The following is a 72,089-nucleotide window of genomic DNA, read 5'->3' on the forward strand; positions in this document are numbered from 1 at the left end:
TTTATACTAGCACGATCGTCTAGGAGCATTAATTAATCAAAAATTGAGCGATATGAGCTTGTTGAAGCGTCATATTTCTTTTATATAGTCAGGGAAAACATTGTTACATCCTGAAGATGTTATTTCTCTATACTAGCAGGAAAGTTTTCTAGGAGCCATTCAATCATTAAAATTCTATATGCATGTCTTTTGTATAGTCAGGGAAAACATTGTTACATCCTGAAGACGTTATGCTCCACTAGCAGGCGAGCTGTCTAGGAGCTGTCCAATCGTTCGATTCTATATAAAAGTGATTACTGAAATTGCTCAGTATTCATGAATTATGATGTTGCCTCAGTTGAGAGACTGCATATTCACGTATGCTCTGAGAGACAATAAATTCAGTTAGAGACTCTTGCGGCATGAGTTTTCATGCTTCAATGAGAGACATGAGCCTCAATACTCATCTGATTGCTGGATCAGGAATTGTACAATTATGGTTTTACGATTTTAGACTTTATCGAAAATCCACCATCTACATCTATATAAGGAGAACTTCTAACAACTGGGATCTTTGAATCCCTGACACTATTCTTATCTGTCTTAATTGTAAACTAGAGTCGTCCTCTCCTTCAAACCCTTCTATGGTTTAGAGACTAAAAAGACTTCACCTAGGGATTCGTGAAGCCAGGTCCAACTATCTTTATCTTGATAGTTCGTGTATCCTAATCTTGCTTTGGTTATTGAGCTTGCTCCATCAAACAAGATAGATAAAAATCACAAAGTTTCTTCGTCTCAGACTTTGTGATTCCACAAGTTTATACTTGTGAGATGAATAATAATCTAGGATGCTCTTCGGGAGTCATAAGACCAGATTTTGAGGTTTGCTAGACTTTGTCTATTGCAATTGATTTCCTACTTCACCTTGATCTTTGATAAGAAAGGAAATCTCATATAGGCTTATCTGTGGGAGGCAGATTGGTTTAAAGTTTTCAATTGAGTTGAAGAAACTCTTAGGATGTAAATGACGTCAGCTAAGGGAATCAATTACGCGGAGTCCTAATGGGATTCAAGAGGCGTAAGGAGCGCGACTGTAATTGAATTTCTAAGACGGTTTAATTCGGTCTCAACTACATTCCATTCGAAAGTTTTAATAGTATGCTAGAGTTTGTAGCGTCTTAATACAATTTGGTTTTCAAATCTGGACAAGGTCCCGGGGTTTTACTGCATTTGCGGTTTCCTCGTTAACAAAATTTTTGGTGTCTGTGTTACTTCTTTTTCCGCATTATATGGTTTACCTTTATAATTGAAATATCAAAGGTTGTATATAAATCAATCAAAATAGACATATCCATCCTTGTTTGTTGGAAACGACTTAGTTGACCTTGGATATTGATCGTTGGGATTGTCCAAGTACTCTCACTGATAATCATGTTCACGGACTTGTCTTTGTTTACATTCTGATTGTGAGAGAAAGAAATATAAGCTCTTCTTGTAATTCCTGATTGAGATTCATTAAGTTGTAACTCTCGGAATTGTAATTGAGTTCAGTCCATACAGGTTGCCAAAGAAAAAGTTGGTGGTGTATTTTGGTACCCCCACATTTTTAATTGGTACCAGAGCAGTCAAACACACGAAAGGCCTGATAAGTCTATATTTTAAGCAATCTGACTATATGGATAAAGACAAAATTTCTGATTAACATATCACCAGTTTGAAAAACACTGTTGTTATGGATTCTGTAAAATAGTCTGAGTTCTCAAACTCTCATATAGATGAACACTCTATTCCCATAAAACAATTGAAAATTGATGAGTGTAATCCCTATTATCTTACTGATGAGTTTGACTCAGAAGTAGAAGGAGAAACTTCCAAGGATTTCATTCTTCTGAGGTCAATCGGCTGAAACACAAAATCAATACTCTCATTAGTATTATTTCTGAACATGATTCTAGAACAAGGATTTTTCTTGAAGAACATGCCGAAGTGAAATTGAAAATTATTTTGCTCGAGGCTAAACTTAAAGATAATGCATTAGAAATCGAACAATTGTTGAGTACTACTCCACGTTGCGATAGTGACTCCGAAGAATCTACCATGATTATAGCTTATGAAAAGGCCGATGAGTTAGAAAAGGTAAGAGCACTTGTTGTTCATGATAAGCTAACAAAATCGCACTTAGAAACTGATAAACAAAGCACTAGTACTTAGTCAATTGAATTTCTCTGACCAAGAAAATATTATGTCTCTAAGGAGGAAGAGTTCTTCACAAAACGAGTATGATAAGACTACCTATTCTGATTTCACTGAAACTCAGAAAGTGTGCTTTTATTGCAACACTAAAGGACATGTTTAAAGAAAGTGTAAACTTAGATTAGAAAACTATCAATTTGATCGTCTCCAAAACACCTTAGATTTAATTCTAAAAGGTATGACTGGTATTCGAAAGTCTAAACCTCTTTGGGTGAAAACATGTTCAAGAAAATTTGCTACTAGGAATGTCGGTTCTGCTTGGTCCACAAATATTCGAACAAGTCAAAAAGGAAGTATTCAAAATCGGTTAAAGATGAACTCAGAAAAACTGTCACAAATATGGGTTCGTAAGGATACTCATAAAAAATTGATGTTTTCATCAATTAAACGATTCAACAAGCTAACATGAATTTCATCATTACAAGATATAAGGATCTCATCAATAAACTGTCATCTACTTCCATACAATCAAGTAAGGATTCTAATCTTGTCTCTTTCCATGATGACAGTAGATTCTACGATCACTTTTTATATTCAAAAAGAGGTAAAATCAAGGGTAAACGTCAACATAACTGCCCAGGTGAGAGTTCGACTCATCTTTGTGCTAGCTAGTTACTAGTCTTGGAACCTTATTCATAAAAATCATGTTGGATAAGGAATTGATGTATAACAGGTGTATTATTTGTCTCAAATAGTGCTTTGTGTGATGAGCTATAATCTTTTTCATATTTCAACCTTTACATTTTCTATGGTTATTTACAAGATTGCTAAAATTTCATGTTGAGCCAAGCTCCTGAAAAGTCAAGCATTCAGTTATTTTCTTCACATGAATATTAATGCTCTTGTGCTTAGGGCTGTTCATGGTCGGTTTTGGTTCGGTTTCTAGCCAAACCGAAACTGAAAGCAATACTATCGGTTTCTAAAAATCTAAACCAAACCAATCCATTAACCATTGGTTCGGTTTCTAAATGGTTCCAGCCGGTTTCGGTTTGTCCCAGTAGTTTTTGGTTAACCAATAGTTATGTCAAACGATTCAAACAAAAAAAAAAGATACACAAATTTACAGATAAAAAAATCGTAGCTGCCGATAGTATTGGTTTACACAAATTTACAGACAAAAAAAATAAATAAAAAAATATCAAGAATAGTTAAAGTTTACTCTAAATCTAGAGATCAAAAGAAGATATATAATATATCTTAATTTAGTTACTGATAAACAGAAAAGAATGAAGAAAGGAAGAAGAAAGTCGAGTAGCAGCAGTGACTGCTGTAGTTAGGGGTGGAGAAGTGAGGCGACTGAGAGAAGGAGAAAGAGAAAGAGGGAGAATATCATACTGAAATATTATATTTAGGGTTTCTATATATCCTCTAAATCAATGGGTAGAATCTAATACTTGTTAATCAAGGTAGAAACTAAGTTTAAAAATTAATCGGTTTTCCAATGGTTTTTGGTTCGGTTTTAGAGGTCAAACCAAACCATAACCAACACTATCGTTTTTCCACTTTCTACACCGTAACCAATCCATTAGTAAATGGTTCGATTTGGTTTCTTCCTAATTGGTCTGGTTCGGTCCGGTTCCAGCGGAAAACCGAAACCATGTTCAGCCCTACTTTTGCTCTAAACTTCGTTTATTGAGCTAAGAATGAATTTATGATTCTATAAGGAATATGTATATATATATATATATTGTGGAAAAAGGTAGAGTAATTGCAGTACTGAAAAATATTTATGTGCTCTCTAAAGATGTTTATTACCCTGAAAAATTCTGTGTTTTAAAACCTTACAGGGATGATGGTTTGTGTACCGGTATACAAGTTATATTAGGTTCCGTACAGAAACCCTAATTTCTAGGAAAAATTACGAAGCGACCTTATACCCAGAGAATACCTTTTTGTAAACTTGTTTATATACCCTAACCTGTGATTGAGAAATTCGCATCCAAGGAGTTCCACAACCAAGCATGCCTTCTATGTCACGAACCTTTGAAAGCATGGAAGAAACTGAAAATGCGGGGGTATAACAACCACACCCAACAATTCGTTTGGCAATCTGAGAGGATTTACTCCAATATACTTTCTAGAGAATCAACTAGACAGTCAGACCCAATCTAGAGAAAAGTATATACAAGAGTTTAATATCTCTATCTCTCAATTCAATCTGCAATTAGCAAATAGAAATTTGCGAGCCCGATTGAATATAAGAGTAGTAACTTGAACGGTACCAAATACCAATGTTCAAGGATCAATCAATTTCAATCAACAACCAAAGGTTTTATTTACTAATTGATCGATACAACGCACAACCTGTGATATTTCAATTATATAACAAATATAACGCGGAAAAGAAATAACACAGACACCAGAATTTTGTTAACGAGGAAAACCGCAAATTCAGAAAAAACCCGGGACCTAGTCCAGCTTTGAACACCACACTGTATTAAGCCGCTACAGACACTAGCCTACTACCAATGAACTTCGGACTGGACTGTAGTTGAACCCTAATCAATCTCACACTGATTCAAGGTACAAATGCGTTCCTTACGTCTCTGATCCCAACATGATACTACGCACTTGATTCCCTTAAATGATCTCACCCACAACCAAGAGTTTCTATGACCCAAAGTCGAAGACTTGATAAACAAATATGTCTCACACAGAAAAGTCTATTGGAATAGATAAATCTGTCTCCCACAGAAATACCTATGAGTTTTTGTTTCATCTTTTGATAAATCAAGGTGAACATGAACCAATTGATAAACCGGTCTTATATTCCCGAAGAGCAGCCTAGTATTATCAATCACCTCACAATAATCTTAATCGACTAGCGAAACAAGATATTTTGGAATCACAAACGATGAGACGAAGGCGTTTGTGATTACTTTTTATCTTGCCTATCGGAGATATTAATCTCGAGCCAATTATTCCAATTGTACTCAACACGATAGAAACAACAAGATTAGATCACGCAACTACAAATAAAATAGTTGGGTCTGGATTCACAATCCCAATGAAGTCTTCAAGTCGTTAGCCTACAGGGTCTCGAGAGAAACCTAAGGTTAAAGGAGAATCGACTCTAGTTATGCAACTAGTAACACACAGAAGTGTGGGGATTAGGTTTCCCAGTTGCTAGAGTTCTCCTTTATATAGTTTTCAAATCAGGGTTTGCAATCTAAGTTACCTTGGTAACAAAGCATTCAACCAAGCTAATATCTTTCAACCGTTAGATCGAACTTAGCTTGGTACACACAAATGAAATGTACCCTCATTTAGGTTTATGTAACCGTACCTAAACGTGTACACCATGTTGGTTCAATAATAGTTAACTGAAGTTAGCCATATGATTACTCTCTCATATCAACCATTTTCATCTTAACCATAACTAGTTCAAATGACTCAAATGAAACTAGTTAAAGAGTTGTTCAATTGCTATATTCTCATAGAAGTATACAAGAACACAAGTGAAGCAAAATCTATTTGATTCACTCGAATAAATTCATGAACATTATAGCCATGGTTTGCAAAGATTGCATTCCTTATTATATAAATGTTTATCTTCATGTAACAACCGATTTTAGAACTTTAACCTTCAAGTATGCAAACGGGTACGCATACTTGAAATACCCGGACCAAAATTGGGTTTCGCCAGTATGCAAACAGGTACGCGAACTTTCAATTCCAGCAGAAATATTCGGACATGAACCTTACATCAGTACGCGAACGGGTGCGCATACTTAGGTTCCCGGATTTCTCAAGCCAACAGGTACGTGTACGGGTACGCATATTATGGTTCCCAGACATGGATTTTACATATGTGCAAGAATACATAACATGGCATATCCAATAATGGTTAAGTGTTCGACACTCTTATTTCAACCATTGGACCTCTCTTAGAGGATGACAATAGCCGTTTTCACACAGTATTAGCATCAAAGCAATTTTCAAGTTATTGAAATAATCATAACAAAACATTCCAAGTTTACATCAAATGATTGTATCACACAAACCATGTAAGATGTTGCTCGGAAATTTTCACATGATCATCTTTTGACTTGTATCAAGAATATAAGATGAACTTGGTCGACGCGAAAGCTTTCCAACACATATTCCGAGAAATATGTAAGCGAGTTAAACTCAACTCGACATCTCAAATGTGTATAATAGAAAACTATATTGTAACACGAATTATGTCTCAATATAGGAGATAGAGTAGAAATAGACTTTCCAAGTGATAGATGAGTTTCAGTCTCCACATACCTTTTGTTGATGAAGTTCCACAAGCTCTCCTTAGTAGTTCCTCGTCTTCAAATGATGAACGCCGTGAAGTCTAAGGCTCAACTACACAATCTATGTCCAAGTCCGAGACATCTATAAGTAGACTAGAAACCAAGACTTATAGTCTTGATCACTAACATTGACAAACATGCTTGAGATAGCAACGCATGCGAGTTCGACCGAGCAGTGCTCTAACAATCTCCCCCTTTGTCAATTTTAGTGACAAAACTATCAATACATATGGATTACAAAATAAATAAAACTTTTTAGCTTCTCATCCAAATGCTTGATCTCCTTGGCATCTTCAACACGACTCGAAATCTTCGTCACTTCCAAGTACTACATGATTTTAAACGTGTTCAACTCAGCATCATAGTTGCTGAAGATCCATAGCGATAACAACGAGAAAACAAATGCTCTCAATCATTGTTATACAGTGTCATAGTATCATTACACAACATCAAAGTTCAATTGTATCACAACTTTGACAACAATACTATGGTGATATGTATCACTCCCCCTTAGTCAATACTTCATCTCGACATGAAAACCACTCCCCCTTACATAATGATATGTAAAGCATATGTATTTGTAGTATGAAACTACACATTAATTCTCCCCCTTTTTGTCAATATAAATTGGCAAAGGTACGAAAACTAGTGGGATCCTCATGAAATTTTCATAGAGATACTTCATGACCAAAAGAGAATAACATACCAACTTATTTAGATGCAATCATATAGTCGAAGCTAAATGCATTCATCAAGGAGTTTATAAAGATACAAGATAACCCCTATAATATTCCACAGCTGCACTCCCCACAAAGATTTGGCAATTAAGCACGAGTTCAAAAATAACTCTCCCCCATAAAATGTCATTCCCTAAAGAACAACAAAAGCGACCTTACTTTTACGAGAAAATAATGATTTCTTTGGACATAATCAAATTACATGAGAACATGAATTTGTATCCAAAAATCACAATTGGATTAGCCACAAAAATGATCAATTCAATTGGTCATGCTCAACATAAGAGAACTTACGGAGCAACACAGTATATGCACAAAATTATGGATCAGGGAAAGACCAATACTGCGGAATAAACAAAGATTCATTCTATTTTTCATCGTTATTTGCACAATGACATATAATAGACTTAATCTTTGTAAACAAAAGTTTATCCTTTCTTCCATCAAAATAATGACATAAAAGGCTTAACTTTTGTATTCAAAAGTTCATTATATCTTTTATCAATACTTTCATACCGACATAATAGAGATAACTTGTGAACAAGTATGGGACAGTCAAGGTTCACGGACGTAAACAACATATCCTATAACAATTTGCAATATATGAAACCATAAAGATTAATACTGCAAAAATCATCTTCCAAATAACTTAGAATTTAAATAAATAAATCCAAAAACACTGAAGATGAAAACGTTGGACATAGCTATGTGTACTCACAATAATGGCTATTCCAAACCCTAGTTATCCTTCTTAAAAACACAAGGATAAAATTCTCGTAATAAGTTTCTAGACAAAATAACGGAACTCTAAAAACAAAGACAAACTCAAGCCAAAAATCAGAGTACGGAAGCTTTGGGCGAACCAGGACTTTCAGGCTTGTGACTGACGGTATCAACTGCATCTTCGGAGAAGATATCCTCATTGAGAAGATCTTTAACCTGTGACTTCATGAGAACAAGGTCAGAGTCAACCAACTCAGTTCGTAGCATGTTAAGATCCTTTACAGAGTTCTCAAGCTGTAGTTGAGTCTTCCCAAGATTAGTGAGAAAATCATGAACCACTTCAGCAGAGACCATCTCAGCATTTTCTCGATCTTGATGAAAAACTCATAATAGCATGAGGCAACAAACTCATATGATTCTATCTCAAATGTCTAGATAGGTAACTCCAAATAAACCGAATCATCAATTGAATCGACTGGTAAATCCTAAGAGCTTGGAGGAGACCCAATCCTTAAAGAGCATGTTGTCTTTTATCATCAATAAGGAACGGAATCATGTAACTGGTCTTTTCTCCAAAAAATTCATATGATTCTATCTCAAATGTCTAGATAGGTATTCCCCCTTCTTTTTTGTTCCATGTTATGTATAGTGGTGTCTCAAACTTGTAAAATTCACGTAGTTTGTTTTAATACATCCATCTCATGGAAAATAATAATAATAATACGTCCCTGCGGCATCCTTTCATAATATTAATAATAATTAAATCAAAAAAAAATAATAATCAAGAATCTCATACACAACACAAGTAGACAGATATATGGAGGCTAATTATAGGAACCCATGGAACACGATCAAAGCTTCGCAAATCATAACCAGACCAAAAGGTATAATCAGAACCAAAACCAGAAAATAAAAGCAATCCAATTAGTTGTTTTTTTTGATCAGAGCAATCCAATTAGTTAGTTAAAGGTAACATTAAAAAAAATGAACACTCGTGCAAATTTCCTATGTATTCAGTTTTCTTTAGGAGTCAATTACCTACCAAAAGTATATAAAATAATAAACCAAAGTAAAAACGTCCAATGGATGCATGGAAATCTTCCTTGGAAACCAAAACCTTTACAGGGAGTAGGAAAGAAAAAAAGAACAACATATCACATATCACTTAACGTCGAAGAAAAGAATGTCATTACTTTTCTTTTTGTATCAATCAATCTAAATTTGCATGGATTATGCTAAACTTTGTACAGCATATTATCACGTTTGCATTTAACAAAACGTATTAAGAGTGATTTCGTCACTAATCACTATCTATATCACATGATTGCACATAATAGACCGTTATCGAGCTAAAACCTGCGGGTGCGTGTATATTCGGGTTATACGAATTTGTTTGTTATTTCTTTCCTACTTTTCGACGATATTAGTGTGGATTTAACCAGACTAGCACTATCTTATGAAAGTAGCTGCCGTTTAGAGATTGATGCAAGTATCTGACTTATGACTTATCATTAAATATCTATTTATTAATTGGTTAGGTGTGTATCTTTATCTTTAGTTACTATGATAAGACCGTAGTCAAAGTAGTTGGATTAAAATCTCAGATGTACTTATCTTTTAGGTTGTAACTGAAAGACTCGAAATGCAGATTTGTTTCACCGAATCTTCTAAAGTGGTGGGACGGCGGGGAAGAACCACCCTTACCAACCCCATGACTTGTTTGTGATTTGTAACAGGCCCAAGTAAGAAATTTAAGCGCAAATTATCTGATAAACGCAACCAAAACCCTTGAACATAATTTTTTTGTTCTATGACTTTTAATTTGACTTTTAGTCTAGTACTTGCTCAGTTAGGATAATCGTTGAAAGTGGTCAATTGTTTTTGACAACGCTATAAGACCCGACAAAGGTTGCTAAACGATGGCCAAAATCAATCAACTATTGCACAACGCTATAAGACCCGAGACGTGCAGTACGAGCAGCAGTCAATATTTATACCAAGATTAGGCTACGTACTGTCAGTTGGTTAGTTAAAATTAGAAGTTTGGCAACCAACTTTCCACATTTGACTATTTGTGTGCCAAGATAAGCACGTTTTCTTTTGATCAATGTGATGAGCACCTGTAAGTTGCAACTCTTAAAACTGAATCTAGACCAATCAGGTATTATCCGCACAACAGTTCCTTCATGTTACATTTAACCAATTCCCACATGAGATCGCTATATCACCTGACACCTTTTTATTATGCGACATAGAGAGGTTAATTAGCTTTTAGATTTCGATACTATGCGATGAGATCATTATTCTTTTTCTTCTTTTTCTTTTGCAAGAAGATGAGTTGTCAAGGAGACTCCAACCAGAACAAGATATATGCGAAATCTGATTAAATTCCCATACTACACCATCACTTTTAACTGTTTTATTCGATTATGTAAATGTAATTTCAATGACGCCCAAAGTACAATGGATTTACAAGGATGGGATAATTCATGCGCCATGTCTTTGTCCATGCATCTGGGATGGAGGACAACCAGGTGAACTTACTCTAAACACGTTGCATTAAAGATGATTTAGACGAGTCTTCGGATAATACGCACAAATGGGGCACCAATTATAGCCACGAATGAGTGATAGAATTAGAGATAAATAATAATAATGCAGTACTCCTTTAGATTTGACGCCATAGGTGGTTACTACGAGCAGTGTATGTTAATGTTCGGACGGCTGTTGTTTTTGGTTTTCACTTCGAGTAGATTTTTTGCGGAGTTCAATTCATCCTAAATCTTAGGACCTCATCATCTATCTACTAGAAAATATGGATGGCGATTGAACAACTTGAGGTGAGACATGACTTGAGCATGCAAATACAAGCATACTAGTTATGTGTTACAACCATTCACTAGTCCACATAGGTACCACCGTACCAGACATGATTTATTTTTTTGTGGAAATATTACTTTCAGTGGAGACTAGTCTCATTTAAAGTGTGAACTAGATCGGTCAATTGTCCAACACTTAATGACAAAACCATAAATTGTTGATTTTTCAATACATGTTACAAGGTGAAACACCATTTTTTTCTTCGTTTTGGAAGGGTGACCACAACAAGTTCGTCCTAGCTAGTGAGTACGAGAGTCAAAATCCTAACAACAACCGACACAGACATAGGTCAAGCCACATTTTCTCCAATAAACCAATTTACTAACAAAGCCTATTTATATGGGATTACATCAAATCCTCCTTAAAAATTGTGCTTATATCAAGGCTAGTGCAGAGTGTTATTTTTTTCAAGGCTAGTGCAGAGTGTTACCAAAATCCAATGAGGATTCTCAAATTTATACAAAAGAAAACAATCTTCACCACTTGAAACTACTGGATTGATAATTTTTTTAGGTCAGTTTTTGGGCAACCCATGGTTCGGTTTTTAACGCAGACTCATCCTGTTCAAACCGACCAAAAAACCTCAAAACCCAGAGACCGAACAATCCAAAAACCCCAAAAACAAACAAAAAAAAAACTCTAGATGGTTGGTTTTGGTTTGACGTTATAAAAAAACCAAAAACCCAAAAACCAAAAAAACCCAAACAAATAAAAAAAATCCGAGAATAAGTACCAAAAAAAACCAATAAAACCCACAATATATATAGCCAACTTTCCATCATACTATATTATATATAAACTTCAATAAATGCACTCATAAATAAATAAAATTTAATTAAAATCAAAGCTAATAATGATCATACAAATATAACTACCGGGGGTTAGTCCTCGAGGGAGTTGGGGGAGTTGAGTGTAGTTCAGTTTTTACCCGTTAGTCGTGGGGGAGTTCGAAGGAGTCTCTCAAAATCCCCATTAGTCGTAGGAGAGTTTAGAAGAGTCTCTCAAACTCCCTAGAAAACCTTGTTAGTCGTGGGAGAGTTTGAAAGAAACTCTTGAACTCTCTGTTGGTGGTAAAAACTAGAATGCTAGGGAGTTGGTTTGTTTTGGGGAGTTATGGGGAGTTTACAGTGTATTTTTGCCTCACTACAAATTTCTCAAAAGAGTAGAGATTTTGGGAGAGTCTCTCAAACTCCCTACAATCAAAACACCAAACTATCTCAAACTCCCTATACTCTCTTAGACTCCCTCAAAATCTCCAAGATTCAAAATACATTAAACTCCCCCAACTCACCTGTGGACCAACCATATATCTTTCATTGGGATATGATTTGTTTTAGTGTTTTTCAATTGGATGAATTTTTATTTAGTTATAATAAAAATTGAACTTAATAATTAAATCAGGCCGTGAGTTATAACCCCAAAGGTGTCACTATCCATCCACAAAAAAACCATCAAAACAAAAGTAACACAAAAACCCCAAATAACAAAAGTAACACAAAAATCCCAAAGGTGTCACTATCCACAACCAATCACCACCAACTAGTAACACCATTACTAATCACCGGTAACATGACAAACAACATCAATGTCAATATCCTACCATCATTAACCAACAACACCATCATCGTCGCCACCACTACCATCACCAACCACCACCACCATATCCACCATCAATATATACCAGCACCACCAACTCCACCAACCAGCACCACCCATCACCATCAGCTTCATAACCATCATTGCCACTACTAGCAACCAACACCACATCCACCAACAAATACTAGCACTACCACCACCATTAACCAGAAAAAGTACCACCAAAAATTTGGTTTCATCATAAACTTACTGTTTCATCATTAAAATCTTTGGTTTCATGATAAAAAAAATAGGCAAAAATAAGTTGAAACCAAGTTTGGGGTTTTTGTATCAATTTTTAAAATTGGGATTTTTGTATCAATTTTGTTGGATATGGAGTTTTTAATGGATCCCAACATTTGAACGGAGTTTTTATACTCCAAATTTGGTCACCTTGGTGTTTTACTACTAGTTCTGTAATTAAATTTTGAATTATAGTTAAAAACCAAAGTTGAAATAAAAACCAGAAAAAACCGAAAAAAAATTGAAAAACCGATGGAACGGCTTTGGTTTCTAATATTATAAACCGAGCATGATCTTGAATTGGTTTTCAGAGACCTTGGTTTGGTTCTTGGGTTTGGGACAGAGCCAAATCGAACCACGGGCACCCCTATGACCAAGTCTTGGTCTCCAAAGTACAGTCGGTTACAATTGAAAGGCCAATTTAGTCATTTAGACATAAAACATACGGATATTTAAGCAAACACATGAAATTAGTTCAGATAAGATGGTATACTATACCCATAAATCTCATTTTCATTGGTGTCTCTCTTTGTCTGTCTAGATTTTCTAGTTTCTCATAAGATACCCAACCAACCAATAACGCTTCTCCAGTTCTGTCTGAAACAAAGAAAGCCGTTGTAGGTTGTGACGATCAGAAGGCCAGTTACGGTTGTTGCTTAACGCCACGTTCTCACTTGTGATTTAAAACACACGCATCATTATTTATTTTCTTCTTCTTCATCATCATCATCTCTCTCGCTCTGTCATCACACACTCTCTCTCTGTCTTGTCTTAGTTTCTGGAAGAACGGCGAACAGAAAAATGGAACCAGATAGTCAGATATCAGAAACTGACTCAAAAATCCCAGAAATAGTGAATCAGACAATGGAATTACTAATCCAATCAAATGATCCTTGTTCTAAAATTCAAGCAGCTAAAGATATTCGAAGACTGACAAAAACATCTCAGAAATATCGTCGTCATTTCTCTGGGGCTATTCAGTATCTTGTTTCTATGCTTAGATCTAATTCTGTCGAATTCAATGAAGCTTCACTTCTTGCTCTTCTCAATCTTGCCGTCAAAGATGAAAAGTATGTTCCTTTTCCCTCCCTATTCATTTTTTTTGTTTGTTTAATTAGATTGTTATGGGTAATTGGGTTTTCTTGGAAAACATTAAAATTTGAAGGCTTTATTCGATTCTGAATGTGAAATTGTTCTTTATTTCAGATATGTCTCTCCTCTTTTTTACTTTAATTGCTCTTTTTTCACTTTTGATTTGTTTTGTCGAATCAAATTAGATAGCTCTGAATTTGATACCTTTTGGAAATTTGGGGTTTGCTTAATTAAATGATTAAATTAAACTTAACTGAAATCGTTTCATTTGGATTTTAGTAAGAGAAATAATATACAAATACTAGAATTCGAAGATGAATCTATTTTTTTTTGGGTGAAGATTCTGTTTTACCTAATTTTGGGTAATTCTGTGATATCCTTCGTCCCAGTGAGTGAGGTTATTAGTATAATCCTCATCAATAAGTTAGCCAAATTTTCAAGAGCTGTTTCTGTCTGAGCATTGGCTTAAGAATCATTCATATTTGATACAGTAGATTCTAGTTTTCCTGGATGCTAATCTGTGACTCAAGCCTCCAACTACTGAATTAGCATGAATACATGTCCGGATGTTATGTTAATTGCCTATGTCTGGTTTGGTTGAATTCAAGATTTCTAGATTTGTAACGTTCGTCCTAGTCTGCTGTCAAGAAATGTGTTGAGTTCGTAAAAAATATTTTAAATTTGCAACTTGAAGTATTTAACTTGGAAGCAGTTGTTTTGATTTGAATTTTCTTACTTTACTCATTTGTGCCGATCCACATCTTTATTGTATTCATGTTTCTCTGGCTGTACTTACACATGATATTTGGCCAAGTGATGTAGTTGACTTAGTGACACTGTAACCATGTTGCTGTATTTTTTTTTTTTTTGATCGGTTCCATGTTGCTGTATTTTGAATCTTCCATGTTCATTTCAGTTAAGCCAGCTCATGAAATGGTAATAGTGCTTCGCCAGATTGATGCAGTCAGTCTAAATGACTTCTCGCCTTTTGTCATGCAGGAATAAGGTCAAGATTGTAGATGCCGGTGCCCTTGAACCGCTAATATGTTTTCTTCGGTCTGATAGTACAACTTTACGAGAATATGCAACTGCTGCTTTACTCACTCTCTCTGCTTCTGCAATTAACAAGCCAACCATCAGTTCCTATGGTGCTATCCCTCTTCTTGTTGAAATACTAAATGATGGGTCCCCACAAGCAAAAGTTGATTCAGTGATGACTCTATACAATCTGTCTACACGCCGAGAAAATCTCTCCATAATTCTCTCAGAAAAAGCCATCTCCCCATTGGTGAATTTGCTCAAGAGCTGCAAAAAATCATCGAAAACAACTGAAAAATGCAGTGCTCTTATCGAATCTTTATTAGCTTTTGACAAGGGGAGGTCTGCATTAACAAGTGAAGAAGGGGGAGTACTTGCAGTAGTAGAGGTTCTCGAGAACGGATCGCCCCAAAGCCGTGAATGTGCTGTTGGTGCACTATTAAAGATGTGTGAGAGTGACCGAGATAGATATAGAGAACCCATACTCAAGGAAGGGGTTATACCTGGTCTTCTCGAGTTGACAGTTCAAGGAACACCGAGATCTCAAGCAAAAGCACGCACCCTTTTGCAATTATTAAGAGACTCCCCGTATCCAAGATCCGAATTTGAGGCTGGCATGCTAGAAAACATAGTGTGCGACATTGTGTCTCAAATTGACGGCGAAGATCGAGGCGGGAAGGCAAAAAAGATGTTGGCAGAGATGGTTCAAGTCAGTATGGAACAAAGCTTGAGACATTTACAACAGAGGGCGTTAGTATGTACACCAACTGAAATGCCACTCACTAAATGTAGATCCAAAGTATCGTCCAAATGATTGTTTTAGGTTCTTGTATTGAGGTTGGAGTGGGGGAAATTGGTTTCGGTTCTCCATTAGGTGAAGAAATAAGAAGATTGAGTGAATGCCAGTCCAGGCCTTGATTGGTATCAGGTGACTGGTGAGTCCTATGATCTTTAGATGCTTTTCTATGTTGTCAAAAGTGTACTGTTGGTTACTTGGTTTGTAATTTATGAAATAATTCCAAAAAGAAAACAAAAAAAAACCTGTTTTTAACCTTGGCGAATACGTTGTTTGTCGCTCTTCGACCTCTCTAGCTTAATGTCTCCAAACCCCTCTGAAATTCTTACCAGTATGGCTCCATATAGTGTTTTTACCATATGACATGGGTCTCAAGAAAATGAACTTTTGTGAACAGAAGAAAACTAGAAGAAAAAAAAACAAATACGTTTGATCTAGGTGCATTAGCCCAAGCAATTTAGTATAATAGAAATAAAATCCGTGGCTTGCCGCCAAAATACTGAAAACAAATGCAAACCAAATTAGTCCAAGAAGCCAGTTTAAATCATGATCAGTTGATCATTTTATAACAACTTATCGAGGATTACGAACTGAGACACTCTTAAGGAAAGAGCATGTTCTTGAAATGCTCTTAACGAAAGAACCGCTCTTTGTTAACTCGCGGAGAGGCTTATCAGCAGCTCCAACGATGGCTCAGACTATAGGCCCCACTACATAAACCCAGAGTCCTTTGAAGTTCCGCATGGCGATGGCAGGTCCGATACTCCTTGCTGGGTTCATTGATGCCCCAGTAACAGGTCTGCAGCAGCAAAATGTCATTTCATTGCAGTATTAACTAATGAATTGGGAATCTTAAATTGTCATGGCTTTAATCATTAATGTGGTTTAATTACCCAGCAACAAGGACATTCAGTAGTATAGTTGATCCAATAGCAATTCCGGCCAATTCACCAATCTGTGAAATTCAAAGCCAAAAAACTCAACTTTTTGGAAGGACATTTTTATATCCTGTAGTAGCAACTTGTGAATGAACATCAGTCATAGATGGCAGGTGGGTTACTTACAGCTCTGTTGTCAGTGGCAACCCCGGATATGACAAACATGAGGAGAAAAGTGATGATGAACTCCAGGATTAGGGACTGAAAATCGGAACCAACTGGAGTTGTTCCGAAGAAATGTTTAGGTTCCACGGGAAGTGTAACCAACAGTGTGCAACTTGCAGCTAATGAGCCCAGTACTTGAGCTATAATGTATGGAATTACCTGCACTCCATATACATATAGACAAGACAATTGACTAAAGTTTATCAATCTACAATAAATGTGATATATAAACGAGATGCAGTATGTTCCATTTCAGGTCAAGCAAAAGTTGTCAAAAATTGCGTCAAAAAGGAAAGAAGATGAGCCTGTTTTTATATTTCTGTCTACAATTAGCTAGGGATGTTCACAAATATGTATTTTGATCGTTCAAAATCATAAATATGTAACCAGTTTTGATAAATCGAGAAACTTTTACGTTTTACCTCCAACCAAGGAAACCTTCGAAAAATGGCGAAGGTAATGGTGACAGCAGGATTGAAATGAGCACCAGAGATATGACCAACGGAGTAAACCATTACCATTACTATCAAACCCCATGTGATACAAATCCCTGGGAACGATACCGATCCGTAAATCTTATTCACTGCTACCGATCCACACCCAGCAAATATCACAAAATATGTTCCCACCAATTCTGCTATTATCTATACAATCAACAAGAAATCATTAGCAAATCGTAATTAAACTATACTTCCTGATGAATCTCACGGCGGGACAAGTTTTATTTGTTTTATGTGCGAACTGTTTATATTTAGAGAGAATGGTAAAGTTGCTGCAACTTAATAAATCTGACAAAAGAATTACCTTCTGAGTGAATTTTACAACCTCAGGACTAGCACAAACGCGGCACCGAGGACTTTCCGGTGCTCCCCTTCCTTCCTCAAGTTCTTGTTCCATTTTGTTCAAACTTTGTCAATCAAAGAACTTTTCTCAATAAAAATGTAGATTTGAGATTATAATACGTGCATGGGAAAAAACATTCTGTAGAAACAAAGAAGAACAGATAGATGCTGAAGGTATGTGAATTTTTTGCTGTTTTTAAGGTGGTTGTTTACGTGTAATGCGGTTTTGATTATTATCCGTTAAAAACCGGATAAAACTAAGGTGATCTATTGATGTGTGTGTATTTTTGACTTTTTATTTACTTGTTCTCACTCTTCTGACTCATTTTTATCATTTTCTACTGCTTCCATTAATTTTACTGGATCATGTATCATTATAGTAAATAAACCGTTTGACTAGGTAAAAGTTAAACCAATGAACAAGCGACTATCTTTCGCCAGGTCTATACAGATTGGATTACGATCATAATGCCGCATTGGCCTCCATGAATTCTCTTTTCTTTTTTTTTGTCTTTGTTCCCTGCCGAGTCTGATGCGCTGACTGACACTTTAATTCTTTGATTTAACATAATTCTTTGGTTTAATTTTAAAAGACATGTAATCAGGAATGAGATTTATAGCACCTTGCATGTGTCGCACAAAAGCCAACCGTTTACTACTTAACCAATTAAAAAATGTTAGATCAATGCTCCATAAACAAATTTGCATAATAGAGAATTTGTTACTTGCTTGGCTATAAAATATCCACTCTAGTTCAAAAAAGAAAACCTCCTCTCGTTTCTCTTTCTTGCAATAAGAGGCGCTAGAACACCTAAACTGTCGTCGGCTCAAGATGGCTTTTCACTACTATATCGAGTCCAATTTTGTGCATACTTCTTTAATGAGTATGCACAAAAAAAAAACCCACTAGTTGTTTTTTGGATAACTAAGAAATTTTATTGTAAATTAGGTTAGAGAAAGTTCTGATCTCTAGCCAAAAAATTACAAATAATAGGGGAACAGTTTCTAAATAGCTACATGGTGATTTTATCTTCTCTAACTAATTTAGAGGTAGCATCTGCGACCTGATTAACAATCCTACTAACTGAAGAAAAATAACAACTTTCAAAGAATGGACTAAGATGTCTTATTTCTTTGATGATATTCCTTTGGTCCCACTAGATATAGGAATATCTACAAACAATAAATTGAAGCACTAGTTTTGCGTCTGCTTCAATGTGAAATATCTTTAGGTGCAAAGCTTCCCCTCATACCAAGGCTTCGTTCACCACCATGCATTCAGCTTCCTCCGGGCTTAGACACCTTTCTGCGAAAGACCCCTGATGCCCCCACATTGACATGTTTGTCTCGCAAGACAAAACCAGTACCAACATTGTTAGTATCATAGCAAAAAGAGGTATACATGTTAATTCTAACGATACCTAATTTAGGAAGTTTCCATTCAGATTTAGGTAAACAGAAAGAAGTATGGGTGGATTAGGACTATCATGCAGATTAGTGGAATGCAAACGCCGTGTCAAGTAATAGCTGATTCCACAAACAAAGTCAAAAAGGTTTAGAGACTTTCCTTGAAATACAAACTCGCATTTGTCTTTCGATAGTATCCATGAACATGTCATGAGTATGTGAGACCACTCTTCATCATCTGCATTATGGTTATCCGAAAATCAAGACACTAACCATTGAGCGACCGAATTACAACCTCTCCTGACAGCATCAATGTCAATGTTTATGCCTCTTTAGATATCCCTAGCATGTCTTCCCTCCATTATGACATGTTCAGTAGTCTCATCATCATAACTGCCACAAACTCCACAAAGAGTATCAATGTTGGGATTGAACCTAGCTAATCTGCTCCTAGTGGAAATAATTTTCCTTATGCATTTCCATACAAATAACTTAATCCGACGAGGTATCCTATTATTCCATAACCGCTCCCAGATTTATGGTTGAACAACATAACCATTAACATGAGCATCACCAGAACTTGTTGTAACATGTTGTAAGCACTTTTAACTGAGAATTTGACGTCTTTAGAAGGCACCCAGATAATATTGTCTTCTCTGGAAGTATCAATCAACATGTTTAGAATACGAATAACATTGGTATTACCAAAGAGAGTATTGACCAGATAAGCATTCCAGGATTCTGAATTAGGCAGAAAAAGCTCATTCATAAACTTGAAATCCCTGGAATTATCAGTAACAGGCGTGGGAGGATGATGAATTCAAACAACCCATTTATCATCCCAAATTCTTGTTCTTCAACCGTTATTAGTCTCCATAAAATAATTTTGCTTGACTATCTTTAAATCCTCCTATATACCATTTCAGACCCAAGAAATGTTACGCAAAGACAAGTTGAAATAAAGAACATCTTCATTCCTGAAATACTTGGATTGAAGGACTTGGGCACAGAGCTGAGAGGATTTTGTGCATATTCGCCATGCTAACTTAGAAAACACTACTAAGTTTAGTTTTTCCATATCCCTGGAGGCTAAACCGCCTTGATTTTTGGTTTACAGAGCTTATGCTAAGAGAGTAAATTGGCACCCTATTACAAGAAAAACCACATAAATATTTTCTTTGAATGAAAGTGAGTTGAGACTTTTAGGAAGAATAAAGGTGCCCATTTGATATAGAGGAATTGTGTTGAACACATGCTTAACCATTGTTAACCTCCCGGCTTTAGTTAGGGATATAAACGACCAACTAGATAACCTGTGCTCAAAATTTACTTTGATGACACTAAATGACTCTTACTTGGAATGAACCAAAATGAGAGGAGACCCTAAAGATCTTTCTTCAGAGTTCATAGTTCTTAGACCAAGTATATGAGTAAGAGTTGATGCTACTTCTATCTTTGTATACTTGCTAAAATAAACTGAGGATTTGTCGAAGTTAATTACTTGACTAGAATGTGTGTTGAATTCCTGAAGAAAACTTAGAATATAACCCAAGTGAGTGTAGCTTGATTGAAGATCAAGAAATCATCTGCAAAAAGGAGATGATTTATGGCTGGAGAATTTCCACCTTCCACTTTAATACCTATAATTGAACTGTTATGTTGAGCTTCAGAGAGTTTTCGAGATAAGAATTTCATCACCAAAATGATTAAGTAAGGTGCTAAGGTGTCACCTTGACTTATCTCTCTAGTATGGTGAAAGTCCGAGAAAGGTGAGCCATGCAAGAGTGGTAGTGCCAATACACTGATAAGACAAATCGCACCATTCATCACTAAACTGTAGTGATTTCACTACCATTGATATGCAGAAACAGCTCTTGAAAAGAATTAAGATGAGAATTAGAAGAATGAGAATGAGATGAAAAGAAATTAGGGTTGAGGATAGAGAAGAAACGAAAGAGAATAACAATTCATTAACTGGTTGAAGAACAAACAATATCCACAAGTCAAGTATATGGATGACACTCGCCAGGCTAGCGTATGACTCACACGCGACCGTTTATGGCAACACTCAATTTACTAAGGGTGTCAGCTAAAGAAGGTCATCCCAAAACAGTCATGATCAAGGGACATGACAAATACCCTCTACTCCAAAAGATCCTTGTCCTCAAGGATCATCTTTGGGAACTGTGTTTTCATCAATTGTGTGTCTTCCCAAGTTGCTTCAGTATCAGTCAAGCCTTTCCATTTCACCAGCACTTGAGATATTACTTGCTGATTCTTAACAACATTTCTGGTAGCTATGACCTTGTCAGGTGTCATTTGAAGCTGTAATTTGCCATCAGTTGTAGGTAGAACAGTCTGAGCTACTATTCCTGCACCCAGTTTTGGCTTCAGTTGTGATACATGGAAGGTTGGGTAGATTTTAGAGCCCACTGGTAGCTTAAGATGATAAGCCACAACACCCACCTTAGCAGTAACTTGGTAGGGGCCAAAAAATTTAGCAGCTAGTTTCAGATTTCTTCTCAGCTGCACTGTTGACTGCCTATAAGGTTGCAGCCTCAAGTATACCCAATCACCTACATTGAAGGACCTCTCAGTTCTCTTCTTATCTGCTTGTTGCTTGATTCTGTGTTGAGCAGATTCCAAAGCCTCCTTGAGAACTTGAGCCATTTCTTGTCTCTGATGTAGATAATCCCCAACTGCAGCATGAATACCTGCTTGAGAAGATAAGATACCAAACTGAGGAGGAGCATAGCCACATAGAGCTTCAAATGGAGTTAACTTCAAGCTTGTGTGATATGTAGTGTTAAACCACCATTCAGCTAAGGGTAGCCATGTGACCCATTTAGTAGGTCTAGAGCTAGTCATACACCTCAGATAAGACTCCAAACAAGCATTGATTATTTCTGTCTACCAATCTGTCTGGGGATGATAAGCAATACTAATATGTAATGAAGTCCCTACCTTAGCAAACAACACTTGCCAAAAATTGTTGATGAAGATAATGTCTCTGTCAGACACTATGGACTTGGGCATGCCATTTAATATGAAGATAGTATCAATGAATCTTGTAGCCACTAAGGAAGTTGTGTATGGGTGGATGAGTGCAATTAAATGACTATATTTGGTAAATCTGTCTACCACTACCAATATGACTTCCCTTCCCTCTGATTTTGGCAGTCCTGTAATAAAATCCATACAAATGTGCTTCCAGGCTTGATTTGGAATGGGTAGGGGTTGAAGCATACCAGCTGGTGAAGTGTTGAAACTTTTATGTTGTTGGAAGACATCACACTCTATGACATATGTAAGGATATGTTGTTTCATTTCTGCCCAATAAAAATAGAGTTTAGCCTTCTGATAAGTTGTTTGTCCCCCTGGTGTCCTCCAACTGGAGAAGAGTGTAGGTACTTTAGAACTGTGCTTCTCAAGTCACCAGTTTGGACAATATATATCCTCTTCTTGTACCTCAAAATTCCTTGTTTATAAGTAAAATCTCCTGTTTCTTGGCCCTTGGTGGTTAGCTCAGGTATCCACTTTTGAGCTATGACATCATTAATGTAACTGTCTTGGATTCCTTGCAGCCATAATGGTTGTACTTGATTCAATGCTTGACAAGAACTATCCCCTCCAAACTTAACTCTAGATAATGCAACAACCACTAAGTTATCAGCAGCCTTCTTGTATTTAAGTTCATAAGTGTAATCCAGAAGCTTAGAAAGCCACTTCTGTTGCAACACTGAATGGATCCTCTGGTCCATAAAGTACTTAATACTTTGGTGGTCTGTGTATATGGTGAACTTGTTGCCAAGTAAATAAGTTCTCCATTTTGAGACAGCTAGCACAACGGCCATCATTTCACTTTCATAAGTAGACATAGCCAAGAATCTACTTCCCCATACCTTTGCTAAATAAGGCTATTGGTCCCTTATCCTGCATCAAAGCATCTCCAACACAAACATCACAAGAATCTGTTGCCACCTCAAATGGTTTAGAGAAGTCCGGCAAGGCCAATACAGGGGTGGTGGTGATTGCGTCCTTTAATTGTTGAAAAGTTGACTCTGCTGACTCATTCCACTGAAATTTGTTCTTCTTGAGTAACTCAGTTAAAGGCTTACAAATGAGGCCATAATCCTTAACAAACTTCCTGTAGTACCCTATAATACCTACAAAAAAACCCTAAGATCTCTAAGAGTAGTAGGAACTGGCCATTTAACCATGCAAGCAATCTTCTCAGGATCAGCTGCTACACCATCACCAGATATGATATGTCCCAGATAATCAATTTGTGACTGTCCAAAAGAGCATTTACTGAGCTTTAAAAATAGGGAATGTTGCTTGAGTAACTCCAAAGTGATGGTTAAGTGTTTAATGTGAGTTTCCATGTCAGGACTATAGATGAGTATATCATCAAAGAACACTAAGATGAATTTCCTTAAATAAGGCTGGAATATATCATTCATTAGAGTTTGAAAACTTGCTGGAGCACTTGTAAACCCAAATGGCATTACCAAAAATTCATAGTGCCCCTGGTGTGTCTTGAATGTTGTTTTGTGTATGTCAGCTGGATAAATTCTTATCTGTTGATACCCAGCTCTTAAATTTGTCTTAGAAAACACCTTTGCACCCTTCAATTCATCAAGAAGCTCATCAATGACAGGTATCGAATATTTGTTCTTGATTGTAAGTTCATTAAGCCTCTTATAATCCACACAAAACCTCCAGCTTCCATCCTTCTTCTTGACCAACAATATTGGAGGTGAGAAGAGACTATGACTTGGCCTGATAACACCAAAAGCTAACATCTCTTGAACTAATTTCTCCACTACATCTTTGTGAATGTAAGGAATTCTGTAAGGACCTTTGGTTTGGTGGGGCTGAAAGCGGTTGTAATGGTATATGGTGGTCATGACTTCTGGTGGGGGGTAGGTGAGTTGGCTCCTGGAAAATGGATTTAAAAGAATCTAAAAGTGGCTGGAGGGAAGGGGGGATAAGGTTTGTTTTACTTACCAGTGATAGAGAATAAATGTCCCATTAATCCGTGCTTGTGTTTCCTCCTGTATTTTGCATACTCTTTCCCTGTCATGAGTGAAATGCTGGCTGACTCAGTAATTCCTTGCAACACTACATTCTTCCCCTTTGAGCTGAAGGAGATAGTTAACTCTTTGAAGTCAAACTTCACTGGACTGATTCCCTTCATCCAATCAACACCTACTACCATGTCACATCCTCCTAAAGGTAGGATTCTCATGTCAAACTGGAAATTATTGCGTTGCATTTCCCACTGAAAACTTGGGCATTTGGAAGAGCTTACTAACTTGTTTTCATCTACCACAGCTACTTGGAAATTAGCAGTTGGTTCGACATGACAACCACTTAATCTTGTAATCTCAGGGTCTAGAAAGTTGTGTGTGCTTCCACTGTCTACCAGAATACTAATAGGGTGTTTATTTAGAGTCATGCCATGAATCTTAATGGTGCTTGGAGATGTATTACCTGACAGGTCATGAACTGATATCTCCACATCCTCATCTGCCACTTCTTGTATTAAGGGAGAACTAGAGGGTGAATCTTCTTCAGACATAGTTGGCTCCTCTTCATCAGCCACTAACATAAACAATTGTTGTCTCTGACATTTATGACCAACCTTTAATTCTTCATCACAATTGTAGCATAATCCCTTATCCTTTCTGACCTTCATCTCAGCATAAGTGAGTCATCTTATTGGAGAAAACTTTGGACTAGTAGGGATTGTGCCTCTAGGTGAAGGAGATGTAGATTTTGGGCTCTGCACTGAACTTATGTGGCTCTAGGGAATGTACAATGGTGGTGGTCTATTAATCTTGGCCTTCTTGTTGGAACTGTCAAGAAGCAGCTCCTGCATTCTTGCCAAGTAGATTGCCTTCTCTAAAGTAGCTGGGGAAAACATTTGTACCGCAATTCTTAATTCTTCCTTCAGCCCACTGATAAAGCTTGATGTGAAGTATTCTTCAGTGAGGTGCTTATCCTTAGCTAACATTAGTGCCTTGAGTTCCTCAAATATTTCTTGGTACTCTGAAACAGTACCTACTTGACTCAATTTGTTAAATTCCTCCACTATGTCATCATGACCCAACTCTTGAAAACGAGAACAAATATCCTTCATAAACGTTTCTCATCTAACAACCTCCTTCCCAACTTGATAATCATGAAACCATACATCTGCTTTACCTTCTACATACATGGAAGCTACATGTACCTTTTGTTCCTCATTCATTTGATGTAACTGAAAATACTTGGTACACTTCCTTACCCATGACCTAGGATTTACCCCATCAAATTTAGGAAAATCAACCTTAAGTTTATGTGTATGAGCAAAATTAGAATTCTCACCAGGTAGAAAATGACCAACAGTTCGCTCCTGTGTGTTATGAACCAATGGATTGTTGAGTATTGGTCCACCATATCTAGTTGATTGTTCCTTGAACTCTTCCAATAACTTCCTGGATTCAGTTTTGAACATATCCATCATAGTTGTGAGTAGTAGCGGAGATGGCGAATCCGGCTTGGCTTTAATTTCTAACACCTCCTTTTCTATATTCTCATTAGACTGAATAACTGATGTTAGTTGTTCAGTAAGAGATTCAAACTCAACTTGACTCACCATGGTTAAGGGTCACTCAGAATCGAGTGATCTGATACCACTTTCAATGATTTCACTACAATTGATATGCAGAAACAACTCTTGAAAAGAATTAAGATGAGGATGAGATGAGAAGAAGCTAGGGTTGAGGAGAGAGCAGAGACGAAAGAGAATAACAATTTATTAACTGGTTGAAGAACAAACAATAGCCACAAGTCAAGTATATGGATGACACTCGCCAGGCTAGCGTGTGACTCACACGCGACATTTTATGGCAACACTCAATTTACCAAGGGCGCCAGCTAAAGAAGGTCAGCCCAAAACAGTCATGACCAAGGGACATGACATAAACCCAAAATATTGAAGTACTTTTATAAGAAAGCTTCATTCGAATCTGTCGAAGCTTCCGACATGTCCAACTTGAGTGCCATCCATCTATTTTCTCATTTGTTTTTCTTTTCTTTAACTTAATTTTGATTTCGAAGGTAATAAGAATATCTACTATATCTACACATTGCTAAAATATAGTCTTTTCAAAATAAGAAAGAGTTTCACTTTAACGTTGTACAAAAATTAGGTTAAAAAAATTCCAATATAATCTATAAAAACTGAATTTTTGCTAGATAAAAAATATTAACAACCCTTAATTGGTTTCTTTTTCTTGATGAAAAAACTGAGTATAATCATTATAACTTTAGGTTTTAAATTGATAAATAATAATTGTCATTATTTTCAACATTTGACTTGCTATTTGTATTTTCATTTGGAGAACAAAAAGCAGATCGTGATGAAAAATATTTTAAAATAACCTTTGTTCAATCCAATTTTTAAAATAAACATAGCGGTAAATTTATACTTGATAACATTATTACTAGTTCAACATTTATTAAAAAAAGTGCAATTGGGGGATACAAATTAATATCCCCGTCCAATAGTTTCTGCTATGGGGTGTTTTTTTGGGGAGGAAATACCGAAATACCCTTTAAAACAAATAAAATATAAATTAAATCTGAATATTTTCCACTCCCTTTCAAATTATCTTCTCCTTCTCTGTCGGCTCCTCACTTCGAAAACGGATTTTTTTTACATCGGCGGGAATATTAGTGATGATGACCATGCCGGAAGTGATGGAGACCATGCTGGAAGTGATGAATACCATGCCAGAAGTGATGAATACCATGCCGGAAGTGAATTTATTTTCTACATCGCCGGCATTGTATTAGTGATTAAGGCCATGCCGAAAAATGGTGTCGGCGTGCTCGATAAATAACTTACAATGCCGACAATGTGAATTGGGAGTACCCATTTTTTGTACATTTTGTAACATTTGTCGGCATTTTGTATGATGTGAGTGAAAAAGCGGGTATCTAACAACCACACCCAATATTTCGTTTGGAAATCTGTATGGACTAACTCCAATATAATTCCAAGAGAATCAACTAGACAGTCAGACCCAATCAAGGAAAAACATCCAAGAGTTATATCTCAATATTTCTCAATACAATCTGCAATCGAACAGATAGAAATTTGTGAGCCCGATTGATATGAGAAATAACTTGAACGGTACCAAAAACCAATATCCAAGTGTCAATCAATTTAATCAACAACCAAAGATTGGATTCGCAATTGATTGAACTTACACACAACCTGTGATATTTCAATTATATAAACAAATATAATGCGGAAAAGAAATAACACAGACACTAGAAGTTTTGTTAACGAGAAAACCGCAAATGCAGAAAAACCCCGGGACCTAGTCCATATTTGAACACCATACTGTATTAAGCCGCTGCAGATACTAGCCTACTACAAGTTAACTTCAGACTGGAATGTAGTTGAGCCCTAACCAAGTCTCACACCGATTAAGGTACAATCGTGTTCCTTACGCCTCTGAATCCCAGCAGGACTCTACGCACTTGATTCCCTTAGCTGATCTCACTCACAACTAAGAGTTGTTACGACCCAAAGTCGAAGACTTGATAAACAAATTTGTCTCCCACAGAAAAGTTTATTCTAATAGATAAATCTGTCTCCCAAACAAATACCTACGAAGTTTTTGTTCCGTTTTTTGATAAATCAAGGTGCACAGGAACCAATTGATAATCCGGTCTTATATTCCCGAAGAACAACCTAGAAATATCAATCACCTAACAATAACTTAACTATATGGTAATAGAACAAGTTATTGTGGAATCACAAAGAATGAGACGAAGAGCTTTGTGATTACTTTTTATATCTTACCTATTGGAGATAAATCTCGATCCAATCTTAGAGAAGATAGTACTCAATACGATATAACAAGTAAGATCAGAACACGCAACTACAGAGAAAATAGTTGGGTCTGCCTTCAGAATCCCGATGAAGTCTTCAAGTCGTTAACCTATAACGGTTTTAGGAAAAACCTAGGTTAAAGGAGAATCGACTCTAGTACTCAACTAGTATCACACATGAGGTGTGGGGATTAGGTTTCCCAGTTTCTAGAGTTCTCCATTAAATAGTCTTCAAATCAGGGTTTCATAGCTTTGAAACAAACCAAACAATGTTCACCATTAGATGAAAACATGATTAAGATTCAAGCTAAGTTTACTTAAAACCAAAGCAAAATCTCTCCACCGTTAGATGGTCTTAGCTTGTTAAACACAAATGAAATAGACTTTCATTTAGATATGCGTAACCGTACCTAAACGTGTATATTAAGTTGGCTCAACAATAGTTAACCGAAGTTAGCCATATGACCACTTTTCTATTAACCACATTCATCTAACACTTCTAGATCAAATGATAATCAAATGAATCTAATTGTGTTACTCATAGAGTTGTTCAATTGTTTATATTCTCATAAAAGGATACAAGACACAATTGAAACAAAATCGGATTGATTCAAGAGAATCAATTCATGAACATTATGCCACGATTTGCAAAGATTGCGTTCCTTAATTTATATATATATATATTTGTTCATGAGTATGAAATCATACTTAACCGGTTTTAGAACATAAACCAATTTAGTTTGCAAACGAGTACGTAGACTTAAGTTCCGGACATTGGTCTTATCCGACAGTTCGCAAACGGGTATGCATATTGTCGTCCCGGACCTAACTCAGGTAGAACCGTTCGCATACTGGTTTGCATACTTGGTTCCCGTACTTTAATAGTTAAAACCGTTCGTATACTGGTATGCAAACTTCGTTTCCGGACCTGAATCATACCACAACATTTTGCATACTAGTATGCATACTGTGTTATATCCAGAAAATGGTTAATTGTTCTAAACTCCCATTTCAATCATTGAAACATCCTTAGAAGACGACAATAGCTGTCTCACACAAACTATTAGCTTATAAGTAATTTTCAAGTGATCGAATGATCAATACGAAACATTCTGAGTCTACATCAAATGACTGTCTCACACAAATCATGTAAGATGTTTCAAGGCAATATTCACATGATCATCTTTTGACTTATTATTTAGTTTCCAACAAATAAATTGTTTCCAACTAAACTCGTCAAGAATAATTATGAATGTAGCTAAAGCAAAAAACTTCCAACACATATTTCGAGAAAGATATAAGCGAGTTAAACTCAACACGAAATATCAAATGTGTATAATGTAAAAGTATATATAGTTATACGATTTATTGTCAATTAGGAGATAGAATAGAATAAACTTCTGAGTGATAGATAAGTTTTAGCCTCCACATACCTTTTGTTTATGAATGTCCTCCAAGCTCTCCTCAGTAGATCGTCGTCCAATCGATGAACGTCGTAAAGTCTATAGCTCAACTACAGATTCTATCCTAGTCCTAGACATAGATAAAAGTAGACTAGAAATCAAGACTTGTAGTTTTGATCACCTAAACTTGACAAACAAGCTTGAGATAACAACCCTTACGAGTTCGACCGGGAAGTGCTCTAACAATCTCCCCCTTTGTCAATTTTAGTGACAAAACTATCAATACATATGGATTATAAAATAAATAAACTTTGTAGCTTCTCATCCAACATGCTTGATTTCCTTGGTTCTTAAACATTCCTTGAATTCTTCGCCACTCCAAGTACTCCAGTGATTCTGAACGTGTTCAACTCAGCATCATTGTTATTGAAGATCCGTAGCTATAACAATAATCAACAAGATTGTTTTCGTATTTTTATACAATGTCATAGTATTATTACACAACATCAAAGTTAAATTATATCACAACTTTGATAATAATAATACGGTGATATGTATCACTCCCCCTTAGTCAATACTTCATCTCGCAATGAAAACCACTCCCCCTTACATAATGATCCGTAAACCATATATATCTAGTGTGAACTGTAAAATAATTCTCCCCCTTTTTGTCAATATAAATTGGTAAAGGTACGAAAACTAGCGGGATCATAATGAAATTCTCATAGAGATACTTCATGACTAAAAGAGAACATATCAACTTGGTTTCGATGATTTCACATAGTCGAAACTTAGTGTATTCATCAAGGAGTTTATAAAGATACAAGAAAACTCCTACAATATTCCACTGCCTCACTTCCCACAAAGATTTGGCAATTAAGCACAAGTTCAATTAAGAACTCTCCCCCATAAAATGTCAATCCCGAAAGAACAACAAGAGCGACCTTAGTTTTACGAGAAAAGAAGGATTTCTTTGGACATTAACAAATCACATGAAACATGAATTTGTATCCAGAAAACTCAAATAAATTAACCACAAAATGGCCTTAATGATTAATTTAATTGGAAACGCTCGACATAAGAAAACTTACGGATCCATATAGTTACTTCACATAAAAGTGGATTAGGGAAAGATCAATACTGCAGAATATCCAAAAGTTAATTCTATCTGTTATCAATATATGCATAATGACACAATAGACTTAACTTTTGACATATTTTCAGCTAAACTTCTTATGGATTTAACACATTTAGCAATTTAATTGAAAGATAAAAATCATTCAAGGTTAAAATACCATTAAAGTTATTACAAATAACCAACAAAATAAAAATATTTAACCCAAGCTCTCATAAAAGTCCCTAGCAATTTCATGAAACTTTTCAATCAGTTCTAGATGTGCTTCAGAAGCATACTCCAACTGCTCTTTCAAGCGCTCAACCTCTTGTTGAAGATGGATAATCTCAGTATTTGAGACTGTTGAAGTTCTTGCTGAGGTTCTAGTTGAAGTTTTCCTCATCTTTTCGATGCTTTCCATGGTTAAGACTTTTGGCCCTCCAAGATCGGTTCCAAAAGCAACGATGCCGAAATGACTGCAAATCCTTGAAAGGGTCACAAGGAAAGCCTGAAGTCTTCTTCGAAGTCTGTTTTACACTTATCATATGACAAATGATAAGACTACGGAAATAAATGTCTCTCCCTTCAACAATGTAACAGACCAGTTCAGCAAGAGACCTGGTCCATAAGATTTTGTTAATTGTACTCGACATATCCACAACCAGTTTTCCAAAAACTTTAAGAAACAACTCAGCACCATGAACATCTGTCATGTACCAAGGTGGTACAAAGACATGATAAACACTTGATTCAAAGAATCAAGTTTCTCTGCTCTTGCGAACAGCCTAAAATCGACTAAACGATTCAATTGATTATAATTTTTGGTTAAGAGTTTCATTACAGGCTGAGACTCCTTATAGCTAGGTTCTTACCCATTTAGATCTAACGATCCTAGCTAGCCCACGTGTGTACATCCAACCCACACGTTACAATTGATAATAGCAACCACTAATAAGATATGAGACACCCTATCCTCATCATAGGGGTACATGACACTCCCTCTCCCTTCAAACATCCTTGTCCTCAAGGATGAGAACTGAGTTGCGACACCCTATCCTCATCATAGTGGGTACATCAAGGTAGGTCCCTTCCACTAGAAGGAGAAGATCAGCATTCATAATTGCAGAGTCCACTCTTGTGAGTCTCGTTCCCTGGTGAACTTTAAGCCCAGCAATCCAATGTCCACTGAACCAGAGGTGGTGCTCGAACAACCCAGGTTGTTGCTGCCTAGAGATTTTGCTTAACATAGCAGCTGACCGAATGTAGATTGGAGTCTCCCGTGGTTTCTCTTCTCTGTAATTTGCATTATCTCCATGAATTATGTGAGTACTAATAATACTGCGAGCTGCACACTCACTCATGTTCTTGGATATAAAGAGATGCCCCATAGATAATCTAGCTCGCAGAAGTTGAGTACCGACACAATCCCTGACTATAAGCCATAGTGTAACCTGCAATAGTTCGAGAAACTCAACAGATCTTGGCATTGAGCAGATATAAATTTCAGTAACTTGAGAACTGGATGTAGTCGGATGAATTTTTCTAGGCTGACCAAGACTTTCCACCAGTACATCATTGGGCTGAGCATCATTATCTGCTGCAAACTTCCATTTCAAAGAAAATACCATAAGAAATGCAAATGGAAAGATGGTCGTTGCAGTATGGAGATTAGTTCCAACTATCTGCACAAGTACACAATTTATACAACAGTAAATCTCCACTGTTTCAGATGTCAAACCCCACAGTTCAGTGTAACAAGGGATAGAAAAGTCACTTGAATCCATTTTGTATAAATCCAATTTCTTGCAGCAAGGAGCAAAATACCAGGCAGGGTAAAACGGTTGCAAATAACTGCAAAAGGACTACTTAACTTGCAATATAATTCTCTCAAGGGTCGCCAGTATTCCACATACTTCAGATGGAAACCAAGGAAAAAACAGCATAAACCACCATTACTACCGTCCTTAGCTTCAACAGACAATTGCACAAATAAAAATATAATCAAGGCTGCCTGTAGAAAATCCAGTTGGCACCCAAGTTCCAAAACCAGTGCAGGAGCAGATGTGCTAGCACAAGCATCGACAAAATTCCACCCAGTACGAACAATCAAACAAGAAGGAAGGTAGAATTTGAAAGTATTTCTATCAAAAGAAGATGACCTCCCAACCAGTTCAATTTCCTCTCCACGATCAAATATTAGGCGAATATACTCAGCAGTAGGCAAACTAGCACAGCTAGAAGTAATCAGAATTATGTATCCGAAGAAGTGTACCTTGGTGAAATCGATTGTGGAGGAAGGAATTTGTGTAAGAAGCAGACTGCAATAATGAATATGGAAATTCTGAATTCTTGTTTTGCGATGCTTCCCCACATAATATGCAACGCCACCATTAACTGAAAATCTCCCATAAACCGCGAATGTAAGCAAATCAGCAGGATATGAGCATCAATAAAAACAAGCAAGTGAACTTCAATAGGTTTTGTTAACTTTGCTTGCTTATAGTACCATTTCTGGTGCCCTTGTGCATCTGAATGAACCTCCAACGAGTCAGAAATTATGAATGTTGTAAGAATAAGCATACCACATTGAAGTTTTGAGAGAATATCTGAAACACCATTATTCACTCCCCACACCAAGCCCTCAGCGAATTCACCAAAAACTCTCTTACTCGCAACCATTGTAACAGGCAGTTCGCTCTCAACAACAATTGCAGCAACATGAACACATAAGGGAAAAAGTAACACTTGAAACATTTGCGATGAAACATGTAGAACAGATGCAAAACTTCCAGCAATTTGGTTAAACCAAGTACCCTGATCCATAGAAAATCTCAACAGATAAAGAAGTTGAGTCCCAATAATGAACTGCAAACCCAGTAAACAAGTGGGAAAAACAGATAATAATGCACAAGAATGAATTGTCACCCTAACAAGCATTTTGAACTTCACCCATTCACAACCACATAAGCATTTATAAATGTTATGAATTCCACCAGTTCGCATCCACAAAGGCATCAAGAAAGTGTTGGTAAAAGTTTTTCTTCGCAACAGTTGGACAAGTAATTTACTGTTCTCACCATTAGCACCAGGTGTAGCCAACACAACAAAGTCTTTAACCCACACTTTCAGTCGATGCCTAAACTTAGAATTAAGTATAGTGAAACAAGACATCCAGATAATAAGGTCGAACTTCTTCCCACGATTAAACACACTGCAGTCGTTAACCAGCTCAAGAATAGAATAACCCTTGTAGTTGGCCATCACACAAGAAGTAGTTGGATAAAAATAGTATCTAGAAGCACCGAGAAAAGATGATAACCCTTGAAGAAGCTGAAATTCTTTACCACGATCAAATACTTTATCCGTAGATTTGAAATAATGGTAAGAATTTAACCTAGTAGGCAGTTGATTGAAAAAAATTGTGCTCAAAACATCTGCCAGGTGGTACTAGAAACACTACTATTATCCAACGTACAAGCAATTTGATCTCGAAACCATGAATCTAACCAGTACCCATTCTTGGAATTCAGCTCATGTACAGAATTTCTATCAAATTCATCTTTTAAAATGGAGCAAACATATAGAGCAAAAGAACATGAAGTAACTGAATCAAAACCAAATTCATAAGAAAAACGTTTAATGAGTTTCAAATCTTTTCCACGATCAAACAATAACCGGGTATAAGCAGGAAGAAGAGCAAAACGATTCTTACTAAGTACTTTGTTGTTACCACTGACGAACTCCTTCAAGCTTTGGAGTTTCCCACAACTACCCTTATCACTTATAACTTCTGTAGTTTGAAAATTCACCTCATCAGGTAAATCTTCCTCTTCATCGAAGAAAAACGAAGAAATGAGCAATTCGAAATCGAGACAATCATCATCTTCTTCCGTTTCAACAAAGAGAAATTGAGGAATCAACTCTAATTCGAGATAATCCTTTTCTTCATCAACACCAGGATGAGTTGATTTGATTTCCTCAGATGGAGAAATAGTGAAATCACCAATTGAATTAGCAGAGTCTCCAATTTTTGATGTCGATCTTAAGAACCCATTTAAACCCTTATCTGAATCGGTTTTAGACCAAGAATTTGAAGTCGAATCTGAATGGTGAGGTGATGCAGATAGTTGTTGTAGATCAATTCCAAGCATATTTAGAATAACATTCATTTTGGTACTCAGAGAACTAATCTCAGATTTGATTTCAGTAATTGAATTTGTTTGTTGAGCAACAGTTGATAAAATCTCCTGAAGATATGGGACACCCTATCCTCATCATAGGGGTACATGACAATATCATTCTTTCCATCTTTCCAGGAAACATCTTTATTAAGAAGACGGTTTGACAGCACGTTTGGAGTCAACCTTTCATGCTCAAGGGGTGGGAATTGGAAGCTACCAACCCGGGTCAAGTACAAGAGTGTTAGAGCACTGCTCGGTCTAACTCGCAAGCGTTGCTATCTCAATCTTGTTTGTCAAGTTTAATTGTCAAAATGTAAGTCTTGATTTCTTGTCTACTTATATCTAAGTCTCGGATTAGGATAGAAATTGGAGTTGAGCATTAGAATTCACGGCGTTCATCGATTGAAGACGAAGAACTACTAATAGGAACTTGTGGAAATTCATCAACAAAAGGTATGTGGAGAGTTGAACTAATCTATCACTCAAAAGTCTATCTACTCTATCTCCTATTTGAGACAAAAGTCGTATAGCTATATAGACTTCGATTATACACATTTGATATTTCGAGCTGAGTTTAACTCGCTTACATATTTCTCGAAATATGTGTTGGTAAGCTTTCGTTCTAACCAAGTTCATCTTATATTCTTGACGAAATTCAAAAGATGATCATGTGAAAATCTCCTTGTAACATCTTACATGATTTGTGTGAGACAGTCATTTGATGTAGATTCGGAATGTTTTGTATTGATCATTCGATCACTTGAAAATTGCTTTGAAGTTAATAGTTTGTGTGAGACATCTATTGTCGTCTTCCGATAATGTTTTAATGATTGAAATGGGATTTTAGAACGATTAACCATGATTGGATATAAACACAGTATGCGTACTTGCATATGTGTAGTCCAAGAACGGCAATCTAGTATGCATACCCATATGTGTACTGTTGAAGTCAGTTGAAGTCCGGGAACTTTATTATGTGTACCCGTACGCGCACTATAATCAACTGAGTTCGGATGTGAACAACAGTATGCGTACCCGTTTGCATACTGGTGAACAGAGTCCAAGTCCGGCTACTTAGGTATGCGTACCCGTTCGCATACTTGAGTAGGTTATGTTCTAAAATCGGTTTGTTCATGAACGAATACATTTATATATTAAGGAATGCAATCTTTTGCAAACCGTGGCTATAATGTTCATGAATTTATTCGAGTAAAACAAAATCGATTTTGCTTCAATTATTCCTTGTATACTTCTATGAGAATTGATAGACGCATTTATGTGTCTAATTTGTCCTCAGTGTCTCTATTGTTAGTGCTTGATTTTGTACTTATTATGGTGTTTTTATGTTTGTGTAGGTGTTCTTGGAGAAATACATTGTGTGGAAAAAGTTGCTCGAATAGTGATGCTTGCACCTCTCTGAGAAAATTAATAAAGGCACCTGCACTTTGGATAGGGGCACCACCTTCTTCTTCATTTTCAAACAGAATATTGGCGAGAAATTTGGGTTTCAAAAGTAAAGGATTTACAATTTTTAAGAGAAGAATATCTTCTTCCTTATAAACAGGAAATCTATGAGTATTAATTACCGGAGTTTTGAAAAAAGGAAGTTATCTTCTATTAAACATGAAAGATATCTTAGAGGATTTTTTCTTGGATTTGATTCTGCGAATTAAAGAAGATTTGGGTATAATAAAGAAATTTAAAGAATATAAAGAAGAAGAAAAATTCTTGAAGATATTTTTAACTAAAAAGAAGAAGATTTTGGAGTTATGGAAGAATATATTTGATTAATGGGTTTGTGTGTATAAATAGAGAGCAATAGAGCACAACCAAAGGAGAGGGGGGGTGAGCCGGTAGCCAGTTTCACAATTTTCTTTTATTTCTTCTATTTAGTTTTCTTTGTAATAATGAGGAGCTAAACCCAATCCTTGGGGCAATGAGGAAGCTATTTACGCATGAATAATTTGGTAACTATTATATTTTCTCTAATATTTAATTATAATTCGCTCAATCACTGCTTTTGCAGAGTTTTTAATTGTTTGCATAATTTTCTTCATTAGTTGTGATTCAATTAGATAGGTTAGGCTTTTATTAGATAATCTATGCTTAGGGGATACAATTAATTTTTGAGAATTTGCCTGATTATTTGTGAGTTAAGAAAATAAGGGACTTAAAGATAATTAGAGTTTTGGGTTATTTACCATCATTCATTCATGTGTAATAGTGGAATCAGTGTCTTGGTTATTTTCTCATATCTTGAAATCAAATTTTGAGTTAAGTTTTCTTTAATTTTGAAGTCTAAATTCTTTTGCTTTCACAAGTCTCAACGAACCTTTTTACTACAACATTATTGAGTCACATCAATTTTTGGCGCCGCCGACGCGGACTTGTCTTTAGGCTAGAGTTTTTAGATTTTTTTTTCTTTTTTTAGGTTTTTCTTTTTTTTATTTTTTTTTTAATTTTTTTTTGTTCTTCTTTACGTTTTTGGGTTTTTGTCTTTTCCTTACATAATTTGGAATTTGGAGCGAAAGAAAATTTTGCCAAAGATTTTGGTGAATACTTAAATACTTGGAGTAAAAGGCAAAGCGAAAGGAGCGAAAGAAGAGGATTTTTTTTTATAAAAAAAGAGAGAAAAAAAAGAGAGAGACATTTTTAATTTTTTTAATTTTTTTTAGACTTTCCTTTTTCCTTTGTACTTTATTTTTTTGGACTTTGGACTTTAAACTTTGGGAAATTATTTTTAAACCCTACGGAAGGGTAGTTTAAATATTAAACTGTTTGCAGAGAAGGACGGTGATTACGATATCACCTTGGCCCCTCGGGTTCGTACATGACATAAGAGTCGTGGCCCGAGTCGACTACAACGGTTCATCCCCCGTCTGGAACGGGAGGTAAGTTTGTCGAAACACTTGTGAATCCCCTGCTAGCGAGTTACTGTATTCCTTCGCTTGCATATATGTCGAGGAACTAAATACGTATGCTTTAATTTCCTAGTAAAGGGCAAGGACTGGCCATTCAAGATAAGGGTTCGGATTTCATCACCAATCTCTTCTTGACCGCCTTAGGAAAACGGTACCTACGCGAACCTAAGCTTAAAATACTGACTAGAACGAGACCGATAGGGTAACGAGCTTAATAGGAAAGTCATTCGAAAAATATTTGTTACTCTTTTAAGCATACTTCGAAGTTCATGATGGTTTCTGTGAGTTGAATGCGTGACTGCGCCGCCTTGTAATACGGTGAGGCATTGGGTATCAAAGCTCCACGCAGCTTCCCTCGCATCTATTCAACTTACTTTGACTAGGATTGATTCCATAGGGGTTTGCTTAAATTGTAACGAATTCCCTTTCGAAGGATTAGAAGATGGTCTAGAAACAATCTAAGTGGAGCCATCATGCTTTTTGTTTGCTAGATAAAATAGGCTTGTTGTGGTCGAGTCAGCCTTCTTTATGTTTGTTTAGAATTCCCTTACAGTTAGGATGTTGAACTGGTATTATAATAGCCAATACAATGAGTATCCGACTGAGCAGCTTGGACATTATCCTTTTTATGACCATAGTGTGAATGGTGATTGGGAACGCGAAACTTTTGAAGTTTATGTTCCATACCATTGTGAGCCCAATTACTATCCATATACCCACAGGTCATACGAGTAAAACAATTCTTCTATTTCTCTAGAAGAGTCTCTCAAGAGTTTCAATGAGTCAACACGGAAGTTATTTATGAAAGAGACTTATAATATTCTTCTCCCAGAAGAGTCCGTAGAGCGGTCAACAAAGATATCTCTAGAAGAGACCCTCAAGAAATTTACTGAGAGTACAAATAGGATTGTGGAAAAACTTGCTCAGGATAGTCTTAATTTCCAGTGTAGTTTTCCCAATACCACCCTCAAAAATAAGGATAGTTTGTATTCACATAATCAAGATGACGAGGTTAGAATTGGTAACACTACTGGTTTTGATGAGGTTCGACCTTTTTCATGTTATTACAATGAGGACTATGATGAGGATAGTATTGATTAAGAATCTGAAATATATAGGCATAGTGATGAGGAATCTGTTACTCCCAATGAGCTCTTTAATGATAATATTATTTCTAGTTCAAATCCAAATAATTCTAATAATTATTCACCTATTCAAAAGGACGAGGATTTGACTAGAGATACCCCCGTTTTAGACGATGTAGTATTTCCTGTTTACAAAGCGATAATGATTTAGAGGAAAAAGTTTACCCTGAGAATACTGTTTTAGAATCTAGCGATTTAGAAACACTAGTCTTAGAAGATGATAAACTCGTAAAAATGAGTGAGGATGAACCCAACTTAGAAGAATCAATTGACCATTTCCAGGAATCTGATGACCTAGAGATTAGGGAAGTTGTGACTAGTCTTTATAGAGACACATAAAACTCTAAGTTTGGGGGTGATTATCATTCTCCGTGTTCTTTAACTCTTAGAAAGTTCCCTCGTGTAGGACTTGACATTTATGCCTCAACCATCTTACAAGATTATCTTCATACATGTTTTACCGAACCTAATGATGTCCAGAAAAAAGCTCAGTTGTTAGAAACCCATCCTCTGGTTGATGTGGTTAACCCAGGCTATGATACCAAGATTGACTTTGTTTTCCCACCAAAAACTTTTCTTCTAATTGTGGGAACATATGATTTTCAGATGTGTCGGTATTTAAGTTTTGAGACTAAACCTAATTACTTTAGGATATTAGGGTCGACACATTTTCTTAAGAATGACCATTATTATGGCCAACTTTGTGAGTCAAATCTAATTGACTTAGAGGATCCCCAATTATTCAGGTTGTTGTTATGTGCTTCTAAGTTCTTAGTTGAGTTTTTCCAGACTCTAATGCCTGAACAGGATCTTAGCTTTGAGGAAATCCAACCGATGAAAGCTTTTTATTTAGACCCTTTTATAGAGCCTGAACCTGAACCACAACTAGATGTAGTTGTCTTAAGCAAGGGTATATTCGGTATCTTCTTGGTCTGTTGAAGTTTCCTCTTCTTGTGGGTAACACTTTTTGATCCAGATGACCCACAATTATTTCGGCTACTGCTATATGGTTCTACGAGGTGACTAATTCTTCCAATGTCTGGCTGAAGACTTTAAACTTAGCACTTCTTGGGAGGTAACCCATGCTCATGCAACACGGTAATATCTTTCCTTGACTCTTTCGCTTCAAGTGGTAACAGTTTCTCCTTGTTCATGCTTTTAATTTTATCTTTAGAACATTGAGGACAATGTTAGATTTAAGTTTGGGGGTATGGGAGAAACTTTTTAGTTGCAGTATAAATAAACTCCAGAGCCTAGAAATTTATGCCTATTAAGGATAGCACTAACCTATCTAAGTGGATGGAAACATCTTGGTTGTAGGAGTTGAGGAACCAATCTGATTAGATGGAAACATCTAAAGAGTCTATTCATAAAAGCACAGAGCTCAGGTGTTAGAATTAAAAAAAAACATGGTAGTTTCGCCATATCTCATTGAATCCTAATCCTTCTGTTTTTACTTTTTAAGTGATTTGGTGGGGCACACGAATCAAGTTGTTACCATTGCTAGGGTGAAATAGAGTGATTGAGATTTCAAAAAAAAAAAAAGAATTAAGACCAGACCATCAGACCAACCGGAATAAATTCAATAAAGTCAACCACTGGTGCCCTTGTATATGCCAGTTGTGTTGACCTAGAGTTAGGTTTATCGACCACTGGTCCCCTTGTATATGCCAGTTGTGTTGATATTAGTCAGACCGGTATCTCATTCCATTAGGATAGGTTCATCCTGGCAGAGGCCTTCAGACAGATATGGGAAACACCGTTCGCTTTAAACCATCTTTTTCTTTATCCATATTCTTAATCTTTCCATGTGATTGGTTGACTCCGGTTATGATGTCCGGAAACTATCTGAGTAGAGCTCTGTCACTTTATATGAATTTTAGTATGCTTGAGTGCAAAATCGTGTACATCAATTGGAATTTCGCATCAGGGTACTTCCTCCTGTAGTCAATAGGTATGCCAACCAAGAAGATTCTTTAGCGCCTTCCAAGGTTCTGCATAGATAGCTAGGGTCTGGAGTAATGGTTTTGTGGGTACATCTCTGGTAAACCCTCCCGAGATTAACTCAGTTTTATTTATTTTTTTAGTTTTGCTCGAGGACTAACAAATAATAAGTTTGGGGGTATTTGATAGACGCATTTATGTGTCTAATTTGTCCTCAGTGTCTCTATTGTTAGTGCTTGATTTTGTACTTATTATGGTGTTTTTATGTTTGTGTAGGTGTTCTTGGAGAAATACACTTGTGTGGAAAAAGTTGCTTGAATAGTGATGCTTGCACCTCTCTGAGAAAATTAATAAAGGCACCTGCACTTTGGATAGGGGCACCACCTTCTTCTTCATTTTCAAACAGAATATTGGCGAGAAATTTGGGTTTCAACAGTAAAGGATTTACAATTTTTAAGACAATAATATCTTCTTCCTTATAAACAGGAAATCTATGAGTATTAATTACCGGAGTTTTGAAAAAAAAAAAGGAAGTTATCTTCTATTAAACATGAAATATATCTTAGAGGATTTTCTCTTGGATTTGATTATGCGAATTAAAGAAGATTTGGGTATAATAAAGAAATTCAGAGAATATAAATAAGAAGAAAAATTCTTGAAGATATTTTTAATAAAAAGAAGAAGATTTTGGAGTTATGGAAGAATATATTTGATTAATGGGTTTGTGTATATAAATAGAGAGCAAGAGAGCACAACCAAAGGGGAGGGGGTGAGCCGGTAGCCAGTTTCACAATTTTCTTTTATTTCTTCTATTTAGTTTTCTTTGTAATAATGAGGAGCTAAACCCAATCCTTGGGGCAATGAGGAAGCTATTTACGCATGAATAATATGGTAACTATTATATTTTCTCTAAAACATAATCATAATTCGCTCAATCACTGCTTTTGCAGAGTTTTTAATTGTTTGCATAATTTTCTTCATTAGTTGTTATTCAATTAGATAGGTTATGCTTTGATTAGATAATATATGCTTAGGGGATACAATTAATTTTTGAGAATTTGCCTGATTATTTGTGAGTTAAGAAAATAAGGGACTTAAAGATAATTAGAGTTTTGGGTTATTTACCATCATTCATTCATGTGTAATAGTGGAATCGGTGTCTTGGTTATTTTCTCATATCTTGAAATCAAATTTTGAGTTGAGTTTTCTTTAATTTTGAAGTCTAAATTCTTTTGCTTTCACAAGTCTCAACGAACCTTTTTACTACAACATTATTGAGTCACATCAAGAACATAAACAATTGAACAACTCTAGAACTAGTTTCATTTCAGTCATTTAAACTAGTTATAGTTAAGATGATTATGGTTGATATGAAAGTGTTCATATGGCTAACTTCGGTTAACTATTGTTGAGGCAATAAAGGTGCACACGTTTAGGTACGGTTACTCATATCTAAATGAAGTCACTTTTCATTTGTGTGTAACAAGATAAGTTCGATCTAACGGTTGAAAGATATTAGCTTGAGTCTAATCAGGTTTTCATCCAACCCGAGAATTTCTGCTGGAGTTGACAAACTAGTGCGTGAAGCCAAGTCCGCGGACCTAGTCCACGAACCGGCGAAGTTCTCATCCCGAGAATTTCTGTTGGAGTTTGTAAACTCGACCGGTAACTTAAGTCCGCGAACCAAGTCTGCGAACTTAAGAAGGTTATATATTTGAAGATGATTTCTGAACTTAAACTTAAAAAACTAAGGAATGCAGTTTGCAAACCGTGGCTATAAAAGTTCATGAACTGATTCGAGTGAATCAAATCATCTTTGCTTCAACTGTGTCTTGTGTAGTTACATAAGAATTCTTTGCAATTGAACAACTATCCAACTAGTTCATTTGAGTCATGTGAACTAGTAATGGTGAAGAAGAACATGGTTGATATGAAATGCTCATATGGCTAACCTTTTGGTTAACTATTATTGAACCAACAAGTGCATACGTTTGGGTACGGTTAACAAACCTAGAAGCGTGCATTTCAATTGTGTGTAACAAGCTAGGTTTTCGATCTAACAGTTGAGAAATATTAGCTTGAATCTAAATCATGTTTTCATCTAACGGTGGATATTGATTGCTTTGTTACCAAGGTAACTTAATGGCAAACCCTGATTTGAAAGACTATATAAAGGGACATCTAGCATCATTGCAAAAATAATCCCCACACCTTACGTGTGATACTAGTTTGCGTGCTAGAGTCGTTTCTCCTTTAAACTTTGATTTTCTTCTTCTAAAACCAGGTTAACGACTTAAAGACTTCATTGGGATTGTGAAGCCAGACCGATACTACTTTATCGTAGTTGTGTGATATGATATTGCATCTTCTATCGTACAAGTACAATCATATTGATTGGCTTGACATTGATATCTCCGATAGGCAAGATATAAAAAGTAATCACAAAGATCTTTGTCTCATCGTTTGTGATTCCGCAACACTTGTTTCGCTACCATACGATTAAGATTGTTGTGATGTGATTGATAACTCAAGGCTGTTCTTCGGGAATATAAGACCGGATTATCAATTGGTTCCTGTTCACCTTGATTACTATCAAAAGACGGAACAAAACCTTTTAGGGTTTATCTGTGGGAGACAGATTAATCCTTCGATAGACTTGTCTGTGTGAGACAGATTTGTTTGTCATCAAGTCTTCGACTTTGGGTCGTAGCTGATGTGATTTGTAGATAGTGGTAAAAGTGGTTCGATTCTCAGACTTAAATTCTAAAACTAAAATAGAAAACAAACTAAAAATTGTAGCAAACTCAACCAAAGATGATATCAATATTAAAAGAACACTGAGGCTAAGATTCCACTATTTTCCAAGTTCAAAGTGATTTATCTCAATATTTATATTTATGCAATTTTCTCGTTCAATTTGATTCTAACTATTGCAATAAGTAGATTCTCAAAATAACAAGTGTAAATCTGAAGCATAGAACATCAAAAACCTAGGTCCAAGTATGCTCTATCAAAAGAAATAACAATTGCTTAACAAGAATCATTCAAACAATTTTCAACCAATAATCATAAAATAATTGCAAATAAATAAATAAAATATAATATACCACTTCTTGTTGGAAAAATAGCTTCCTCTATCGCCTCAGCAATGGGGTTTAGCTCCTCATATTAATCACTTGCTCAAAATATTTGTTTATGGTTCAAAATTTAATTAAAAGATGAAAAACTATAACACTGATTGTTTGCAGCGGTGTAGTGGCGTTGCAAAAACAATGGAAGATTGTTACAAAGAAATCACTGTAGCAGCGTTACGAATTTGAGACGATGTTCTTATTTGCAACGCTTGTTCTTCAGCAGCAGCAGCAGAAACACGGTTTTTCCTACAACTTGATCTTCTCAGATCTGTAGTGTTACAAACTTCTCTGCGACTGCTCCAATGACTTCGTAACCTTCCCTGGAACTCGAACACACCTTTTATACTGCTCAGAAACCTAAAAATAGCGAGTAATTCTCTCTTTTTCTTTTCGTGCAAGCCACGACAATAATCTTCTCTGCCAACTTCCTTACGCGTTTCTAAGACTTCCAAATCATCCGAAACTCTTCCTTAGATAGAATCTCACCTTAGGAAAAAATATCACGCCCTTAGTCTCCCTGAAATTCCTAAAATAATTCCATACAGTTTCCTTTTACAAGTCAACCTCTATTTTCTTCTTCTAGATTATTCAGCCCAATTTGATCGATTAAATCACCCATACCAGGCCTGTTTAGTTATATCACGTCCAGCCTAACAAAAATCCGAGGCTGAATCTCCCTAAAACTTCTCAAAATTTTGATTTCTTAAACTGCAGGCTCGCTGGTTTTGTTTCCCGCCAAAACCAGAGTTCAAATGATGAGGATGACCTCCCCCTATCCTGTGCTGGTTTCCCTTTAGCAGCTGCCTGGAAATGGATTCCCCTTAGTAATTGGTTACCCCTTATCCATTTGAAGGGTCTGAATAGCAAGTGTCCTCCGGGGGTGCCCCGCGCAACTTTTCGAGCAGAGTTTTCCAAAAAAATTTATTGGCCAAAAATACCTACACACACATAAAACACCATAATAAGTACAAAAATGAGCACTATCAATATATAGAATCGAGATAAATTAGACACAAAAATGTGTCTATCAAATACCCCCAAACTTATTATTTGCTAGTCCTCGAGAAAATCTAAAATAGAAAATAAAATCCTAACTCACTGACGCAGGCATCGTCGATTGCATTTAGCGTATGCAATAAGCCTTTAAACCCCTAGGTAGCCCTAGTGGCCGAGTTATAGTCTCGGGAGGGCTTACTAGAGGTATACCCACAAAACCTTTATACTCCAGACCCTAGCTATCTACGCAGAACCTTGGAAAGCACTAAAGAATATCCTTGGTTGGCATACTTATTGTCTACAGGAAGAAATACCGTGATGCGAAATTCCAATTGTTGTACACGAGTTTGCACTCAAGCATACTAAAATTCATATAAAGTGACAGAGCTCTACTCAGATAGTTGCACTATGGACATCAATATTCGGAGTCAAACCAATCACATGGATAGATTAAGAGATGGATATAGAAAAACGTAGATGGTTTTGATGTTTACTAAGTGAACGGTGTTTCCCATATCTGTCTGAAGGCCTCCGCCAAAAATGAACCTATCCTAATGGACTGAGATACTAGTCTGACTAATATCAACACAACTGGCATATACAAGGGAACCAGTGATTGATAATCCTAACTCTAGGTCAACACAACTGGTATATACAAGGGTACCAGTGGTCGACTTTATTGAATTTATTCCTTTTGGTCAAATGGTCTGGTCTCAATTTTTTTTTTTCAACTTTTTTTTTCCTTTTTCTTTTTCAACTTTTTTTTTTTCATTGTATCTCAATCACTCTAATTCACCCTAGCATTGGTAACAACTTGAATCGTGAGCCCCACCTAATCACTTAGAGAAATATAGTTTAAAAACAAAACAACATCAAAAAGAAGTGAAAAGGACTCAACAAGATATGGTGAAACTATCATGTTATTCCTAACAACTGAGCTCTGTGCTTTTATGAATAGACTCTTTAGATGTTGCCATGTAATCAGATTGGTTTCTCAACTCCTACAACCAAAATGCTTCCATCCACTTAGATTAGTTAGTTCGATCCTTAATAAACATAAATTTCTATGCTCTGGAGTTTATTAATGCAACTAAAAAGTTTCTCCCATACCCCTAAACTTAAATCTAACATTGTCCGCAATGTTCTAAAGATGAAATTAAAAGCATGAACAAGGAGAAACTGTTACCATTGAAGCAAAAGAGTTAAGGAAAGATATTATCGTGTTGCATGAGATTGGGTTACCTCCCAAGAAGTGCTAAGTTTAAAGTCTTCAGCCAAACATCAAGTTTCATAGAATGGCTAGTTACCTTTCAAATCATATATCAGTAGTCGAAATAACTGTGGGTCATCAAAACCAAATAAAACTGCCACTAATATGAAACAACTGCACAGGATCAGAAAAAATAACATAAGAAGCACAACCTCATTGAAATTTTCTTGCAAGACAACTGGATTTATTTGGGCTTCATATGAGTGTCTTGAAAAACAGATTCATCCGAACAACGGGACTTTAATAGCTGGATTTCCTCCTGAACAGTATCAGGAGGATCGGGTTGAGGAGTCTGAATAGACTCAAGTGATACCTCATATGCAGTAGGCTCGAGTCCCAAGTTAGGGACATCTACTGGGGATAATTGACGATCACTACCCCCAAACTTAGAATTTTGGGTGTCTCTAAATAGACCAGTCACAATATTCCTAACTTCTAGACCATCAGGTTCCTGAATAAGGTCAATTGATTTCTCTGAATTATAATGGGGTGGTTCATCCTCTAAATTATTTTGAGGTATACTAGCTGTAGGACTTATTGTTCATATCCTGTATGGTCAACCCTAGAGTTTCTTTATTGTCTTGAAGCAAGATTTCTGGCCTGCTGTCCTGATCGGATGCTATAATCATAGGCAAAGTCTTAGATGGCCCTAAGAATGCAGATTTAGGGTCCAACTTAGGAGGCTCTTCTAAACAAGGGATTAATGTAGACTCAAAATCTAGTAATGGTTCGAACCTAGCTTTCCATTTATCAGTATCTAACATAGGAATAGAATCCAACATAGCATTCACTTGTTCAATGTTGCTATATTCGTCGAAATCCATGCTAAAGTGGGATAGACAACTCTCTAATGGATCTTCTGATGTGATATTTGGTAATGACTCCTGAACTAAGGTTCCTATCATGTTCACCTCTTCAATGCACGTGTCATCTAGCTCAGAATGTAGCTTATTGACATTAAAAATATTTAACTCAATAGTCATATTACCAAAATATAGATTCATAATACCATTTCGACAGTTTATGATCGCATTAGACGTAGCTAAAAATGGGCGACCTAAAATCACAGGTATTTGGTTCTCTGGGTCAGGGACAGGTTGGGTATCTAAGACCACGAAATCCACAGGATAAATAAACTTGTCGACCTCAATAAGAACATATTCTATCACACCACGAGGAATCTTGACAGACCTATCAGCTAACTGCAATGTTATCTTGGTAGGTTTCAATTCACCGATCCCTAGCTTTAAGTACACATGGTATGGGAGTAAGTTCACACTGGCTCCTAAGTCAAGTAAAGCTTTGTGTACACTGTGTTTTCCTATCATATAAGCATTGGTAGGCGCACCTGGGTCTTTATATTTAGGAGTTGTGGGGTTCTGAATGATCGAACTTACATGACTAGCTAAAAAGGATTTTTTAGGGACACTAAGCTTTCGCTTTCGCGTACACATATCCTTAAGAAACTTGGCATAAGCTGGAAGTTTCCTAATTGCTTCTAGTAACGGAAGGTTTATGGTAACTTTCCTAAAAACCTCCATTATGTCATTAAAGTTGGATTCACTCTTTGTTGGTACTAATAGCTGTGGAAATGGGTCTCTAGGCATAAAATAGGGCCTCTCAGGAACCGAATTGACATTATCAGAAACTTTATCAGTCTCCTCGGCTATGGTTGGTCCTGAGGGGTGAACTATAGTATGCTCACTATAGAGCACGGTTACCTGATTGTCTACTACTCTACCACTCCTAAGGGTTCTAACAGCATTCAATTGATTCGATGGTTTTGCACCTACTTCATGAACTCCTCTAGGATTGGGATTAGTCTGACTAGGGAACCTTCCATTATCTCTCTCACTTAAGGTCTTAGCTATTTGGCCGACTTGAAGCTCTAACTTAGCAAGAGTCTGAGCATTAGTTTGAAAGTTCTGCTTGGTTTCCTGTTGAAAACTAACTTGACTCTTTAATAACATGTCCTGGCTCTGTGCTAACATATCCTGGCTCTTTCTTAATATACTAAGAGATTCCTCTAAGCTCGTTATTCTATTCTCTGAAGAGTTCTGAAACTGACCTGAAGATTATCTGAACCAAAACCTGTGGGAGCATTATAATTACTAAACTGACCTTGACTCTGGCCTTAGACCACGAAAGGTTCGGATGGTTTCTCCAACCAGGATTATAGGTTTCTGAATATGGGTTAAACTTCTGACGGTTATCGAATCTAGTGTTATTATAGAGAGCATTGGCTTGCTCTTCATTATTCCGGCCTTCCCAAAAAGGCTCTAATCTACCACTAGTGTGACCAACTTCTAAAGCTTCTAACCTTTTCGCTATAGCAGCAATTTTGGCATCTGATTCAAAGTTTCCTTCTACCCTATTAATGTTTCCTTTGCCTAGAAGAATTGTTTTCCGGGGTCCCCTATTACTTTCCCATTGTTGGGTCTTTTCGGCGATTTCATGCAAATATGTCATCGCATCATCAACTGTTTGGTTTTCAAACCCACCTGTACACATAGATTCTACTGTGGTTGTAGTGGGATAATCTAAACCCTCATAAAGGATCTGAACTAACCTAACCTTTTATAAACCATGATGAGGACATTGGGCTAATAGATCATTGAACCTTTCCAAATACCTATACAAGGATTCTCCCTCCTGTTGAGAAAATGTGCAGATTTGCGTCCTAATAGACGATGTTTTGTGCCTAGGGAAAAACTTGTTCAAAAAGGCAGATGTAAGTCGTTCATACGTTTCAATTGATCCGGAAGCCAAACTATATAGCCACGATTTGGCTTTATCTTTCAAGGAAAAGGGGAATAACCTGAGTTTCAAAGCATCATCATCAAGGTTTCTAATTTTTAGGGTACTACAAATTTCCTCAAAGTCCCTAACATGGAAATAGGGGTTTTCATTTTCTCTCCCTAAAAATATTGGGAGCAACTGTAAGGTTCCAGGCTTAAGTTCATAATTTGCTTCAGTTTCAGATAACCTGATACACGAAGGACGAGTAGTCCTAGTAGGGTTCAACAAAGCTTTCAAAGTTGCCATTTCTGGCACTATTGGAATATCAGGGATTTTCTCCTCAAACGGACGTCCAAAAACGGAATCTTTAAGAATCAGGCTTTCTAAATTGAGGTAATCGAGACGCTTAGAACTATTAGGTTTCTCTTTAACAAATCTACCTAGGGCGTCTCTTTTACGTTCATGCATGCAAAAGAATAAGGTGGGGAATTTTATGCAATCACAAAACAAGGCTGACTCAACCAAATCAAACCTATTGATTTCTAGAAAACAAAAAGCATGATGGCTCCGCTTAGATTGTTTCTAGACCAGCTTCTATTCTTTCGAAAAGGAACTCGTTACAATCTGAGCAAACCCCTCTGGAATCAATCCGATTCAAAATAAGTTGAATCGAGGCGAGGGAAGCTCAGTGGAGCTTTGATACCCAAGGCCTCACCGGTTACAAGGCGGCGCAGTCACGCATTCAACTCACCAAAACCTTCAAGAACTTCGAAGTATGATCAAAAGAGTAACCAATACTTTCCGAACGACTTTCCTATTAAGCTCGTTACCCTATAGGTCTCGTTCTAGTCAAAATTTTAGGCTTAGGTTTGCGTTTGGTTTCGTTTCCCTAAGCGGGCAAGAAGAGAACGGTGATGAAATCTGAACCCTTATCTTGTATGGCCAGTTCTTGCCCTTTACTAGGAAATTAAAACAACCTTTTTCAAGTCCTCAGCATATATGCAAACGAAGGAATACAGTAAACCCGCTGACAGGGGATTCGCGGGTGTTTCGAAAAACTTACCCCCCGTACCAGACGGGCGAAGAACCGCTGAAGTCGACTCGGGCCACGACTCCTATGTCATGTACGAACCCGAGGGGCCGAGGTGATATCGTAATCACCGTCTTTCCCTGCACACAGTTTGTATTTAAACTAACCCTTCCTTAGAGTTTAAAAATAATAATGTCCAAAGTTTAATGTCCAAGTGTCCAAAAAGAAAAGAAAAAATAACAAAAATAACAAACCCTAATACAGTTCTCTCTTCTTTTTTTTTAATAATAAAGAAAAATAACTAAAAAGAAATTGTCTTCTTTTCTGTTCTTTTCGCTTTAATCTTTCGCTCCAAGTCTTTATGCTTTAAGATCCAATCTTTACGAAATCACCAAACTTCTTGGCTCAATTCTCTTTATGATCCAAAACCTGTAGACAAAAGATAAATACCCAAAAACGTAAAAAAAGAACAAAAATAATAAAAACCTAAAAAATAAAAGAAAAATAAGTCTAAAACCATAAAAGCAAATCCGCGTCGGCGGCGCAAAAAATTGATGTGATTTGTAGATAGTGGTAAAAGTGGTTCGATTCTCAGACTTGTGAAGAATAAAATATAGACTTAAATTCTAAAACTAAAATAGAAAACAAACTAAAAATTGTAGCAAACTCAACCAAAGATGCTATCAATATTAAAAGAACACTGGGGTTAAGATTCCACTATTTTCCAAGTTCAAAGTGATTTAATCCCAATATTTATATTTATGCAATTTTCTCGTTCAATTTGATTCTAACTATTGCAATAAGTAGATTCTCAAAATAACAAGTGTAAATCCGAAGCATAGAACATCAAATACCTAGGTCCAAGTATGATCTATCAAAAGAAATAACAATTGCTTAACAAGAATCATTCAAACAATTTTCAACCAAGGAAAATAATCATAAAATAATTGCAAATAAATAAATAAAATAGAATATACCACTTCTTGTTGGAAAAATAGCTTCCTCTATCGCCTCAGCAATGGGGTTTAGCTCCTCATATTAATCACTTGCTCAAAATATTTGTTTATGGTTCAAAATTTGATTAAAATATGAAAAACTATAACACTGATTGTTTGCAACGGTGTAGTGGCGTTGCAAAAACAATGGAAGACTGTTACAAAGAAATCACTGTAGCATCGTTACGAATTTGAGACGATGTTCTTATTTGCAACGCTTGTTCTTCAGCAGCAGCAGCAGAAACACGGTTTTTCCTGCAACTTGATCTCCTCAGCTCTGTAGTGTTAGAAACTTATCTGCGACTGCTCCAATGACTTCGTAACCTTCCCTGGAACTCGAACACACCTTTTATACTGCTCAGAAACCTAAAAATAGCGATTAATTCTCTCTTTTTCTTTTCGTGCAAGCCACGGCAATAATCTCTGCCAACTTCCTTACGCGTTTCTAAGACTTCCAAATCATCCGAAACTCTTCTTTAGATAGAATCTCACCTTAGGAAACAATATCACGCCTTTAGTCTCCCTGAAATTCCTAAAATAATTCCATACAGTTTCCTTTTACAAGTCAACCTCTGTTTTCTTCTTCTGGATTATTCAGCCCAATTTGATCGATTAAATCACCCATACCAGGCCTGTTTAGTTATATCACGTCTAGCCCAACAAAAATCCGAGGTTGAATCTCCCTAAAACTTCTCAAAATTTTGATTTCTTAAACTGCAGGCTCGCTGGTTTTGTTTCCCGCCAAAACCAGAGTTCAAATGATGAGGATGACCTCCCCCTATCATGTGCTGGTCTCCCTTTAGCAGCTGCCTGGAAATGGATTCCCCTTAGTAATTGGTTACCCCTTATCCATTTGAGGGGTCCGAATAGCAAGTGTCCTCCGGGGGTGCCCCGCGCAACTTTTCGAGCAGATTTTTCCAAAAATGTTTATTGGCCAAAAACACCTACACACACATAAAATACCATAATAAGTACAAAAATGAGCACTATTAATGTGTCTATCAGTAGCAACTCTTAGTTGTGGGTGAGATCAGCTAAGGGAATCAAGTGTGCAGTATCTTGCTGGGATCAGAGGCGTAGGGAGTACAACTGTACCTTGGATCAGTGGGAGACTGATTGGGGTTCAACTACAGTCCAGTCCGAAGTTAGCTTGGAGTAGGCTAGTGTCTGTAGCGGCTTAATACAGTGTGTGTTCAATCTGGACTAAGTCCCGGGGTTTTTATGCATTTGCGGTTTCCTCGTTAACAAATTTTTTGGTGTCTGTGTTATTTCAATTTCCGCATTATATTGTTTTATCTTTATAATTGAAATAATACAGGTTGTGCGTTAGATCATCAATTAGAGTAATCCAACCTTTGGTTGTTGATTGTCATTGATTGATCTTCGGATATTGGTCTTTGGTACCATCCGAGTTATTCCTTGTATTTGATTAGGACTCGTTGATTTCTATTAGCTTGAGTAATATCAAAAACAAGAGAGAGATATTAACTCCTTGAGATACTTTTATCTAGATTGAGTCTGACTGTCTAGTTAATTCTCTAAAAAGTATTTCGAAGTTAGTCCATACAGATTGCTAAGCGAAATATTGGGTGTTGTTGTTAGACCCCCGCTTTTTCAATTGGTATCATAGCAGGAAAACACCTTCAAGACCTTACAAGTCTGTGTTTGTAGCAATCTGAGTCTGAGGACAGAATCTCTTACGCATACCAAAATGCCTCCTAAAGCTTTCAACTATGTCAAGTGTCTCGGAAATATCTCAAAGGATTATTCCTTAGTTGATTCTTCCGAATCCCGAGGTAGGAAGACTGTCTCATCTTGTGTCGACCACTCTTCCTCCAATGAGACATTGGACACAATGGCAAAAAGCTGAAATGGAGCTCACCAGAATTTCAAAAAATTCTACTGAGTTTGTTGATCTTCAGAATCATGATCAACTCATCGATGAATTTGAAAAGTGTATTGATCGAGAACGTGTACTCTATAACATCATAGAGTCATTCTCTAAGGATATTGATAAACTTCTTCAAGAAAATAATCTACAGCGCGAAAAGATTTGTGATCTTGAAAAAATTATCAAAGAAGGCTCAATTAGAGAAAAACGTTTGATCAAGACGCATTCATCTGATCTTGACAGATTTCGTGTTGAGAAAGAGAAGCTAGAAGCATCACTCTCACTAGCCCATGAACAGTATATGACCTTGGAAAAGGAAAACTCTGTCTTAAGGAAAAATCCTTCTGTTCCAACTGTTCCTCTTGACATACAGTACATGAAGAAATATCCTCCAAAAGAAGATTGTGTCGAGAAAAGTTTATATAACTTACAATCTTCTCACAGGGCTGAAAAATGAAAATAGATGGCAACTGTTGCGTCTTCTCCACGAACCTGTACTTTATGTGGAAAAGGAAATCACTATGTTATCCGTTGTTTTTTCAGGAAGAATCAAATTTCTAAACTTCATAATTTTCTTCTTTCCACTGTTAATGGAGTAAATAGTCAAACGACTAATGCAGTGAACCTCTTGCTCACAGGAAACCAGTCATCTTATAAAAAAAATCTCTTTCCTAGAAATCATTACAGGACTTTGGTGTATTCCAGTGGTATAAATTCTTGTGCTACTAATAAAAGCATGTCCTTTGCTTATAAGAGCAACTCTGATAAATCTAAGTCTAGAATATGGAGACCCATTTCGGGATATCCCCTAGAATCAATCTCTAGAGGTCCTAGACTTTATAATCAGAAAGGTTCTTCTCCTATGCTTCTGGGGAGGGATGTGAAATATTTCCCTAAATTTGGAAACTTCCAAGAGAAGACAAGAAATTCTAAGATCAGATATCCTGGTGGAAATCACAACTATTCTCTCAGAACCTATGGTGAGACTATGTCTCCCTCTGCTATCTAGTAGCAGAAAGTTCCATTCTTGTATCTAACTTGAGAGATACAAGGATGATGTTTGAGAAATTCTCAAGTATTTAGATGACTTTCATCAGTTTTTATGTTGATATCTTATGTAAGTTTCTAGTATTTCTTTCTTTCATCACTGTAATCTCTTGGGGATGGAGACTTTTTGAAAACAACACAGTGTGCAGTGTTCTTGGTTGGGTCCATTTATTTTGGCATTGGCTTTGTCCACGAGCGTCCATATCTCCTCAAGGAACTCTAGGGTTTCTATCTAGGATGTACACGTGTACATATATATATCTTATGTGTGCATTCATTATTCTTCAGAAAAGAACTCGATGGAAACTGTTACCAAAAAAGAAGTTAACCCTATTGTAGAGGATGACCTCAAAGGAAGTATTTCTGGTCAACAGTTTATTCTAAAGAAGATGCTTGAAAGGAAAGAGTACACCTCTTGGATTGGAGAATCTTTCAAGGATTTAATTCTCGTTCAGAATGAAGTAAAGAACGAACTTGCTAACCTTCAAATGCAGATAAACAACTTATTGATGGACATGCAAAGATCCTTGGTACTCAGAATATCTTGATCAGGAATCAGAAGAAAGTTATTCTTGACTGCGCTAAGGCTCGACATTTTGCTCGCATTGTTGATCGAAAAACTAACGTTCTAACTCATGAACATGGTGTCTCTATGGTCAACAAGATCAAGTATATCAGTGATTCCTATTTCAATGGACCATTCCAAAGGTATGAGATCATCAAGGAAAACTGAGGTTATTTTTGTTGCCTAGTATGTCTTCTTTTCGGTTTAGTTGGAAGAATAAATAGTGCTCGAATAGAAATGATTGTGACTACACATAGATATTATTTTTCATCTTCTTATTCTTTTTTAGTTTTTTTTTTGGTTTAAAGAATTCTAAAAATATTTGGAGGATGATGTTTTTACAGTATTTAATCTTTATGGTTTGTTATATTGCAACTTGTTATGGGATATTGGTGTTTATGTCCGTGAACTATGTTTGTCCCATACCTTGTCAAAAGTAAAGTCGTTTATGATCGATATTCATGTATTGGTGTTTATGGGTGAAAATCGTTTCTTCCGATTTTGGTAATTCCAGTAAGTGAGTGAGAAACAGATCTAAACCCTAAACAAAAGTACTGCACGGGAGTACTTCAGATTCGAGAGATAAATCTGTACAACTCCAGCCTAAACCAATAAATGGTCGTTCCAGATTTGCTTCGGTCACAAAGAGGAGGAGAAGGGTTGGTTTAGGGAGGGAAGCGAAGAGAGTGTTGAGACCAGAACAGTTCTGGAAGAGTATTACTTGACTTGTATCAGAAGGTGAAAGCTTTTGGGAAAGCTAGCAAAGTTGTCTTTCTGAGTATTGTATTTCTCCTGACCAAAAACTTGTTGTCTTGGTGGAAATAGGTAAGACCTATTTATACAAGTCTAAGTGAAACATACTCTGGCCTCGTAAGAAAAAGAAACGGATGAGTTAAATGGGAAGAGGTGGTAACGCCTGGTATTGATGGAATTTTAGACGCCTGGTATTGATGGAATTTGATGGAATTGATGTTCCATAATGAAAGAGAGTTTCACCATTACTTCCTGCATTTACTAACCGTTTGATTCATAATACAATGTCTTGAAACGGGCATTTGTGTATGCCGCACGCTGTAAACCGCCAAACCAAAACCCTAAAGAGCATCCCCCAGTTTGTGACATGTATTGATGTCTCGAGTGTTTTCGTGGAAATGCGTAGCATGTCGATGGTGTTTGATAAGTTGAGCTTGAGAGATGTGTCGGCTCAAGGGCGACCTTCGACGGTCGAGATTTTGCATCTTAAGAGAAATCGTGGCCTTTGATGTAGGCGTGGCATGCCAAAGTGCAAGGGTTGCATGACATGTGCTAGTGGCTTGTGCGGAATTCCTTGGCTGTAGGTTGCACATCGAGTGCAAGTGGTAATGCCAAAATGCAAGTGTTGCATGGTATGTGCCAATGGCGCGCGTAGCGGCTTTGGCCCTAGGTTTGCACGACTTGGCATGCTAGGTTGCAAGGGTCGCTTGGCATGTGCCAATGGCGCGTGTGGCGGCTTGGCCATAGGTTTGCACGGCTTGGCATGCTAGGTCGCAAGCGTCGCTTGGCAAGTGCCGATCGCGCGTGTGGAGGCTTGGCCCTAGGTTTGCACGGCTTGGCATGCTAGGTCGCAAGCGTCGCTTGGCATGTGCCAATGGCGCGTGTGGCGGCTTGGCCCTAGGTTTGCACGGCTTGGCATGCTAGGTCGCAAGCGTCGCTTGGCATGTGCCAATGGCGCGTGTGGCGTCTTGGCCCTAGGTTTGCACGGCTTGGCATGGTAGGTCGCAAGCGTCGCTTGGCATGTACTAATGGCGCGTGTGGCGGCTTGGCCCTAGGTTTGCACGGCTTGGCATGCTAGGTTGCAAGCGTCGCTTGGCATGTGCCAATAGCGCGTGTGGCAGCTTGGCCCTAGGTTTGCACGGCTTGGCATGCTAGGTCGCAAGCGTGGCTTGACATGTGCCAATGGCGCGTGTGGCGGCTTGGCCCTAGGTTTGCACGGCTTGGCATGCTAGGTCGCAAGCGTCGCTTGGCATGTGCCAATGGCGCGTGTGGCGACTTGGCCCTAGGTTTGGACGGCTTGGCATGCTAGGTCGCAAGCGTCGCTTGGCATGTGCCAATGGCGCGTGTGGCAGCTTGGCCTTAGGTTTGCACGGCTTGGCATGCTAGGTCGCAAGCGTCTCTTGGAATTGCGAATGGCGTGTATGGAGGCTTGGCCCTAGGTTTGCACGGCTTGGCATGCTAGGTCGCAAGCTTCGCTTGGCATGTGCCAATGGCGCGTGTGGCGGCTTGGCGCTAGGTTTTCACGGCTTCGCATGCTAGGTCGCAAGCATCGCTTGGCATGTGTCGATGGCGCGTGTTGCGGGTTGGCCCTAGGTTTGCACGGCTTGGCATGCTAGGTCGCATGCGTCGCTTGGCATGTGCCAATGGCGCGTGTGGCGCAATGATTGTGCAGCTCGAATTTGGAACTGTTTCCGTGAAGCGCAATGATTGTGCGGCTTGGTTTTGGCATGGTTTCCATGATGCGCAATGATTGTGCGGTTTTGGTTTTGGCTTAGTTGCCATGATGCGCAGCGATTGTGCGGCTTTGGTTTTGGCATAGTTGCCATGATGCGCAGCGATTGTGCGGCTTTGGTTTTCGCATAGTTGTCATGATGCGCAGCGATTGTGCGGCTTTGGTTTTGGCATAGTTGCCATGATGCGCAGCGATTGTGCGGCTTTGGTTTTGGCATAGTTGCCATGATGCGCAGCGATTGTGCGGCTTAGGGTTTTGTGTGTCGAAACCCTAGTTTAGCATTTGAAAAAAGATACCCTGGTAATTTTTTACATAAGTGCATTAAATGTTCTAATAAATGTGTATAGCGTCATCGGTGACGTCATGCTATGGTAAGGTTTTACGATTTTACCCATTGTCTAAAAACCACCATCAACATTAAGTCCCCTGCTTAGCTTGGAACAGGGGCCTTGTTGCAAGGTAAGCATAAGATGGTGACAGACGGGTATATAACTGAGACAGTAAGTCGTGAAAGAGGGCTAAGGAGACTTGTCTGACATTTTTCGAGATGTAAGTAGAATTCGCAATCCTTACATCTGGTAGCTTTGTATAAATCCCAGTCGTTTATATGTCTTTGTGGCCAGGCTTTGGAGCGGGAGGCGAAGATGCTAGTATAGACTGGGTATGAAAGGGACTTGTCAGTATTAATGAGCCTGGAATGGGCGCGGGCCGTTTGGCAGAGCATGGCGTTGGAAAGCATGGTGTTGGAAAGCATGGTGTAGCGCGGATTGGCCGTTTGCGCGGATTGGTAGCTGGCGCGGATTGGGAAGCTGGCGCGGATTGGTAGCTGGCGCGGATTGGGAAGCTGGCGCGGATGGAGTGCTTGGTGGGACCGGTGCTAGCAAGGAGGGTGCGTGCGTTTTTGGAAGTGGCCAAGCTTGCTATTGCGGGCCCGGCTGCCTTTCTCCACGCACGACTTTGGAAAGGTAATGCTTTCCCTATTCGAAGTCCCCTCAATTATCACACATATACATATAAAAAGGGTGTTCTCCTTTTATCTTGCACCTTTGCTCTTCCGTACCTTCGTGTTAGCGGCAGAGTGACAAGGAGAGTCAGCATTCCAGATATGTCTTCCGATGCTTCTTATTTAACTCTTTATATATTTTTGTGTGCCAGTACGAAAACTCTAGCTGTATATACGTTTCGTATGAACCCATAGAAAATACTGTTCTTCCATGTCCTCGTAGAATCGAGTCATAAGTGTGGTTCTTATGAACCCATAGACTTTTCATCATGAATACTGCGGCAGTATGTTTATGAAAACCTAGTTTCTTAGGGTTTTCTTTTGTTTTGGTGTGGCTATGTGTGGGTGATAATTTCTTCTCGTCTTCCCCTGTTGGTGCAGATATCTTGTTACCAAAGCACCATAAGAAACTCCGACAAGATGTCACCTGAACAAAGTCTTGCTTCACCAAAAGACGTTGGTAGCTCCAAACCAAACACGGATGATGACTTCTTCGCAAAACCCCTTGCCGCAGCCCGGAAAAATCATCTAAATTTCGTGACAATTCTCTTGACCGGTTCGGAGGATGAAAGGAGGACCCGTTCAGTCCGACCAGAGAGCATAATACGGTTTTGTCTTCATAAAGGGGTGTACTCTGCTTCCCATATTGATTTCAGAATGTGTCAAAGCCTGTTGTGCTCCTTTGATAAATGGATTGAGTTTATGGTGAGCCATGATCATATAAGTGCTAATTTGACTCAAGCACAGATCATTGACGATGTTAGGGCTTCCGCAAATCTTCAAATTAGGAAGAACATCCCTGGTTTAGTTGCTTTTATCTCCAGATGGTTCCCGGATACTCATACAGTCGTATGCAGGTGGGGTGAAATGACCTTCTCCCTAGAAAGCGTGGCCCTTCTGCTGAATCTTCCCGTAACAGGAAACCTTAATATCCAATTATTAGAAGATGAAGAAAAGATGCGAGCTGATTTTGTTGCGAAGTCGAAATATTTCGTTCGAAAAGAGAACGAAAAGTGTTTCTACGGCTGGTGGGTGTCCCAATGGTTCCCGGATGAGCTGGAACCGAGTCAAAACAGTAGTACACTTTATGTTGCGGCATTCTTGGCTCTATGGTTGTCTAGGGACGTTTTCGATGACGGTTCCGGCAAGAAAGAGATAAGACAAGAGCTTCTGGAAATTGTCGTAAGGTTAGCGAGAGGTGAAGTTCTTCCTATTGGTAGCCTGTTCCTTGGTTCTCTGTATACGTATTTGGATCACTTGGTTGCGGATATGCGTGTTTCGAACGGTTTTATGAAAGTAGACTCGTATTTCCATGTTGTTTTCCTTCAACCGTGGTTATGGGAGCATTTCGAGAAGTATGCTCCGAAACCGTTACCTTCGATTCCCGCGAGCTGGGGTGGCTCCAGAATACTCCGATGGGTGAACAGGCGCCCAAGAGCTGGCTTGAACTTGGTTGGCTTCCTTGATAAGTTGCATGAAATCGGTTTTCGCCCGTGGGTCCCGGTGCATGCGTCCGTAGTTCAGGTTAACACCTTTGCTTCCGCTCTGAATATGGCTTTGCTTTTCGAAGATAACCTGAGTGTTGGTGAAGATTTTTTTATGCAGAGTTGCATGCCCAGTTATATGCCGTCTTTCTTTAGGGGATCGTTCCAAGTAGATTCTTATAATATTGATCGTTTTGCTCGTCACATGGGTTTCGACCATGGGGTCCCTCTTGCTTGTCAGCCGGTTGTTCCTAAGAATTCGTTGCTTGTTGCTCTTAATGCCAGCGTTCTTGAACCGAGTACACGTCTACCCTTCTTGCCTTCGAAAATAGTTCCTTCGACGACTTTCAAGTATAGTGAGTTCTGGAAAGATGAGTTCCTTACTATCTGGGGTTTTGTGAACCATATGGTGGCGAATGCCCGTTGTAGACCCACTCCTGAGGTTTTGGCAAAGCATCCAATGTTGAGAAATCCTCCCGCAACTAAGCGACAATCGCCCGGTAATGTGGACAGTCCCCAGGTAAAGGAACAGAGGACGAAGAACCATGCTGGTGGATTCCGGTCGGTTTTGACAGACCCGGCGACTCCCGTGTCTTTCAACTCCTTCAATATTCAGGTAGGTGTTTCCTCTTTGCTGGTTCAACTAAAACGTGTAGATTTTTATTTCGTTTCTGAATATTTGCATCTTGTTTCCACCAGGGTTTCGGTAGTGTTAACGCCTTTACTGCACTTGATCGTCGTCAGGAGACAACAACTCTTTCAAAAGTGGTCGGCAGTGTTGAGCCCTCTCGTGATAGGGAAGAGTCATAGAAAGAGAAGAGTTCAGAAGATGAAGGCAGTTCTTCTGACAGCGGCACTGGATCTTCTTCGGGAAGTGGTTTGGTAAGTCTCGCACACGTTTTCTTCCTTCTCTTCTTATTTTTTTCCGAAGAAAAACGTCTAACTCAAGATTGCAGGAAGGGTCTAATTCTGGAGACAATTATGAGATAGAGGTTCGTGAAGATTTGCCTCAAGTTTTGACTGCTACTGGCGCCTTGGAGATGGACGTTGATCAAATGAAGAGCATGAACACGACTCGAACAGCGGAGGATGTTCTGATGACCGTTAATGAAAGCGTGGGAGAGAACCCTTCGCCAGTCGTGGGTCTGGTTGCAGGTGCCCCTTTCGATCCCCCGTACTTGGTTCCTTACCCAGTTCATGTGCTGGTCGGTGGCGTCGGTGTGCTAGCTAAGTACGAGGTGTTGTATACCAAGATCTGGGAAAGACATGGACACATTGCCACGCCCAGGAAGATCATCAGTCGATTCTCACTGGTCAAGCGTGTGGAAGAAATCCTGTCTTCAGTCAAGGACATGTGCGAGGTGACTGTCCATACTGTTTCTGAGGACGTCATCACTAGTTGGAAGTATCATCATGATATGTGTGTAGAGAACGAGTTCAACGTTCCATGGTTCATTAAGGGCTTCGCGGAGATCCAGAAATTGAAAACCGCAGTAGTCGAAAGTTTTTCTGCGGATGAAATTGCCAGCAGGAGGCAGAAATCGAAGAACTTTCCAAGACGTTGACTCTGAAAAGAGCGGCTCTCGAAGATGCAAGGGTGGCCTTCTCCAAGAAGAGCATACCCCTGTTGGAAAACTTTCCCTGAATGTTTCTCTGTCTTTTTTCAAACTTTCGCTTAGGTTTTTTTTTTTTTTTTTGAAAGGCACACAGGGTATCTGGTTTGAAGTTTGAATAATTTTTGATAGACGGTTGGTATTTTTTGAGAATACCGGATTATTTTTGAAATGAATGGTTTTAATAGTATTGTTCTGATTATAACTTGCGGATATTGATTTCGTGAAAGCGTGTGCCGATAGTTAGCATAAGATGAAATAGGATGATGGTTTTATCGAGAACCTAAAAGAATAAATCGTATATTCCATCCAGTCTAGACTTACTCAGTTTTCTGGGTCTTCTGATGAAAACAAGATCCTTCCCGTGTAAAACCGGCTTTGTATGTAGTATTGTCGTGACTGCGGAAAGTCCCCAGTCGCTTTGGAGCTTCCTGTGAAGTCCCTAGCCATTTCTTTGCGGATCACGGCTGGTAACCAGGTTGTCTGGTAATCGAGTTATAGATCCAGAAAAAATCGCTTGTTTTCGCCGTCCTGAGGTCTGGATCGAAGTATGAGATCGAGGATTGAAAACTGACATTCTAACCGAAAGATCAATCTCCCACTGTGGTCTCCAATTGTTTATGGGTGAAAATCGTTTCTGCCGATTTTGGTAATTTCGGTAAGTGAGTGAGAAACAAATCTAAACCCTAAACAAATGTACTGCACGGGAGTACTTTAGATTCGAGAGATCAATCTGTACAACTCCGGCCAAAACTAAGAAATGGTCGTTCAGGATTTGCTTCGGTCACAAAGAGGAAGAGAAGGGATGGTTTAGGGAGGGAAGCGAAGAGAGTGTTGAGACCAGAACAGTTCTGGAAGAGTATTACTTGACGTGTATCAAAAGGGGAAAGATTTTGGGAAAGCTAGCAAAGTTGCCTTTCTGAGTATTGTATTTCTCCTGACCAAAAACTTGTTGTCTTGGTGGAAATAGGTAAGACCTATTTATACAAGTCTAAGTGAAACGTACTCTGGCCTTGTAAGAAAAAAAACGGATTAGTTAAATGGGAAGAGGTGGTAACGCCTGGTATTGATGGAATTTGATGGAATTGATGTTCCATAATGAAAGAGCGTTTCACCATTACTTCCTGCATTGACTAACTGTTTTATTCTTAATACACTGTCTTGAAACGGGCATTTGTGTATGCCGCACGTTGTAAACCGCCAAACCAAAACCCTAAAGAGCATCCCCCAGTTTGTGACATGTATTGATGTCTCGAGTGTTTTCGTGGAAAATGTGTAGCATGTCGCTGGTGTTTGATAAGTTGAGCTTGAGAGATGTGTCGGCTCAGTGGCGACCTTCGACGGTCGAGATTTTGCATCTTAAGAGAAATCGTGGCCTTTGATGTAGGTGCGGCATGCCAAAGTGCAAGGGTTGCACGGCATGTGCCAATGGCTTGTGCGATATGCCTTGGATGTAGGTTGCACATAGGGTGCAAGTGGTAATGCCAAAATGCAAGTGTTGCATGGCATATGCCAATGGCGCGCGTAGCGGCTTTGGGCCTAGGTTTGCACGGCTTGGCATGCTAGGTTGCAAGGGTCGCTTGGCATGTGCCAATGGCGCGTGTGACGGCTTGGCACTAGGTTTTCACGGCTTGGCATGCTAGGTTGCAAGCGTCGCTTGGCATGTGCCAATGGCGCGTGTGGCGGCTTGGCCCTAGGTTTGCACGGCTTGGGATGCTAGGTCGCAAGCGTCGGTTGGCATGTTACAATGGCACGTGTGGCGGCTTGGCCCTAGGTTTGCACGGATTGGCATGCTAGGTCGCAAGCGTCACTTGGTATGTGTAAATGGCGCGTGTGGCGGCTTGGCCTTAGGTTTGCACGGATTGGCATGCTAGGTCGCAAGCGTCGCTTGGCATGTGCCAATGGCGCGTGTAGCAGCTTTGCCCTAGGTTTGCACGGCTTGGCATGCTAGGTCGCAAGCGTCGCTTGGCATGTGCCAATGGCGCGTGTGGCAACTTGGGCCTAGGTTTGCACGGCTTGGGATGTTAGGTCGCAAGCGTCGCTTGGCATGTGCCAATGGCGCGTGTGGCAGCTTGCGCGTGTGGCGGCTTGGCATGCTAGGTCGCAAGCGTAGATTGACATGTGCCAATGCGCGTGTGGCGGCTTGGCCCTAGGTTTACACGGCTTGGCATGCTAGGTCGCAAGCGTCGCTTGGCATGTGCCAATAGCGTGTGTGGAACAATGATTGTGCAGCTCCAATTTGATACGGTTGTCGTGAAGCGCAATGATTGTGCGGCTTGGTTTTGGCATGGTTGCCATGATGCGGAGCGATTCTGTGGATTTGGTTTTGGCATAGTTGCCATGATGCGCAGCGATTGTGCGGCTTTGGTTTTGGCATAGTTGCCATGATGTGCAGCGATTGTGCGGCTTAGGGTTTTGTGTGTCGAAACCCTAGTTTAGCATTTGAAAAAGATACCCTGGTAATTTTTTACATAAATGCATTAAATTTTCTAATAAATGTGTTTAGCGTCACCTGTGACGTCATGCTATGCGTAAGGTTTATGATTTTACCCCTTGTCTAAAAACCACCATCAACAATTCGTTAAAGAATGAATGGACTTTTGACAATTACAAAAGTTAAGCATATATTGTCAATCTTTGACAGAAGATAGGTTAAAATCTTTTGTTTGCAAGGAGTATGTCTATTGAATGTCGTTATGCGAATAGTGATGGAAGATAAAATGAATCCTTGTGTATTCCACAGTTTTGATCTTTATTGATCCATATTTTATGTAATACTGTGAGGCTCCGTAATGTGTCTTACGTTGAGCACTAAACAACCAAGTTGATTATTTTTTATTGGCTTTGTTGTTGCTCCGTAAGGTACTATATGTCGAGCATTACGAACTAAATTAATCATCTTGTTTGGTTATTTAGTTATTACTCAATAAGTTTTTCTTGTGTTGAGTATATGAACGGTTAAGCTAATCATTCCTTATGGTTAAACTTAGTCGGAGCTCCGTAAGTTTACTTATGTTGAGAATAATCAATTAAGTTGATCACTTTTTGTGTTTAATTTGGTTGCGTATTCCGATTAAATTATTCATGGGTTTACTTGTGATTAATTTGATTGAATTTTTGGATATAAAAATCATTCTTATGGTTTGAGTGTCCAATAAAAATCCTTATTTTCTTTTGAAATTAAGGTCGCTCGTTGTTGTTCTCTCGGGAATGACATCAAATGGGTGAGTTCTTTTGAACTTGTGCTTAATGGTCATATCTTGAGGGGTGTGCGGTTGTGGAATTTTAGAGGGGTTATCTTGTATCTTTAAACTCCTTGATGATTGCATTTAGCTTCGGCTTTATGATTGCATCTAAATTAGTTGGTATGTATTTTTTCTTTTAGTCATGAAATGTCTCTTACGAAAATTTCATTATGATCCCGTTCTTGTACCTTTGCCAATTTTATTGACAAAAAGGGGGAGAATTAATATGTAGTTCACACTACAAATACATATGGTTTTCGGATCATTGTGTAAGGGGGAGTGGTTTCCATGTGAGATGGAGTATTGACTAAGGGGGAGTGATACATATCACCATAATATTATTGTTGAAGTTGTGATACAATTGAACTTTGAAACTGTGTAATAATACTATGATACTGTATAACAATGATCGAGAATTATGCTTTCTCATTGTTATAGCTACGGATCTTCAACAACGGTGATGCTCAACTTATAACCTTTGGAATCATTGGAGTACTTGGAAATGACGAAGATTTCGAGGAACGTTGAAGATTAGACATGTGGAATAGGAGCTAATAAAGTTTCATTATCTTTTTTGTATTCCATATGTATTGATGGTTTTGTCATTAAAATTGACAAAGGGGGATATTGTTAGAGCATTGCTCGGTCGAACTCGCATGTGTTGTTATCTCAAGCATGTTTGTCAATGTTAGTTATCAAAACTATAAGTCTTGATTTCTAGTCTACTATAACTAAGTCTCGGACTAGGATAGAAAGTGTATCTGAGCTCAAGGACTTCATGGCGATTCATCATACAAGAAGAAGAACTACTCAAGGAACCAGTGGAACTTCTCGACAAAAAGGTATGTGAAGACTTGAACTTATCTATCACTCAAAAGTCTATCTATTTTATCTCCTACTTCTTGAGACAAAAAGTCGTAAGCTATATATAGACTTTGATTATACACAGTTGGTATTTCAAGCCGAGTATACCTCTCCTATCTATATCTCGAAATATGTGTTGGTAAGCATTTTGCTTCGACCAAGTTTATCTTTACCTAGTGACGAAAGTCATGATATGTTTCAATCACTTTGAAAATTGCTTTGATGAAGAATGTTTCAATGATTGGAATGAGATTTTAGATTACATAACCAATATGGACATAAGCACTATTGTGGAAACACATTTATGTATAAGTCATATTCCTTGAACCAAAGTTTGCGAACTTTGTTGATCAAGAGAACCGGAAGAATGGCGTGAGCCAAGTCCGCGAACTGCCGAAGTTCTCAAACCCTGGAATTTCTGTTGGAGTTGACAAACTATTGCGTGAAGCTAAGTCCGCGAACCCAGTCCGCGATCCGGCAAAGTTCTCATCCTGAGAATTTCTGCCGGAGTTTGTAAACTCTGCCCGGTAACTTAAGTCCGCGAACTAAGTCTGAACTTAAGAAGGTTATATATCTGAAGATGATTTCTGAACTTAAACTTAAAAAGACTAAGGAATGCAGTTTGCAAACCGTGGCTATAAAAGTTCATGAACCGATTCGAGTGAATCAAATCATCTTTGCTTCAATTGTGTCTTGTGTAGTTACTTAAGAATTCTTTGCAATTGAACAACTCTCTAACTAGTTCATTTGAGTCATGTGAACTAGTTATGGTGAAGAATAACATGGTTGATATGAAATGCTCATATGGCTAACCTTTTGGTTAACTATTATTGAACCAACAAGTGCATACGTTTGGGTACGGTTAACAAACCTAGAAGCGTGCATTTCAATTGTGTGTAACAAGCTAAGTTTTTGATCTAACGGTTGAGAAATATTATCTTGAATCTAAATCAGGTTTTCATCTAACGGTGGATATTGATTGCTTTGTTACCAAGTGTTTGAGGGTGAAAACGGTTTCTGCTGATTTTGGTAATTTCGGGTGTGTGGGTGAGAAACGAGTTTAAACCCTAAACAATGTATTGCAAGGGAGTACTTTATATTCGAGAGATTAATCTGTACAAATCCGGCCTAAACCAAGAAATGGTCGTTCCAGACTTGCTTCGGTCACAAAGTGAAGGAGAAGGGTTGGTTTTGGGGAGGGAAGCGAAGAGAGTGTTGAGACTAGAATAGTTGATACTAGAAGAGTAGTTGTTTCACGACTTGTATCATAAAGTGGGAAGCTAACATATGGAAAGCTAGAAAATGTTTTCTGAGTGTTGTATGCTCCTGACCTGAACTTGTTTTTCGGTGGAAATAGGTAATGCCTATTTATACAAGTCGAAGTGAAACGTACTCTGGTCTCATTAAGAAATGGAAAACGGGTGAGTAAATGGGAGGAGGTGGTAACGGGTAACGCATGGAATTGATGTTCCATAAAAGAAAGTGTTTCACCATTACTCCCTGTATATACTAACCGCCTCATCCTTATGACACTTTCTTATAACGGGCGTAGCGTACGCCGCATGCTGTAAACCGCCAAACCAATACCCAATGAGAATCCTCCAGTTTGTGACATGCGTTGATGTCTCGAGTGTTTTCATGGAAAACATGTAGCACGTTGTTGTTGTCTAGCAAGTTGAGCTTGGGAGACTTGCTGGCTCGATAGTGACCTTCGACGATCGAGCTTTTGCATCTTAAGAGGAAAGGTAGTCGTTGATTATTGCAACCCTTCGTTTAGTAGCCAGTGACATGAAAGCATGATCAGTATGGCTTTCATATGGCCTAGTTTAGGCGCGGCAAAAAGTTAAGGTTTTGGCTTTGTTTAGGCGCGACCAAACTAGGGCCAAAGGTTGCCATGCGTTAGCTGGTAACCTTGGACGGCTAAGATCTGCACCTTAGATGAAAGAGTGGTCGTTGATTATTGCAGGCCTTCGTTTTGGTAGCCGCATAGGGAAGGCCGACATGGTATGACGCGGCAAGGTGGTTGGCATGCCATTGGCACATGTGGCATGGCATGCCTTGGCGCGGTTTGGCATGGCCAAAACTAGGGTTTTGGGCCAAAGGTTACCATGCGTTGTTTGGCGACCTTGACGGCTAGGATTTGCATCTAGGATTGAAGGGTGGACGTTGATCGTCGCACGCCTTCGTTTTGGTAGCCGCATAGGGAAGGTCGGCATGGTATGGCACGACAAGGTGGTTGGCATGCCATTGGAACATGTGGCATAACATGCCTTGGCGCGGTTTGGGAGTGGCCAAAACTAGGGTTTTGGGCCAAAGGTTACCATGCGTTGTTTGGCGTCCTTGGACGGCTAGGATTTGCATCTAGTATTAAAGGGTGGTCGTTGATCGTCGCACACCTTCGTTTTGGTAGCCGCATAGGGAAGGTCGGCACAGTAGTGCGGCTGGCACGGTTGGCATGCCTTGGCGCGGTAGCATGAGAATTAGGGTTTGGCATAGATGATGTCAGTCAATGTTAAGGGTTCTGCCGTGGAACATGACCCGTGTGAAAAAAAGGTACCCCAGTAATTCTTACGTAGGCATGTTGATCGATTCAATAAATGTGCTAATGGTCATAGTGACGTCATGTCAGATGTGCGGTTTTACGATTTTAACCTTAAGTTAAAAACCACTATCAACATTAAGTCCCCTGCTTAGCTCGGAACATGAGATTTGTTGCGAGGTAAGCATAAGATGGTGACGGGCAAGGACAAAATCGAAATGATAAGGCATGGAAAGACGGTCAAGAAGGTCCGACTAACCTTTTTCGAGAGGTAAGGAGAGTTCATGGTCCTCGTGTTTGGAGGCCTTGCATAGATTTTACTTGTGGTGTTGCTGGCTAGACCGTGAAGTGGTGAAATGTATATTGTCGGCTTGGAATGGGATCCGCAGGCGTTGGTCGGCTTGGAATGGGAGCCGCAGGCGTCGGTCGGCTTGGAATGGGATTCGTAGGCGTCGGTCGGCTTGGAATGGGAGCCGCAGGAGTCGGTCGGCTTGGAATGGGAGCCGCACGGTTGGTCGGCTTGGAATGGGATCCGCAGGCGTCGGTCGGCTTGGAATGGGAGCCGCATCTGTCGGTCGGCTTGGAATGGGAGCCGCACGCGTCGGTCGGCTTGGAATGGGAGCCGCAGGCGTTGGTCGGCTTGGAATGGGAGCCGCAGGCGTTAGTCGGCTTGGAATGGGAGGAAACTGGCTTCGATCCGCAGAATGATGGAAACTGTCTTCAGTCAGCGGAATGGTGTAAACTGGTTTCAGAACTTCGGCTACCAAACGATGGTGATGACGCTGGAACTTCGGTTATCAAATGGTAGTGATGGCTCCTGGCAACTTTGTCTAAATTAGGGTTTGGCATGCCAAAACCCTAATTAGCGCCCCTTACTAGAATCGTTGTAAAATTCTCGTACGAACTCGGATTTTGACGGTCCGCCCCTCCATCTGACCGGATAAGAATTTCCTATCTCCCACGAGGAAATATTTAGGTTTTGAGCTCGTTTAGGAGGTGAAAACGTCCCTACAGTGTAACTCAGGAAGAATTCAGGAGGGATGTTGCGGGCCCGGGGTAACATAGTCGCGCCGAGTCATCTATTCCCGTTCATGGATTAAGAAGGAAACTTTATTCTGTGCAAACTCTAGAAACTCCGTCCGTATGAAAAGAGATATTGACCTTCTTCTTTTTTTCTTTCGCTCGTCTGGATCCGTGCTTTCGTCTGCAGTGTCTCTCCAGTGGATTCCAAAATTTACCAAACTCCATTGCATTCTTGGGACGAATGGATGTGGTTGCGTTGTCAGTCCATCCTTGATTTTAGGTTGTTCAGTGCCTGGACCTTCTAATCACGATGACAGTATGTTGTGGATGCTTGTATGGTCGAAATCTTCCGGAGCCACTAGATGAAATAGATAAGTTGGGAGACGTTTCGTTACCGACGTGCTGCTATCAAGTCTTCAAGGACTTTGTTCCAAGTGACATCCTTCGAACCATCTTCTGAATCTTGGACTATTGTATGGAATGATATGCGGTGAGAAGTCCCCAGTTATATTTCTGTTAGATCCGATGGCACGGTCGAACATGTGGATGTATCTCTGTGGCGTGCTTTTGGAGTCTTCGATGCACATGTACGGCTTTGTGTTGAGAAATTCCTGTGGCTCGTAAAACTTCGACAGTGATGATGTTGAAATCAAAAATAACCTGGTTGAGGGGAGTGAAAGCGTCACATGCTGGTAGTCCCCATGTGTGGCCTACTTTCATTGCATCGTCTTGACTCCACGTCCACGGGGTTCGATACAAGCTTATTGTATTCTTTTGGATGTGACGCTGGGATGCTCAGAATATCACATGGACGAAATATTCTGGATAGCGAAGAGGTAGAAATGAGAGAGCTATGTTGTTTATCGTGGCTTCCTCTATTTCTTAAAGAAAATGTTTCAGCCGCGATTCTGGAGTTATCTCATGAGTTTTTGATGGTCGTCGAGTGCGATGAGCAGTCCCCAATTGCATTTTTCTTTAGTTTCTGAAGTTGTTTTTCTCTAAGTAGGCTTGGGGTCCCCCGCGGCCTCGTAAAGTGTTGAAGGCGTCTTCTAGACGGAGAGGTGATGATATTCTTGCGATGTACCCTTGAAGAGTAGATGATCTTGTTGTGGCTATGGCCTTTTGGTTGACTGCATCTTCTGAGCTTTGACAGTGAAGGGATTCTGTGTATATCCTCCGTCCCCAAGTATGGTTCACCTGTTTTCATCTTTGTAGTGATTGTTGTTGTGGTGAAGCTCTGGCTGGTATCAACAAATGAGTGGTAACAGTTCTTGGTAGAAGATGTAATCGGAAGAGACTACATTGCCGTGGTAACAAAGTAGGTTGGCTGGAATTGTATGGGCATCCATGGAAGTAAAAGGATTGGCTGGATGCGTAAGCGAGCAAACTGTCAATGCTCATGAGTTATGGCTGCGATCATGATCCTTGACATGGGGAGAGTGGTGGTACAACCCTTTACATGAAGGAGTGGCGGCCCCCGGTACGATCCTTGGAAGGAGGAATAGGCATTGAGGCGGCTTCGGATCTTGGAGAGGATGTTGAAACTTAAGAAGCCAAACGCTGAAGCTTCAGCTTTGATCCTGGAGCAGCTTATGGAGAGAACGCTGAAGCGGAGCGGCTGCTGAAGTGAACGTTGAAGCGGAGCCGCTGCTGGAGGACGTTGAAGCGGAGAGGCTGCGTCAATCAGTGTGTTGTCAAACTGGACACCCTTCAAGTGAAGAGTGGTTAGGAGTCCCCAGTTCTATCTATCGTATTTTCCAAGAGAGGTAGGGGTTTGGGAACGACTTCTTGGCTGGAAATAGTTGTTTTCCTGACACAACGCGGTTGAGGGCTGCAAATATGTCTTGACGTTGCGCCTTGGTGAGATATAAAATCTCTCATAAATGTTCCACCATAGACTGCACAATTTTGTGGGCGAAGTCCTACGAAATCATGCATCTCCTGACAGGAAGAGAGTCTTTGTGAACTCAGGGGGTTGCTGATCTCCTTGCCTAGATTTTGGAGAAGTCGTTCCTGATCTATACGTGTGATGAAATTGGATTGTTGATTCCCTTCTACTGAGCGTTAAAGAGCAACGCTGGAAGGATGCAAGCTGCTGGCGCTGGGAAGATGCAAGCTGCTGGCGCTGGGAAGATGCAAGATGTCAGCGGTGGAAGAGATACAAGATGCTGGCGCTGGAAAGATGAAAGTTTTTAGCGCTGGATGGATGCAAGCCGTCAGCGCTGGAAGGGATGCAAGCTGCTGGCGCTGGAAAAATGCAAGTTATTAGCGCTAGATGGATGTAAGCCGTCAGCGCGTGAAGGGATGCAAGCTGCTGACGCTGGAAAGATGCAAGATGTTAGCGCTAGATCGGCTTGGAATGGGCGCTGGCTTGGCGTGGACGCTGGCTTGGCGTGGACGCTGGCTTGGCTTGGCGCGGTAGCAATAAAGTGGGAAAGCATATTCCAGGTATTTACTCCAGCGTTTCTCTTTCAATTTGTTTTCTTGTTTTTCTTGTGTTGGTGCAAACCCTAGCCATAGGTATGCCTTCCATAAATCTGTAGAAATATTGTTCTTCTGAACTGGTGTAAACCCTAGTCGTAGGTATGCCTTTCATAAACTTGTAGAAATAATTCATCATAAACAATTCCTCTTCGAATATCACCGTGTTAACGTCGGCTACCTCATGAATAGTGACGGGTAATCATTATTATGCAAAGTGGGTACGTACAGGTAGGTGACTAATTCCACGAAGAACCGGGCGTTAGGGTTTTACTTTTTTTTTTGTAAGTCAAACAAAGCGCCTGTTTTATGGTTTGATTTTCTGTATTTTTGGGTTGATAGACAAGTGCTACCTATGAGGGTTTTGGATTATTATTCGGGATAAACTATTTTAGGATCATGTCGTTTTTGGTTATGATTGTAACTGACACAAACATCCCAGGGAAAATATGGAACCGTGAATGTTGTGTGTCGGTAGATGACATGGGATGAAACATAACATGGCTATCAGTTTTATCATTCCCGTGAAAACTTGAAATAATAAACCATGTATTTTGTCTAGGCAAGACTTACTCGGTTTTTTGGATCTGATAACGAAAAATAAGTCAGGTGCAAGTCCGAGTTTTGTGGGAAGCACCGCGATTGTGGAAAGTCCCCAGTCGTCCCTGAGTCACTTGATAATCGATTCGTCGATCCCTGGGCGGATCGTTTGCTTTTAACCTCTGGGAAGTCCACAGTCTCCCCTTGCGGTGTCATGACTGGTAATCGGGTCGTCTGGTAACTGAGTCATCGATCCCTGAGCGGATCGTATCGGGTCGTCTGGTAGCTGAGTCGTCGATCCCTGAGCGGATCGTTTGCCGCTACCGTCCTAACGTCTGGGTCGAAGTATGAGATCGATGATTGAAAATTGACATTGTAACCGAAAGATCAATCTCCCACTGTGGTCGCCAATTGTTTGAGGGTGAAAACGGTTTCTGCTGATTTTGGTAATTTCGGGTGTGTGGGTGATAAACGAGTTTAAACCCTAAACAATGTACTGCAAGGGAGTACTTTAGATTCGAGAGATCAATCTGT

The 72,089-nt window shown here is 38.6% G+C and overlaps 2 protein-coding genes and 1 pseudogene across 2 annotated transcripts; 2 read left to right on the plus strand and 1 right to left on the minus strand.

Annotated features, from left to right (window-relative positions):
• The first annotated feature begins 13,231 nt into the window (after positions 1–13,231).
• Positions 13,232–15,921, plus strand: LOC113282138 (U-box domain-containing protein 4-like). Its single transcript, XM_026531080.1, has 2 exons — positions 13,232–13,803; positions 14,825–15,921. The coding sequence occupies exons 1-2, from the start codon at positions 13,535–13,537 to the stop codon at positions 15,675–15,677; spliced, it is 1,122 nt and encodes a 373-aa protein (XP_026386865.1). The 5' UTR covers positions 13,232–13,534; the 3' UTR covers positions 15,678–15,921.
• Positions 15,922–16,064: 143 nt separating this feature from the next.
• On the minus strand, positions 16,065–17,785 carry LOC113282139 (probable aquaporin NIP-type). The gene is made up of 5 exons (XM_026531081.1): positions 17,567–17,785; positions 17,185–17,406; positions 16,724–16,921; positions 16,553–16,614; positions 16,065–16,458 (listed from the first exon to the last, which is right to left on the minus strand). The coding sequence occupies exons 1-5, from the start codon at positions 17,657–17,659 to the stop codon at positions 16,353–16,355; spliced, it is 681 nt and encodes a 226-aa protein (XP_026386866.1). The 5' UTR covers positions 17,660–17,785; the 3' UTR covers positions 16,065–16,352.
• A 30,807-nt stretch (positions 17,786–48,592) lies between these two features.
• LOC113284830 lies at positions 48,593–48,692 on the plus strand (annotated as a pseudogene).
• The last annotated feature ends 23,397 nt before the right edge of the window (positions 48,693–72,089 follow it).

The sequence above is a fragment of the Papaver somniferum genome, chromosome 5 (assembly GCF_003573695.1).
Source record: "Papaver somniferum cultivar HN1 chromosome 5, ASM357369v1, whole genome shotgun sequence".
NCBI lineage: Eukaryota > Viridiplantae > Streptophyta > Magnoliopsida > Ranunculales > Papaveraceae > Papaver > Papaver somniferum.

Excerpts from the sequence above, each read along its gene's own strand:
- LOC113282138 (XM_026531080.1), top strand. The coding sequence starts at position 13,535 with ATGGAACCAGATAGTCAGATATCAGAAACTGACTCAAAAATCCCAGAA. Across the intron at positions 13,804-14,824 it reads CTTGCCGTCAAAGATGAAAA|GAATAAGGTCAAGATTGTAG; the intron begins GTATGTTCCTTT and ends TTTGTCATGCAG.
- LOC113282139 (XM_026531081.1), bottom strand. The coding sequence starts at position 17,659 with ATGGAACAAGAACTTGAGGAAGGAAGGGGAGCACCGGAAAGTCCTCGG. Across the intron at positions 17,407-17,566 it reads TTGTAAAATTCACTCAGAAG|ATAATAGCAGAATTGGTGGG; the intron begins GTAATTCTTTTG and ends TTGATTGTATAG. Across the intron at positions 16,459-16,552 it reads CTGAATGTCCTTGTTGCTGG|ACCTGTTACTGGGGCATCAA; the intron begins GTAATTAAACCA and ends TTGCTGCTGCAG.